Source organism: Ambystoma mexicanum, chromosome 5p (genome assembly GCF_040938575.1).
Source record: "Ambystoma mexicanum isolate Mex_15411 chromosome 5p, UKY_AmexF1_1, whole genome shotgun sequence".
NCBI classification, from domain to species: Eukaryota; Metazoa; Chordata; class Amphibia; order Caudata; family Ambystomatidae; genus Ambystoma; species Ambystoma mexicanum.
In genome coordinates, this window is record NC_090930.1 from 1319896284 (window position 1) to 1319968372 (window position 72089).

The following is a 72089-nucleotide window of genomic DNA, read 5'->3' on the forward strand; positions in this document are numbered from 1 at the left end:
GAGTGAGCGCTGAGATATTATTGCGCCCATTCGCACAGGTATTTGAAGTGTAAGTGGGTGGTCGTGGGGACAGGTCACCAGTAAATTTGGCAAATTTCAATCTAGGAATTTTAACCAAACGACAATTATACCCCCTCCTAAACAGATCATTCTCATGTGCCAATACATGATCCATCAAATGATTGGTTTGAAATGCCACGTTAGAGGTTGCAAGTGGTGAGCCCTCCACGTGATCAACTAGCACTATGCCTTAACTAGTGACAACTTCAAGCAGAATGATACTGTGAAGTATTTGTAATAGGTTAGCTCGATTAACGAGCGGTCGCCCACCACAAGCAGACACACTAGACAGTTGCAAGGCAATATGACCTTCAATTTCAGGTTCCATTAATAATTGGTCATGGTATAGTGCAAACAGACACTTGCCTGCATCTACAATTACTATCATTAGAGGGATTAGCATGATTAAGGCATCAGTTACAGTGTTAGGGTAGTCACACACATCTGTCTGCAACAACAAATCCAGACCTTCCAGAGCCAAGAAATCGTCCACTTCAGTAATTGCTCTCTTTTTATTTTTACCCTGTCTGGGTTTCATTCTAATAGACTCTATTGCTTCCTGTGAGTCCTTGTTCCACACTTGCTTAGTTAGATCTTATATCCTTACCCATAGTGCGTGATGCATTAGGAGTTTTATCCAAAGAAGCACACCCACTACCACAACTTGCGTTGGACTCAACCCCTATCACTTAGTTAGATTTATAATCCTTGGTCCTAACCTTGATTTTTTCCCTGTCTACCATTATTCAACACAGCCGTTTTTCCTTTAGCAGAAGGGACTCCTAAAGCAGCCAAACCATAAGTTCCATTTGCAGATTCTATCAATGTTACTGCATCTGAGTCTGAAGATATGATGTTGCCCTTACATCACCCTGTCTTCTTTTTCTTTTTATAAATCACGCCACCATATAGCAATTTACATTTGTTCTGCTTAGTATTCCTTGGGCCTCATTAGGACCCTGGCGGAGAGGGTGTTACGCCAGCGTAGTGCATGGCGTACCTCTCCGCCATACTACGAGTTCCCGTAGCGCCATGGAGGTTTTCTCCGCCTGGTTTTACCAGCCGGAGAAAACCATGGCGCTACGGGACCTCGTTGTTAATTACGCCACCGTATTTTACGGTGGCGTAATTAACTCCTTCCCCACTCCCATTATACCCTATGGGGCAAAAATGGGAATGGGGAAGGGCAGAATGGGGATTGGGGATTTACCGCTCCGCCGAGGTCGGAATGGGGCGGTAAATCCGCCAACCCCCATGGCGCTATCGGCGGCTTTCCGCCATGCTTCGCGGTGCATTTAGCACCGCGAAGTCCGCCTGGGTCGTAATGAGGCCCCTTGTCTTTTTCCTAATATCACGCAAACTTACTGGGCTTTCATCAATGGCAGTCCTATCATTAGCATTATCTAAAGTAGTTGGAGTACACATCTTCTGATCATGATTTGTGTGTGCCAATGCTATACCATCACTGTAGGACCGTCTACGTTACTACCATTAACTGCAAATCTTGGGCTCAAATTGTCATCAATGTCCCTTATCGCTGTATCAATATCACATGCCACATTACATTTCTTAATACGATTAGGCTGTTTCAGCAGTGCCTGATTAAGTAACAAGGTATGGCTTTCTAACATTAGCTCGATCACCACACATGTGCTGATTACCACCATGAGCAACTGCTCTAGGCGATATATTGAATGATCAATGATATGCTATTCTGTCTATTCAGAGACAACATACATTGAAGGGAGACCTCCAACTCCCCGTCATCTTGACCACCCACAATCACAGTAGATTTGTGGAACAAATTGGTGGTTGATGCGAGTGACTTATCATATACATTTTTCACATCAGCCCTGTGTATATCAATCGGGACAATATGCAATTCATTACCTCCAGTACTAATTGGGTTTGGTGCGGTCTCAACAAATGAGGATAAATCCTCCACTGTGATGCTCGATGCCACAGGTGTAATGATTTCTTTGGGGGGGATCTCATTCTGCAAGGCCTCATTAGAGCAATCATCAGTGTCTGCTAACGTAAAAATCTCAGAGCCTGGGACATATGAAGTTAGAGAGGACATATTGCTTCCGGTAAGCTTTGTACCGAGACAAGGCAAACATGTAGTTAAGTCAAGCTCACGTGGTACTGTCTCATTATTTTTGTCATTTTCCCTCACTGTGAATTAGTTAGTAATGTTTGTAGTGGTGCAGACATTCAAATCCTTAGCCGCACACAAAGGAGCTTTTATTTTTATTTTCAGGGGGCATGTTCGAGTGTGCCTAAGCAGGTAAGAGCAGGTAGCCTGAGCACGCAGTCCCTCAGTTTCCACAGCCGCAGTGGGAGGATTTATGGACACAAGAGTTAGGGCACATACCTCTTCCACCCCAGAGTTATTGTTCCCTGCAGCCTCCATCGCCTTTCGCTTCAGCGTTCTCATTGGAGTTTATATGCAGATCTAGAGGCCACAAACTCCCCGTAGTCACTGCCATGCAGGATGGATCCTGTAGTCAAGGTAAGAAGCACCATCATTTAATGGGAAATAGCAAAATCCTCAATGATTAAAGATATAACGAACATCCAGAACAGCAAAAGATATCAATATATTATGTCCCCACCAACACATTGTTGCAAATTTTGGGTATTGTAGCGAATTAGTACCCGGCACGCGCGGCTGAACAGGAATACTGTGTGGTAATTGGCTCATTTGCGAGCCATACCACACGGTATTCCCGTCCACGCCGTGCGTGCCGGCTACTCTGTTCCCGGCGGGGGGCGTGGCAGCCCCTCAGCCAATGAGGAGGCTCGAAACGGGGCAATCCCCGCTCCGAGCCTCCCCATGGCTGGAGGCTTCCTTCGTCCCCCGCCGGGGACTCAGGTAAGAATTTTTTTTCCCTCCCTCCTCCCTCCTCCCACCTCCCACCTCCTTCCTCCCACCTCCTTCCTCCCACCCAACACCCCCCACCCCACCCGACTTACCTTCTATCCTGCGATATCCGGCGGGGGACGATGGAAGGCTACAGCCGTGTGGAGACTCGGAGCGGGGCCATCCCCACTCCAGGCCTCCACACGGCTGGAGGCTTCCATCGTCCCCCGCCGGGGACCGCGGTAGGTTTTTTTTTTTTCTTCCTCCCCATCCCCTCCCTTCCACCCTCCCGACCCCACTTACCTTCTTTTTTCTTCTGCTCTTGGAAGCGAACATGTTGGGAACACTTCTGTTCCCAGCGCGTCCGCTCCCGATGGCCGCCATGGAAAGGGAAAACTGATGTTTTCCCTTTCCATGGCAGCGGCCATTTTTTTGCCGTTTATTTTTTTTTTTCTATTCCGAAACGTGTTTCGGAACAGAAAAAAAAGCAATTAGTACCCTGGTCTAACGGGCTGGGGTACTAATGGCAATAAGCCCCTCGGTAGCGGGCCAATACCGCCTGAGGTAATGCCCCCGGGTATTGGCCCCCCACCTCGTGGCTTATTGCCACAGTAAAGTATCTTAAATAACCTGAGAGTAACAGTGGAAGTAATTACAAGGGAAGTAGAATATGCTATTTAGCAAAGCTATTTGGTGTATGGAATAAAACCATCAGAAATGCATTATGTTCAATTGGTGGAAATAGCTACCTTTTAGGAACAGGACATATGTTAATACAAGGGATGACATACATAACATTACAAAGGCAAAACTGGGGTAAAGGGCAATACAAAACAGGATATACTCCTAAAGATGTTATTTGTTGTTAAACTGCTTAATAGCAAGTAAATGCTCCTATTGTGCTGACAGCTGTAATTAGGAAAGTGAACTCCTGGGTGCTAACTTTTGATTTTCACTGTAGGGACTGACATTCCCCCACCTCCTCCCTGAATATAAGCAAGTAACCAACCCATTCCATCTCCTGGCCAAACACATTCATGACACTTGTTCTTTTTGTGAGGAATTAGAAAAAAGCCACACAATGTACTGCCAGCTTTAAACATATAACATCTCAGCAACTCAACCTGCTGAGCTATCCTGGCAGCTCTCTAACTGCAGGACATGTCTATGGATCCCTTATTGTACTCCAAATCACTGCATTACCAATAGTGTGGATCATGTACATGACTTTAATGCCAACAGTATTTAAGCCCCAGCCATATTGACACTGCACAAAGATTCACTTAGGATGCACAGCCAGAAACATAAAACTGTAAACCTTTATACAGGGGCCACGCGAAGTTCCTGTCCCCATTGTTAAAGACAAGGAGCAGCTTCCCCCTTCTTCCCCTGTACTCGGTTCCTATCAGTGATATCTCATCTGTAAAACAGACTGTCTCTGACTACCTATCATTTGAAACGGATTTCTCAGTGCTATCTGTTCTGTTTAACTGGCTGCTTTTGACTGAATAGTATTTGAATCTGAGGTGGGAGTGATGTTTCTTCTACTAAACAACATTTCTAACTTCATATTATTTGAAGCTGAGCAGTTATAGATGTCTGTTTTAGTTAAAAGCACTCACGACCCTGTCAAGTGCATACTATTAAGTGGTTGAACTATGAGTGATGTCTTCTCATTAAAGGTTTGTTGTCTCTAGCTTGTGTGCACATCATGCATAACAACAATCTGCATGTCTTCATCCATCAACAACTAAGTGCAGGTGACGTTCACATCTATAACCCACTGGGAAGATAAAAAAAATCGCAAATTAACTCATGCCAGGCGTGAGATGGCAAACCAGTTCTTATAATCACGGTGCATTCCGTTAAGTTTAAACCTGGATTCATGGTCTGTACGGAATAAAGTGTGCTGGAGGTTAAGACATGACCATCTGAGCCTTCGCGGGCAATACCTCAATTGCTTACATTCTGCAGCAGTGTGTTAGACCTGTACGACCATAGCCATTCCTCCAGACTGCTGGGATATGCTCAGGAGTACAAAGGGGCTGGAAAAAGTGTCTCAGTGACATGTAGTCTTGTGGTACCTCTAGTCAACCCGACCCCACCCCACCAGCTAGGACACAACTATAAATACGTTGTAACAATCGGTATGCAAATATAAAGTGGGCTAAGTCAGGACTAACATCAAAGGGTGGGGGCAGGAGAGAGGAGGAGTGAAACATTGGAGGGACAACAAGTTGAAGTGAAGGAGCAGGTACACTAGATGAGAGAGGTAAAGGTAGATGTGAGTGGAGTCAGGTAAATCTTACCAAGCAGCTGTGAGGCACAATTCCTAACCTTCCCATTGTACCACTAACATCTGGTGAGAAGTGGCAAAGTTAAGAAGTTCCTCAGGGAGGCAGTGAGTCTGATTTTAGGGAGAACATCTTTAGTTTAAGCCTGCTAGTAGGTGGTAGGGTTTACCATGCAGTAGTACTAACCTGAGGTTATGGACGCATGGGTTAGGGGGGAGATCCAAAGGGAGACGAGAGGGAGCGAGGGCACTAAGGCCCACACAAATATTAATAGAAACCCTTGAACTGTCCTTGAGACTCCGAGTGATGTGTGTGCCACCTGTGGCATCTGCTATCGAGTAACACAGTCTCAGTACATTGTTGGGGTCTAAAACCAGACTAAAGCTCAACAAGCAAGTTGTGGGGTTTTCACACATTCTTGCAATTGGGTGACTAGGACCTTTGCGAGAACTTTCATGAGAAAAGAGCAGTAACCAAGTGGGTGAAAGCTGCTCGGTATATTCGGATCCAAAGATGTTTTTTTAATTAGAGGAGTGATCCAAGATAAGTTTATGGGTGAAGGAATAAAGCCGGACAGAAGAGAGCTATTTACATAGTTGACCAAAATGGGTAGCACATCATTGCAATCCTGTATGAAATGTGTGCGGCAGTGATTTCCCAAACAAGTAGAAGATCGTAAAACAGGTGTCACAATTATTCCAATGAGATATCTCTGAAATTAAAATGATGAAGGGAAGAATTAATCAGGTTCAGAATTAGTACTGACCAGAGCAGATGGCTGAGCTCCGATTGATTGATCCATCAGAGCAATTGGTCACCATTTTAAAATGTATTTCTTGCACCTAATCTAAAGAAATAGTTACAGAAGATCTAGGCAGTGTCCTATTTTATAACAAACGTTAAGTTTGGAAAATAGGTTTTCGAGAGTGTCTGGTTATGCTGATTTTGGAGGTAAAAATACTATTGTTAGCAGATGCAATGGACCTCAAGTTTGGTGGTATCTCAGCAGTAAATCCGCCGAGGATTTGCTGTTACCGCCACTTGGCCTGGCAGAATTACCATTGGATTATAAGTGGCAGTATGGCTTGTTAGTCCCCATTTATGGCGTCCATAGGAGTCCCTGGGGCTTTTGTCAGAATTACCACCATCTGTAATTCTTTCCATGGTAACTCTGCTGAAATTATCGTTTTTTGGCAGTAAAGTGGAGGAATTACCCCCAGCATTTTGCTGGAGGTTTTCCCTCCACTTTACCTCCAAACCCATAGTTCAGGGGTGAGTAAATTACGGCAATAATGCAATTAACTCTGTTACCACTACATTTCTGCCATTTTTGGGTCTTGCTAATCTTAAAATGGCATGATAGGCTTCAGACCTATTTTTGTATGAGTGATGGCGATGCATTTCTGTGACTTAAGTCTGGTCCCACATGGCATGATTGCATACCTATTAGTTGGTAATTAGTCATAAATAATGCAAGAGAAGCAAGCGTCTGCATTCTTTCTTTTTAACTGTATAGCAGGAAAGTTTTATTACGTCATGCTGATTATTCATATTTTAATGATATGATAGGTTATTTATAACGTGCTTAATATCCAGAGGTTTCTAAGCCCGGACCCGGGGATCAAACCTGTGTTGCTACACGTCGTCTTGCTTCCAAGACAAGCACATTGCTGCTGAGCTATCCTCCCGAGATCCAAGAAATGAGTCTTCAACTATTTTACTTTCTTTTTGGTTTCTGTCAATTGTTGCATATGAACTGTCAACAAAATCCTTCTCCTTATTAATTTCCTTAACTGCACTTGAGGCGAGCACTAGGGATTTTATTGTGGGTATTCAGGGATTATAAAGCGAGAGGAAACTGTGAGAGTGCAGCATTTAAGTGGTAAATTGAGGAGCCGAAGAGCTCTAATGAATAAATGGTTCTAACTGTCCCCAGATCGTTCTTCCATCTGTTCATGATTTACACGGACATGTCTAACCGCTGCCGAGAGTAGTTTGCAGAGAATTGCAATTGGCTTTTTGACATTTTTCATACTTCAGAAAGAATCTTATCAAACATATCATGCCAATAACATGTAATGCACCGCGATACCTTTTGTTGTGCTACTATATCTGAACTGTATATATGTATTATTAGATTTATACCACAAATGTAAATATTTATATTAACACTGTTTATAATTCACTGCTTCGCCTGACATTAGTGCCTCAAACCTTTGATCAGATCTGCATCTTGCTAAGTATGTACCAACATATCTCTTTACTATTGTAAATTATGTAACACTGTAATTCCCTACAACATTGTAAGCTTTGCATATTCTTTCTGCTGTGCCCGGTTACCCCTGGGTCTGGCATGCATTACAAATAAATAAACAAACAAACAAGTATGTCATTCTCTGGTGTGGTTTTTTAATTTCAGTGATTAGAGCCCGTTTCTCCTGTACCTGAGAAGGTTGGGAACAATCATAGTTTTAGAGGGCCTCATCACGGCCATGTCGGTATCCCGGCGGTAAAACCACTGGGATGCCCCAATGCAAACAGCGTTATGCTACTCGGTACATTGCTATTAGTTCAGGATCACAAGTAGCGGTATGGCAGTACATCCCTGTTCCCCAATTGGACGCAATGGTGTTTCTCTGCGATATTAGCACCAGAGCAATTAGCACTGCGCTAATAGTGCAGAAAACGGGCAGAAAGGTAAGATTTTTACCTCCAGCAAAAATTAGAGGTAAAACTCCAGCTTTCCACCCAGCTCATGATTGGGGAAACCCTTAATTGTGGTGGTAATAGCGTTACCTCTGTATTTAGGGGCTACCACCCAACTCGTGATGAGGCCCTTGTCCACCAGATCATGTGATTGAGCAAGCTTAACACATTGCTATAAGTTTTGAATGTATTTCTTAGGCTGAGCATCCTACATTATAATTATTTCTGATTTTGAGCTTGATGGCTCGAGAACATTCTGTAGTATTTTGATTTTCAGTATTTTTGATGCAGGATATTCAAGTACACACCCCTTAGCTCATGCTGTGACCAATTCCCACTTTAGTCGCACGGGCTGGACATGTTGGCCGGCAACAGGGACCGACAGGCTGAACTGGGGCTCTGCGCACAGCTATAGCTGCACAGGCAGAGCCCCACAGGGATGCCCTGAGCGAAGAGAACACCTCCCTCAGATCTACTCTGGTTGCACTTGAGATGGCCCGCAGTAGACGGGCAGAACAGCAGATGGAGCAGTTGACACACAACATCTCTGCTGAACAACCCGGAAGGTCTTGCAGGCAGAACTCCATGCAACACGTGAGGTGCTGCATGGGGAGCTACGTACCATCATTATGCAGAATCAGACCTTTCAGGCCTGCATGCTTGCTGCCTTTAAGGAGCATACTAGGACTATCCGTGGTCAGCCTCACTTACCACGCACACCTTCTAATCTTACACCAGAGGGTGCCGACAGTGGCGACAGCTCTCCCACTATAGGCTAGCAGTGCAGGCCATGAACCCATGGAGGTTTTTTTTAAATTCTCAACATTCACCCTGCACACCTCCTCCTTCCTGGGTGCTCCCACTCCCCCCACCCCCCCGGTCCACCATGGCCATTTCTCTTTTTTTGTCTATTGTGCATTCAAGTGACAGTATGTTGCTTTGTCTGGCATCCGAAGGCATCCACTGTGTGTTCCAGCTGAGCCCATACAGGCTTGTCTCGTGTTTGTGTTTGTGGCCTGGGGTCCAGACACATATGCCACTCCTGATTCCCCTTTCCATGGGCTTGCAAGGAGGGCAGCATGTGACAGTGACTTACACAGAGGCATTGGGCTACCATCATTTATGTGGTCAGTCTGAAGTCCAACCTGTGTATACACCCCTAGTGGGGATTCAGGATTGTTTGTCCAGTGCATGGTTAGCATGCATTTTGTTTTGTATTTTGGTAAATGGGAATTTGCAATGTTACATCTTCATGTATTACCTTGCCTGTCTCCATTATTGATACCCGTCATGCTGTATGCGTTACCCTGGCCCCTTTAGCTTGCAGAGACACACTCAAGATGGAAGGAGTCCATGTGGTGACTTTGACACATTGAGGCAATTGTGCTATTGTGATTGGTCACTGTCTGACATTGTCAATGTTGGGTCCTGTGTTTATGACTTGTTATGCTGGAATGTGGATGTTCCTGTGTACAGTTTCATTTTGATGTGTCAGAGGGAATTGTTTCTGACCTATTTCCATTTGTCAAAGTGCACTTTGTGACAGTTGTGTCATGTGTTGTGCATTTACTTTGGACTGTTGACATTGCATGCCATGGCGTGGTGTGTCGGCCGGGTGACATGGGTTTTGGGAGGGTTTAGGTGACGTACCAGTATTTGGATGTGCTGTTTTGCATGGGGTTAGTAGCATACGGCATCTTGAATGTGTGCCTTTTGGTCAGACAGGATTGTGTTGGTTTAAGTAGCTAGGGATGCACACAATGTAGCACTTCCAATGACACATTCTCAGGGTGATAAGGTTGTGACAGTTGATTGTCCCTTTGTCATCATCGATTGTCACCTGGAATATGCCATTGCTGTGTGCACTGCGCAGGGGTGGGATTTTAGGTGAAAAATTGTGCCACAAGCCGGGTACGGGCAGCCTCGCCACGTGCCCTTTGCCCTCCCATGTGCAGCGGGCGTGCATGTGGTTAGGGATGTGGGGGCACCACCCTGTCCACTGGTGCACCCTGCCGTGTTGCAACATTGTGCAGGGCACATGCTGCCAGAATCATCCTGCAAACTACTGGTGGTGCATATAGTAGCTGTCCACCGGAGTGGTCAGGGGAGCGGAAGCGTGACTTTAGCACTCCAAATGTGCGCTCCACTATGGCACTGGTTGCAATATGGGCTGCGTTGTATCTTACCTGGGGTGGTGTGGTGGGGTTCCATATTGGGGCCATCATATAGGTGCTCAGAGGGTAGGCACTGTCCCCTGGGGAGGTGATAATGGTTGCAATTAGTTGGGTTTGTCTATTTGTCTGTGTGTGACATGCATGCATGTGCACAGGCATTTGTACTCATCAATGAGCCATGTGTTGCTATGCCTCCAGCTTCCAGGTCCCGGTTTAGGGGTGACATTCTGAATATGAAACGATCATGGGTGGACCCTGGATAGTTGGCATAGACAGAGGTAATGATTCCCTTGGCATCACATACAACCTGCATGTTGATGGAATGCCAGTGCTTGCGATTGCGATAGATGTGCTCAGTGGCCCTAGGTGGACGTAGGGCCACATGGGTGCAATCAATGGCACAAAGCACTTTGGGGAAGTGTGCCACCCCGTAAAAGTCCTGGACCATGGCCTGCCTTTCTGCGGGTGTTCTGGGCATGTATATGTGCCTGTGGACTGAGGGGCGTGCAGTCATGATTGCCAACACCTGGTGTAGGCAGCGTGGCTGCGTGGGCTGTGAGATGCCCCCAATTATGTCATTTGTCTGCTGAAATGACGCAGTGGCCAAAAAATGCAGTACACTGAGCCCCTTTTTCCAAGGGGCTTAGTGCTTGGGAGCAAAGGGTGGGTGATGTGAGGTCCTCCTCCCATTCAGTAACCAGGTCTAAGATTATATGAGGTGGAAACCTATACCTGCCATAGACCGGGTCATCAGGCACCCCAAAAAGGCTGGCACTGGGTAAAAAAATGCAGGGCCTAACTATCCTCCTCCTCCTCCTGCGGTGTCCCACGATCACTGCTGCAAGGAATGGTACATTCATCGTAGCTGTATACATGCGTTTGTTGTTTGCGTGCACTTTTATGCATTGGTTTTGGTACACGACAGCGCTTACGCCAGCTTTCGCGTGACGAACATGTTTCCGGGTTTGCGCGTCTTTTGCAGCGTGCTGGTGAGCCCTGTTCGATTCCATGAATATGTGTTGTTAGCGCGCGTGTGAGAGTTGCAAGGATTTTACTGCGGTGCTTGCCCCATAACACCCACATTTTCACGTGCTGTTCCCCATTGCACGTGTTCTGCCCCCTTTTTAGGTGTGTGCACTAGAAGGTGTGCGCCTTCACTGGGCGTATTACGCAAGGCGTTCGTGGTGTCACAGTGACGTGTTGGACCCACGCTGATTCAACGCAGGTCTCAGGTAAGCCACGCGCAATGTGTTCCATGAATACGTAAACGGGTGCTTGCGCGTGTTTTGCACATTTATTCCATGAATCACCATGGTAATCTTTGTGATCAAAGAGGTTAACTTTAAATGGTCTAACTGGTGTTCAATTTGTATTGAATGAGTTGTTATGTACAAGATGTCTACTACTGAAGCGGCCGAGATGGAAGAGACACATGGACCACAGGTATACTAACAATACTGATAGTCATCATTTATCATCTATTGTACCTTTAATGTAACTTTGATCATGTGCAAAGTGTTTTGGCAATGATTCATTCAAAGGTCATTTTCTGGGAAGATTACATCATGGCTACAAGGTCCGAAGTTGAGAGGCTAGAGGGCAGATTAGCCAAAGAAGAGTTTGCCCAAATAGAAGGATATAAGCAGCCTAGCCCTGTTTCTCGGCACACAATAACCTGGAAACCACATCAGTGAATGAGAGAAAGAGTAATGATATAGTTAATGAGGCAATGAATACCTCAATAAATGTGGCCAGCTGCTCACTGAGTCAAAGGGTGAGTGAACTGAATCCTGAACAAGAGACATTACAGGACACACCTATAGCAATAAATAAAAACAGGGTGAGCAGAATTCATCCGACAGCAAAAGAGCAAATGACCATTCCTATTTTTGTGAAAAGCGATCCACTGGTGGAGGAAGTTATAGAAGAGGGAGCCACTGCAAACATGATGCCGGATGTAACCTATTCTATCATTCAGAGAAAGAAGACAATAAGTCAAGGAAACAAATCTGGGTTACAAAAGCTGAAATCCAAAAGATTCAATTGAATGGGAGGTCAAATGATTCTCGGAAATTTCTCCGAAACTTGTCTACTCTGCCACATTCGCCGGAATACACAACAATTGGGAAGAAGAAAAATAAGTTGGCACTGAGAGTAGAAAAGGTGGATAGTCCGATTCATAATGACACATCAATGTAGAATTTTGACAACACCAATTATGACATGCTAATGGACTTGTCAGTTCACATGACTGAAGAAGAGGAAATACAGCAAGCAGACACCTCCAGTATAACTGTAGTCAGTAGCAACTCTCGGGATTGAAACATGCAAAGTGACCATGAAGATTCAACAGCATACATTTCTAATTTTGAGAGTGTTGTTAATTTGTTCTTTGACCTTCATCAGTGAGAAGAAGATTATCTCTGCAGCACCCACGTGACGGAAGATGGACGGACTGGGCTGGAACCAATGACCTGGCATCCTTATGGGGCAGGCAGAACCTGTATAGGTGCACACCAACCAGCCACGCAGGTTTTTACTGTATGTATTGAGTCACAATGGCGATGTGTCTCCTCTTAAGACTCTGCTTGTACCCTTTTTCGCCAGAACATTCTTAGCAGCAGAGTTCTTTGCTGTTGATCTCATCTGTATGTGAGATTGAAACTTGTTATCCTTACAAGAGTGGGTTGTATTCTCTCTAGTGTGAGTGTTGAGGGACTTGCCTTCACTATCCTAAAATCAATCTGCTCCAGGGACATTCATTGCTTCGAATTCACAAACGAACAGCAACTTGACAGGATCGTTTTACACCTTGAGTCAAATCTGGGAAATCAATGTTGATTGAGGCTGCACCTCAGTTATGGCTGTGCCTCACTTATGGCCGCTTGATTTTGATCTAACACCCATTACTTCTGAATACTCCAAGTGTTTTGCGGGGGTAAAGGAAAAAACTGGTTGTAGTATACCTACTGAACGTAAAGGGAGTGATGATATGAGAATACAGGTTCAAAAAAGAGGTGATAAACCTACATCAACAAAAAGAGACAGAGGACATTATGTTACCGAGGAAGCCATCCATAAAGGTAACTTTTTGGGGAGGATAGAAGAGTTAGTAGAACGGTGCAAATTGCCTCAGCACAAACAAGCCGGCTAGTGCCGGAGTTCTCTTGGTCCTGGAAGGCTGAAGTACTGCTGGTTAGCAAAAACAGTTAGCAAATATGACACAATGTTGCAAATATACGAACATGATCCCCTGGAACACGAGGGGTCCCTCTCATTTGTTCAATAAGGATAATGTAATATTCACAAAATATGATATATTGTGTCTCGAGGAGACCTGGTTGTGTGCTAATCCATGTTTAGACGGGTTCACAGCAATGCTGAACCCGGCCAAAAAGGGGTTGAAAGATAGACCTTCATCAGGGCTGCTGGTTGCAATAAAAAAATGGGATAGGTTTTTACAGTAGGGGAATCAAGAAATCTGAACCCCTACTTACAAATGGTTGAGCTGAAATGTGAAAATAATGACTGCCTAGATAAGAACGATTTTAAGATGATTAATGCATATTCAAATCCAGCTGCAATTCCTGTAGAAATCTTTATAGAAGAGGTGATAGACTGTATAGATGAGGCATACAATAGAATGGAAAATGGGATGATCATTCTGTGTGGTGATTTAAATATAGCTTGTAGATGAAAATATGGACAGCTATTAAGAGAACAAATAACATCTTTAAAATTGATTGATAAAAGGGGTCTATCATGGCTAAAAGCAATGGACTCTAGAGGCTTGCATGTATTGAATGGGAACACACGGGGTGACATCTTGAGCAAGCCAACTTGGACAAGAAATACACAAGAGGCAACATTAGACTATGTATTTGTATCTAGATAGGTTCTCTCTCTAGTTGAATAATTCTTGGTACTGGATTCGGAGGATAGCGATCATAGCCCTCTTGGCTTCTGTTGGACGGGAGGAAGAACCATGGGGTGGCTCCATCTATACTTGTAAAAGTTACACAGGGGAGAAATCACCTGAAATTGAATAAGGGTAAAATTGAAAGTTGTATTTGCCTGTACAAAAATCATGTAATGATAAGGAAAGGGGGGAAAAACTGAGTAGCCTTGGAGTATGCACCTATACTCCAAGATTTGCAGAAAAAGATGTAGGAAGTGGGAAGAGGGTCTTCTGTCACCTCCACGCTTTTAATAGCGTGATTGCTATTCAAAAGAAACAATTGAGAACAGATATCAGGCAAACGGTAAAAGGACAGTAGCTGAATCAGTGTTGAACAAGAGAAAATAAAAATGTGTTGCAGACCATAAGGCAAGGAGAATGCAAAAAGATGCTGACACAATGTTAGGGGAAATATGTACAAAAGGAGTGGTGAAATATGGGCACTGATTAATCAAACAGGATTCCCTCAGGCAGCCCTCCAGATAAATGTTGTAGGGGAAAGGACATGGATGGCATATTTTGCAAATCGTTTTTGAGGGACCAAATATTACAACACTATGGGAAGACAGTTCGTCTGATATAGAGCGGAACATTGCTCATGATAAGGAAGACATCTTAGGTCTGATTAAGAGAGCTTGTATTTCCAGAGCTCCGGGCCCAGATGGTTTAACGAATGCTGTTTTGAAAAAGGACCCAGAGATATGGACTGAATTTCTGTGGCTGCTCTTTGAGCAGATCGTTAGAAATAAGACTGTGTCATCCACTTGGAGATCCTCTGTAATAATTCCTATATTCAAGAAGGGAAATAGGGACGATCCAAACAATTATCGACCTATTCCCTTTCTGGATGTGCCAGGAATATTTTTGCAACATTGGTGCTGAGACATCTGACGGAGTGAATTGAGTCAGCCGGACGTCGGGATGTCTTTCAGACCGGATTTGTCAAAGGGCTATGGACTAATGTTAACACCCTCTTTTAAACATGCTAAAGAGTAGGACGCTCGAAATAAGGTCCAACATATTTGTGGTATGTGTGGACCTAGCCCAAGTTTTTGACAGCATCGATCATCACCTATTATGCAGAAAAATATGTAGATGGGGCTTTCCAAGAGATCTGCTTGAGGCATTAGTAGCAAGTTACACTAAGACTTGCTTCAGAGTTAGATTACATTCAGTAGGAGCATTATTCAGTAACATACCACAATTCAGGGATCTAAAGCAATACTGCCCCCTAGCACCGGCACTATTTAATTTGTTTATTTCCGAAGGGTCCTTTCCCGACTCGTATTCATTTCCTGTAATAATTCCTATATTCAAGAAGGGAAATAGGGACGATCCAAACAATTATCGACCTATTCCCTTTCTGGATGTGCCAGGAATATTTTTGCAACATTAGTGCTGAGACATCTGACATAGTGAATTGAGTCAGCCGGACGTCGGGATGTCTTTCAGACCGGATTTGTCAAAGGGCTATGGACTAATGTTAACACCCTCTTTTTAAACATGCTAAAGAGTAGGACGCTCGAAAGAAGGTCCAACATATATTTTCCAGTAGTCTTAAAACCATGTTTAGTCGTCAGAAGATTTCCGTCACCACTCAGGAAAGACTTTTGGATCTTAGACAGGGTCATAAAGACCTCATGACCTATATTACTCAATTTAAACAATTATCGTTGGAGACTGGATGGCCGGATGAGGGGCTACTGACTTTGTTCCGACGAGGTCTGGCGGAAGACCTGAAAGACGAGGTTTCTAAAGTCCCTCAACCTGCTAATCTGGCTGAAATGATCACTCTGACTATGCAAATAGATTACCGACTACAAGAACGTTTGCATGAAAGGAAAAAGGGGAAGGGATCCCACTCATGTTCAGATTCCGTTCCTTCCCCAAGTAAATGCACTTCTCCTGAGGAACCCATGCAGATTGGTTCTGTAAGGGTTCCCATTTCTGCGGCAGAAAGAGAACGTAGAAAATCGCTCGGCCTGTGTATGTACTGTGGTTCCTCTGTACATTTATTACGGGACTGTCCATTAGTTCCTTCTCGTAGGTCCCGACCTTTGCCTTCACCGCCTTCGGGAACGCCATTTCGGGTAACCAGGGAAGACCCAAAATGATAGGAAAGTGAGCAGCTCTAATTAAATAAAAAACCAATGTCTCCTTATGGGTGGTGATCATGCAAGTCACGGGTTTGGTTTTGCCTTCGGGAAACGCCAAGTCCCTGCCGCAAGGGTAACCGCGGTAGGAGTCCAACGAAGTTTGCATAACCCTTACATTAATTGGAAGCTGGAACCCTTTCTTTGGGTTCAGAGTACTGTGTATCTCACTGCCTGTCTCAAACGTCGGTGGGTATTCATATTCCTTAAGAAGTTACGGATTCCCCTGAGGTTCCTTCCATTGGTCGGTTAGGGTTAATACCCCAATGTCATCATTCCTACCTAGAAGTTTTCTCCACCCCACAATTTCCAACCCTTCCTCCTCACAGAAGAGATGACTGCCATATCGATCTCCTTCCAGATCAACCTATTCCGTTTGGGCGACTGTATGTCCTTTCTCAACGGGAAAAAGACTGCACTAAAAGAATATCTTCATTCAAACCTCCAAAACGGCCTTATTACCGAATACAAATCTCCAGCCGCAGCCTCTTTGTTTTTCATTCCTAAAAAAGACACAGAAGAGCTTAGACAGTGTATAGACTACAGAGGGCTCAACAAGATCACAATCCCTGACAAATACCCCATGCCTTTGATAAAGGACATACTTGAAGCAGTCAGAGGGGCTACTCTTTACACCAAGTTAGACCTTAGGGGGGCTTATCATTTGATAAGAATAGCTCCTGACGATGAATGGAAGACAGCTTTCTGTACGCCCTTTGGTCATTTTCAATACCAAGTGATGCCCTTTGGTCTAATTAATGCACCAGCAGTCTTCCAGCGATTTATGGATCATCTACTCGCAGACCTGCTTCTTCATTATGTAGTCATTTATTTAGATGACATTTTGATTTTCTCCAAAAGTTTAGAGGCCCACATCCAACATGTGAATACTGTGCTCAGTCGATTACAAAACAACCACCTGTACTGTAAGGCAGAAAAATGCAAGTTCCATCAAACACAAGTATCTTACCTGGGATTCGTTCTGTCCGCTAACGGTATCTCCAAGGATCCCAAGAAAGTCTCTGCTGTTCTAGATTGGCCTTCTCCGAGCTCCATCAAAGAAGTTCAAAGATTCTTAGGGTTTGCGAACTTCTATCGTAAATTTATTCCTGGATATTCTGAGAAAATACTACCCATTACCCGATTACTTAAGAAAGGGATCACATTTTCATGGGATTCGCTAGCGCAACAAGCCTTTGAAACCTTAAAAAAGTTGTTCACCTCGGCTTCAATTCTACTTACTCCAGATCAAACTCGACCATTCATTGTCGAAACAGACGCCTCCCATTACTCATTAAGAGCTGTTCTTTTGCAAACGAAAGAACAAGGAGAAGAAAGACTAGTGGCCTATTTGTCTAAGACCTTTACCTCAACGGAACAACACTATTCTGTATTGGAAAAAGAACTATTGGCCATCAAAAGGGCCTTTGAAGAATGGAGGCATCTCCTTTTGGGTTTCCCTTTTTCTGTAGAGGTTCGCACTGACCATCGAAACCTAAAAGTACTACAACAAGCCCAAACCACTAACAGTAGACAAACTCGTTGGGCACATTTTTTTTTACCATAACGGATTGATTTCACCTTTTTACCGGGAAGCCAAAACTTAAGAGCAGATGCGTTATCTCGGAAAACCCCACACACTGCTTGATTTTGCTCTGAAAAGATGTTCCCGAAGGCCAGATTTGTAGCTATGGTATCGGATTTTCTACAAATTCTTAAACAAGAGACTGCTAAACTTCATACGAAGTGTGCAGATCTTGCTGCGACCCATCTTCTTGTAAGGGATCGGGATTTGTACTTCCATGATAAACAGGTTCTAATACCCTCTGTTTCTCTGCAGACTGAGGTACTACGGATGTGCCATGATTCCAGGGCAGCTGGACATAGAGGAATGCAGTCTACCCTCGATCTTGTCAAACGACATTTCTGGTGGTCTTCTCTTTAAGTTGATGTTCGGGACTATGTTAATGCCTGTACTACGTGCATTCAGACTACGTCTTCACGAGCTCCGCCATTCGGTTTGCTTTCCCGAATGCCTATACCAGACAAGCCCTGGCAAATCATATCTACAGACTTTATTGTAGACCTCCCACCTTCTTCCCGGTATACCACCATAATGGTTATAATAGACTATTTAACAAAATTGGCCCATTTCACTCCTTTGCTCAAGCCTCCAGGAGCAGCACAGATGGCAAGAGTGTTCATTGCAGAAGTATTTTCACGACACGGACTGCTGGAGGTTATCGTGTCCGACAGAGGGCCTCAATATACTTCACAGTATTGGAAGAAAGTTTGCCAAATTCTGGGCATCAAGAGAGCACTAAGTTCGGGATATCATCCCCAAACCAACGGGCAGACTGAACGCCTCAACCAGACTCTTGAAAGTTGTTTGCGCTGTTTTGTCTCTGCTGCCCAAGACGATTGGGTGGATTTGATCCCATTGGCAGAATTTGCTTATAACAATGCCAGGCATTCAGCTCTCAAGTCAAGTCCCTTCTACTGTACTTATGGTTATCACCCCTCTCTGATTCCTACAACCATTCCTTCATCTTCCAGTTTTCCAGGAGTGGACTGCCTTACATCTGACATCCAGATGGGTCATCAGAAGGCTCGTTTAGCCCTCCAAGCAGCCCAAGACAGAGCCAAATGGTACGCTGACATACATCGCCGGGAGATGCCAGATTTAAGGGTAGGCAACCACGTTTGGCTGGCCTCTCGGTTTCTTCCTAGACATCTGGTACCCTCTATATTGTCCCCTAAATACTTTGGTCCATTTAAGATCATCTCCAAAGTGGGGACTGCGGCAGTTCGTCTAGCCTTACCACCCTCTTGGTCTCGCATTCACCCTGTATTTCTTCTTTTTCAGTTGAAACCTGCTGTCAAGGATCGGTTTCATAGATCGGCAAAAACTATTCCTCCTCCTGTGGTAACCGATTCAGGAACTGAGTACGAGGTAGCTAACATATGTGATTCTCGATACCATAGGGGTCGCCTACAATTTCTTGTCGATTGGAAAGGCTATTCTCCGGCTGAAAGGACTTGGAACTGGCTTCTGGAGTCCACTCTCCTCTTTTGATACAGCGATTATTTTGCCTGCACCCAGGGAAGCCAGGTTCTCCCCCTAGAAAGAGGGGGTATACTGCTACACCTTTCCGGCGTTGGACATGGTTACATCAAAGGCGAATATGTGGATCGATTCGTCCTGATGTATTACTAAGAGTTGGAGAGTCAGAGTATTCAAGTATCTGCAGTCTAGTTGTTTCACGTTCTCAAGGAACGTTTGCTACAAGTCACATGATGTCATCACGCTTCCAACAGAAGTCGACGACTAATCACATGATCATATTTAAGGATCGGAAACGGTCCTTGCGATGCTCGCTTCTTCGGATGACGCTCCGTAAATTCGAAACCTAGGTTCCTTTCTTTCCTTTGAGTAACCTGAGATCTGAACTAACCCATTCTCTCTAACGTTCACTTTAGAATTTGCCTCCCGTGCTTGCCATCAGGAACGCTTCCAAATCATCTCTGCTTCCGGGTTTGCATTTGCTTCCCGTTCCACCCACCGTAAAATTCCATCCAGTAAATAGAGAGATCCCTGACTTGCTACCAGCAGTGAGTTTCCTTCCCTCTTGGTTTCAATATCTCTTATCTGGTTTCCTTGTTTCCTTTACTTACCCCTTCTTCTCTCTTAGTATATCCAGGAGGATTTAGAGTTCCTCCTACATACGCCATTCTCCCTCGAAAAGACTCTTCTCTCCGAGAGCATTCAAACTCATCTGTGAATCTTCCGTAAGCATCCGTACTCCCTTCCCTTTATTTTCTTGGACTTACAATATTCCGATACTCACCTGTCATTTCTTTCTTCAGGAGACTTTCAGCTTCAGACTCGCTAAGCTCTCACACGTCAGAGGTTTCCATCCGAGGCACGGGTCTTCATCGCCACCCAGGGTTTTATTCCCCAGAGTGTTTCCCTTGGGTTCGTGCCTCTTCCTCACTGGTTCTGTGTTTCTGGTGGAGGGAGGAGCAAGGATCACAGGGCAATTCTTGCCTGCTACTATTGCTGCTTCCAGACCAATCAGTTTCAACCAGGTTAGTGTAAACCCTTTGAAGAATATGGTGTGTTGAAATTATTCAGACTGAACTTACTGGCAGTTATAACAATGGTAGAGAGAGAATCCTGCTTGAATGGTGTATGGGTTGTAAATGCATATTGAACAGCTTAATGCCACTGAGAGTGATCTACTAGCCATTCTGGAGAACATTAAGAAAAAGATGTGAAGAGATGATTGGATTTCTACCCAAGAACAATGTAAACATTTTTAATGATTTTACCATCTTAGTCATGAGATAAAGGGGCTGATTCATGGAATTTGTGCGCCGAAAAACAGGGATTTGTGTGCCATTCTGGCCACAAATCCCTGTTTAACAAATGGGGATTTGCGAGCAGAATGGCGCACAAATCCCCGTTTTTCGGCACACAAATTCCATGATTCAGCCCCAAAGTCTTATGGATCAATACCTATGTACATGAGCACATTTCTGAGCAGTCACTTTGGAAATCGATTCCGTAGGATGAGGCTTAAGCTGTTCCCGACTAAGGATGTCCTGGCTGCCAGGCAGCAGGGACAAAGATCTGGTATGTAGGTTTTGCAAGTGTTAGTGTGAAATAATGAAATAAATTATATTATTTTGTACAGGATTGACATCTACACAAACAGAATATTTTGGCAACTTGGTTCTGAAAATGATTGTTTTATCTCCAGAGGAATGGTGGGTTATTGTAATAACTGGTGAAAATACACATTTGGTCTTAGCGACTATAACATTTTTAGATTTTTTTTCTTATGATGTATTGTAGGTCTGAGGATTTTTAAATGAGATGTTGAAATGAAATGCAATAGATGGTGTCTGTGGAAGAAGTTTGATTAATGTTGTGTTCTATGTTTTTGCTTATTTTTGTTTTTATTGTATTCGTGGTCTATATTTGGAGGCACACTAGATTTATTCTGCTTGTATACATTGAAGATTGTTTTGATTTATATTCTGTCTGTTTTGATAAATTGCTAAAGGTTTGTAATAAACCAAATACAAATAAAAAAATAATTGCGAGTTATGTCATGATGCAAGTGTCTGAATGTACATATTCTGTTGCCATGGAGAAATATGGTTCCATTAAATCCATTGAACTTCTGCAATCAAGGGGAAGGCAAATAGAGATGATAGCCACTGAAAACCATGTCGGAATAGCAACGGCCATGTGAAAGCAGTTCCTGCACATAAAACATCAATTTGATGTATGGCACGTCGCAAAATCAATATCCAAAAAAAGAGCTGCTGATAATAAAAAGGGTTCAGAAGAAATCTTTAAATGCTCACCATCTTTGGTGGACTTCTTGTTGAAAAGTGGCGTTCAATGCTCCAACATTGTTCAAACCTGCACTCGTGGGAGGAAAATAAGCATTTTCATGAGTATGTACATGGACCTTTAAGTGAGGTCACAAACATAAGAAAAAGTAGTTGGTGCAAGGCTTTCCTCCTAATACAGCCCTTGAAAAGATTGTGTGTGACAAAGTTATTACCAGAGATATGGTGGGTTATCTCACAGGTGCCATGCGCCGTACACACCTCCGCTCAAGGACACAAAGTGCCCAGGTCACACACACCAGACCCATATTGGGCACATTAAGGAGAACTAGACCATCCACACGCTCCTCCCGTCACCCTCCCACAAGCAGGACCCAGACACACCAGGGCCCCCTTCACATTAGTGTAGACACCGTAGCGCAAACAAATAGGCAAGCTCAAGAACACACTATAAACAGCCAAGTACAATTATTTACCACCCCCCACCCATAAGCCCTTTACCCCCTCAAAACCCAATACTGTGAGGGTACACCACACTCCACACAAAGACAGCTCAGCCCACCCCCAACTTCCAGCCACTGCACATCACTTACCTGCAACCAAACCTATCCTTAAAGGTGCCCTGTTGAATGTTAGATCCTTAGGTGCACACACCATCAACATTCATGACCTAATCCTAGAATTTCACCTAGATTTCCTAGTAATGACCAAAACCTGGCTACACCCAGCATCAGGTCCTCTGCTTGCACTAGCCATCCCTAGCAACTATACCATCCTCAGGACTGACCACCTGGAGGCCACCGGAGGAGGTGTCGCCATCATTGCTAAAACATCCCTGCAATTCAGAGAATGCAAAATAGAAATACTAGCAGGCTATGATTTCTTAGCCCTCAAACTATCCACTGACCTTAAAACCACCATTATTTCTCTAATAATATATAGAGCTCCTTGCTCATCCAGTAACCCCAACATAGATATTCCACTACTCATCACCCCACTAATCAACCCTAACACGAAATATATTCTCCTAGGAGATATGAATCTAGGTTTCAATAGCAGAAGTGACCCCAAAGCCAGCTCCATCCACAACGCACTTCTTGAAATGCAATTCACTCAAATTGTTAATTCCCCAACGCATACAAAAGGTAGAATCCTAGATTGGATTCTAACAATGAATACATCAGTCACTATCGAAGACATTCTAGAGATCTCCTGGACAGACCACACATTAATTCAATTCAATATACCCATGCATATCGTCCAGAAGTTACCCCCATCTCCTCCCATCCCCATTATGTCGTAAACCTACTCCAGAAATTCAGACCCTATCCTCAACAAATTACTTAATTTGCAGCCACTAGTGAACCCCAACCCGGACAGCATTTCTCTACACTATCATACGTGCTTGAAAGCAGCCATCGACAAAGTAGCCCCACGCAGATCGAAGCTGCCAAGAGCCAAACATAGCAACCCATGGTTCAATGAGGAACTCATCGAACTTAGAAGAAATTCAAAGAGCTCTGGAGCACCTATGCAAAAAAAAAGACACTAGTGAATCATAAAAGAACTCCAAACTATCTCCAAAAAATACAAACTCCCAGTAACCACCCACAAAGCCAACTCCCTTAACTTACGCATCACCAATGCTGCTTCAAACAGCAAAGAATTATTTTCAATCATCAGAGAATTAGAAACACTCGTCCTACTAGTGTCCAACTTCAGTGAGCAAAGCATGGTGTACCACCATTCAGAATGCCCCAGCCTTTAAAATTACTTCACTTAAGACAAAATCATCCTGCAAAGTAAGCTACTGACCCACACTGCTGAACCCTCCCCCCCTATAAAACTAGATAACACTAAGATAGTATCCCAATTCCACTTCATCGCAGACACCCCAACACAAATACTTTCAACCACAGCCACACTAAAACCTTCCAACTGCAAAGGAGACAGATTTCCAGCCAAATTAATGAAGGCCTGTGCCTCCACCCTGGCTTGAATTATCACCAATTTCATAAATGCCTCCTTCACCTCGAACTCCATTCCCACCAAAATAAAAGAAGCCTGGGTCACGCCCCTCCTTTAAAAACCCAACCTAGACCCAGCTATGCCGACCAACTACAGACCCATCACCACTGTACCCTTCCTCCTTAAAGTCATAGACAAAATTGCCTATACCCAAATACAAACCCACTTAGAGAGCAACCACCTACTAGGAGACAGACAATCTGGTTTTCGTCCCAGACACAGCACTGAGATGGCCCTACTAGATCTAAAAAATCAGATGGATGCCATTAGAGACTCAGGAAACCTATGCATCCTGCTACTACTCGACCTGTCCGCCGCATTCGACCTGCTGGACCATGACAAACTATCCTTAACACTCTCACAAAATGTCCATTTCTCTAAGGATGCCACCTCCTGGATTAAATCGTTTCTGTCAGACCGTACTTCCAGAGTAGCCATCTGAGAAGAAGCAGCAGATCTGATAAAAGTCCCCTTAGGCGTACTGCAAGGCTCCTGCCTCTCCCCCACAATGTAAAACGCCTATACTAAACACCTCTTTGCTGCATTAGATGCTATGGGGGTAATATAAACCAACTCTGCGAACGACACACAAATACTCATCCCAATCACAGGCAACCTAGAACAGGATACCATCCTAGTTAATACCATCTACTCCCTCATCCAGAATTGGATGGCAACTAACAGCTTCTGCCTCAACGGAGAAAAAACAGAGATCCTCATTGTAGGTGCACCTGCACGTCTGAGTAGACTACCCCAAGAGTATACATCTATCGTCATAGATGGCACCCCCATCACCATCTTAAACCTATAGGCGTGTATCTAGATTCCAACCTCACTATATACAAACACATTAACACACTTGCCTCATCCACGGCATACACAGCAAAACTTATTGCCCTTAGTTTACCCTTCCTGACTCACCATAACTGTATCACTCTAGCAAGAGCCCTTATCATGTCCAAGCTAGATTACTGTGACATCCTTCTACTAGGCACCACTAAGAAAAACCTTACCGATATGCAACTACTACAAAACAAAGCCCTTAGAGCAGCCTTGGGAATCACCAAAAGGGAAAATATTTTGCAATACAGGAGAGAAGCACGCTGCCTTCCGATTCAAACCAGAATACTCCACAAAACACTAACCACCACACACAAGTGCGTCACACTGAATGCCCCCACCTACCTCAAACAATGTCTTACATGTAAAGTAGCAGCCAGAACCCTCAGATCCAACTCCAACACCCACTTACTCGTCCCCCGTTTTAAGAACACTAGAACAGGTAATTGCAGTTTCCCATTAGCAGCACCTAGAATCTGGAATTCTCTACCTACCAACATAAGCAATGAGCACTCCCACATGCAATTTAAGAAACTACTAAAAACCTGGCTCTTTAACAAATTCTAACCGCCCAGCCACCTTGTTTGTATCTGTACCAATACGCAGCCATCAGGCTAGTGGTTCCTAACCGCTGTATCATACTACCTGTACCACCTTGCTTCTTGTTTTTGTCTTCTATGTTATCAAGTGCCAAACGTATACCTGTAACCCATAACATGTATTCTCTGTAACCAGCAAGCTGATAAGTATTCTTGTAACCTACGCCGTGACACCTCAGGGTTTGGGTGTATTATCAAATGAAATAAACAAAATAAAATAAAATAAATATGAAGGTCTTGACGGAATTTTGCCACACTGGTGATTTGGAGCTTTTCCATAATATGTGCCTAACATACAGGCCTGAAAGTTTGCATTTTAGCATAAATGATATGGCCGCCAGAACAAGGCTGGTTGTACTTGCATACAATGAGAACACACAAAAACTGCAGGCACTTTCAGTATGTGTTGTTACACCCTGGCTTTTACAAAAAGAACAAAACAATGGGTGGCAAAGCCAACATTACAGCAGATGGAATGTGTCTTTGTGAAAGATCTGACATTGACTGTGCTGGCAATGCAAACGCATGGACTGGACCCAGAATATGTTTCCAGGGGCCAGTCTATGCCACAGAACATTGCTAAATTGGTTCATCCTCCAAAACATGTTGAAAAGTTAACTTCAAGATTCAAATGAGGTGTTGTGGGCTTTACAATTTCATCCAAAGCAAGTTTCAATCATTTATTTTATTTTTAGAGACTGAATTGATAAAAAAATGTATTTATAAAAAACTAGAAACGTAAATATGGTTTAATTTTTATGTATTTACAGTTTTATATTAAATGTTAGTCAATATTTATTACTGAATGTGTTTTTATTACATTTTCATTATTTATTTGCCTCAAATGTATCAATTGATATTATAACAATAAATGAGAATGTCAGTATTGTATGTCTGTACCATTTTTTGCAAAATCATTCAACAATATTTTTATTATTAAAATTCTATATACATATGGTTATTTTATTTGTTCTCATTTGTAATGGGTTATTTTAAATTGTTGAAAAAGAGAAAAGGCACGTAGATGGAAAGGAGCGCACAGTCAAAACTGAATCATTAGAGTCAGACAGGTCAGAGACGTGACTGTATATTTTTTGGAGGGAATTTGTAAGTTCAGGTTATAACAACTGAATAAGATTATTTTACATACATTTAAATATTTAATCATAAATATTTACATTTTTGAACACATACCCAAGGGTTAGCTTATTGTGTTTTAATATAGGGCTATTACAATAGTGTTGAAGATGCTGATTCTGCAGTGGCATAAAATGGACAATTCTACATCCCTAAGCTCCATAACCACTATACTCAATATGATACCATACACCATGATCACATTAGGATGTATCTTGCAGACCGGACATGGACTGACAGGATAAGAAGAATTAGTTGTGTGGTTGATAGTAATTGTGCATCATGGTCTGGCCTTGCACAGCGCAGAACAAAGAGTCTGACAATATATGTATTTTCTCATGCAACAATCAGGCACTTTATTGTAAAGTATAATACAGTTTTTTTTGGTCGCATTGCAAAGGCATGGAGGCATTGAAGTGGTACCGACTGGTTGTCACACAAATCCTCACTATGTCCCTGGCAAAAAACCATCTTTGTTTTTATATATAGTGATCTCAATCCAAATGTGTCAGTCTCTACATAGCCACACACCTCCTTTTCTCCATCAATATACATCCATCTGTAAACACGCTGTATCCATACCTCTATGTCTGTCCATGTTCATCAGTATTTGCTTGTCTCTCCATATCTATTTATATATATATATAGATGTACATTTGCATCTATGCATTTGTCGTTGTCTATCCATATCTCTCTATACCTTTTACCAAATGTATTTCCTTATATATATATATCAATGTGCATATCCATCAATGTCTGTCTATATACCTTGATCCATAGGCATGTCTCGATGGTTCTATCCATCTCTCCCTGTAAAGGTAACTATATGTGTTTTCATATATGTAAATGTATACGTTGATCAATCTCGATCCATCTATATGTATTCTTCTACATGTATGCATCTTTGTATATGCCTCTATCAATTGGTCTGTATACATCGATCACAAAGTGTATCTCTATGTCTGCATCTTTATCTATCCATCACTCTCCATGCATCCGTCTATATCTGTATACATTTGTCTGGTGATCTATCAAAATGTTTATCCAACTCTATAGCTTGATAGACCATTCTCCACCCAAAACAAGTAGCCCACACACTCTCTGTCTATATATCTATATATCTGTCTGTCTGTTTCTCTGTATCTCTGTATCTCTGTATTATCATGTTTTTCAACTATATATAATGTATTGCATGCTCTAATATGTATGCCATTGGTGTGCCCAAGAAGCGCTGTGTAGTTGAATAGGCTTTTGAAGACCATAGTCAGTCATGGGAGACATGAAGAGAGGATTTATAAAATGAGTTAGTGTGTTTTTATCCAGCGCAGAAGGTGGATAGGGAGTGGCTAGGTAGCTAGCAGCCACACATAGTTATCAGGTGAGGGAATAGGTTTAGTGACTCATTTTAAAGGAGATGGGAGAGTCACAAGGTCGAAATGATATACCTGATGGACAGAATGTTGCATGTGTCCAAGTTGTATTGGGTTTGAGGTGGTGATGTGTGTTTTCGGTGTGTGTAATCTAGTAATGTTTATTGAGAAGTGTGAAGATGGGTTAGCTGTGCCCATGTGTGATACGGTTATGTTTCGATGTGATGGGGTGATTGAATTTACACTGAAGAAAGACTGGCACCTGGTTGTAAAACCTCTTGCAACAGTAATGACATTTTATGATAGATCGATACACAGTAAGTAATGTAAAACCCCAAAAGTAAAAAATAAATAAACCAACACTGCCAAGACCCAGAGCATCCTTCAAACCTATCAAAGAGACTGTGAAACCCACGGATGGGACCCTGTTACCCACCACCCAGAGCATAACACAGTACAGGGCACCTATTGGTGCCTGGGTGTAAGTGTTTTCTACTGTGTTCGATGCTGGTTGTCTCCATAGAGAGGATGCAAGTACAGAAACACATGCACACACCTTGGTGTAGGTGTTGGTGGTATATTACAAACCATTACTATCAGGGGACTATCCAGTGTCACAGGAGTATGAGGTTTTGCCACAAAAAAAGTTGTGCTGCTTTTTCCACCAAATGCACCTTGTACAATTAATGATACACTTACACACAATCGTTCCTGCCCCCATATGGTGACTTGGCACAGTAAACTCTCCCTGCGACATTCGGACTGGGGTGTAACATGGAGCTCTGTGCTCATGCTCTGCATCTGGTCCTATGGACATGGGGACTGGTCAGCCGCACACACTGCCCATGCTCCAGAGCGGCATTGAGCACAGAGTACTTGGTGGTGTCTGTGTCTCGCAGGTGCTGCAGTGGGCCAGAGGAGGGTGGGACAGGGCACCTGGAGACCATTAAAATAGCAGCGGTACACAGTATAAATCACAATAACATAACATAACATGGACACCTGTTTCTAGTGTGCTGGGACAGCAACATAATTGTCTTTGCAGAGGGACACCAAGCAGCCTTCCCAGCAGCCCCCACTCATGACGCGACTGGTTACCATTTATTTACTGTAGAACACTGTTTGAATTGGGTTGAAAGAAGTTAGTCTTTATTGATTGTGCCAAAATTAAGTTATAATCTATTTGCATTGTAAAATTAGTTGACAAGATGAACACTTCCATGTCCGCGTGTAGTCTTGCACATTAACATTATTAAATTGATTAAACAAGGTTATATTCAGAATGTTTGTATTTATAGTAAAGAACAAATAAAATCTTTGCTTCTTTTGAAGAGGAAAATAATCTTATATTCACTGCACAGCTTGCAGTTGAAATTGGAAGATGATATTGTTCATTTTTGGCGGTATTTGTTCCCGAAAGGAAACCTTCCTTTGGCAATGAGACCACACAATACAGGGTTGCTTTGTTATTTGGTCCTGAATCCCTCATACTAACATTTTCAAGGACTCAATGGGGCAAGTAACCACGTTGCCCCTTGAGCTATCCTTTTGTCTCGGGAGGATAGCTGAAGGGGCAACGTGCTCACCTTGGAAGCAAGACAACCCGGAGCAACACAGGTTCGATCCCCGGGTCCGCGCTTAGAAACCTCCTGATATTAAGCGGGTTATAAATAACCTATCATATCATATCACAAAGAAATGATATGATTCACTATGTTATGTTATGTTAAAGGATATTTATTCCGTGCATCTCACCACCTGAGTGGTGCTCTGGCGTATCGGAAAAGCAAGAGATTAGGGTATGTTAGTGGGACTGAGTGGGGAAAGCGCAAGAGAGCTGTGATGTGCTGTTGGTAGCTTCAGTTTGGTTTACACAGTTCACTGAGCTGTTGGTGTAATCTATACTCTGCTATAATTAAACATAACGTACTAAAGTTACGTTTCTATATATAAGAACTTTTGAGCGAGATGGTTGCTAGAATGGAAAATCAGCAAATAATGTAAGTACATTTTTGCATAACATTTATGCAATTGTATGCTTCATGATTAACGATGTGCTGCATTGATATTCAAGTTGACACAAAGAGTGTGCATCGTAAATGCCACTTTTAACGAGAATTTAATTTTTAACATGTTGATTTATTGTATACATTATTTTTCAAATTGGGTACTGATATATATTTTTGCCCTCCCAAATTTACATAGTTACGTCATTCAAATGTGTGTGTGCCATGGATACAACCAGAACTGGAACATAACCATGAGTAACAGAACTATAAAAAAAATATTCTGGGACGATCATGAGGCATTGTTTGCCCATTTGCACAGCCAGGGATGTACAGTAGGCCCAAAAACCAGTCGGAAATTCAATCCAAGGAAGCAATAATGGAGTGCATGATTTGCAAGAAAAACAGCTTTAAAACATGCAAGTTATGGCAGGGAGGGTCAGTCAGCTCCTCAGAACTGAAAACGCTCTCGCAGGGATGTCATGTCACCAAATGCCTGCAGTAGCAGAAGTGCCGTCACACAACCCTAGACCTCTGATGACATCACAGGAAGTGACGCCATTTGACCCTGCCCGCAAGTGACATCACAGGAAGTGATGCCACACAACCTTTCACCCATTGACAAAACAGGAAGTGGCATCACATATTATTGTTCCTCAGTACACTAAGAAAAATATGATTATGATATCACTCTACTATGATACACATTTCATATATGAATAGATCACCATAGTAGCATTAATATAAGTGTGTGTATAGGCCCATATTACCAAATTACTATGAATGTAAGCAGGCGTCCAAGGTCAAATGAAGGCATGCAGTGGAAAGAAAATACATGTGGCTGTTGTATGAAATGAAAGAAGGTGTGTCAAGCAATTCAACCCTTAGAAACTGGGCCAGAGCCAAGCAAATATACAGTCATCCCCTGTCGAGATGTGCAACAAAATAAAATAGATTTTAGCAGGTTATATATATTTACAGGTGTTTTCTGAAGCATTTTCATGTGTTAGACAGTTCTCACATATTGAGTGTGGCAAGGAACAGAGAGAGAGAGACCCTCATTCATTTCCTCACCTAATTTCCCTCTACCCGAGGGCCACATCTGGCCCTGTGCCCATGGGCAGTGCCACCCAAGAGGTTCTCCCTGGCGTGCCCTCCCTCCAACGTATGCTAATTTCCAGCAATGATTGAATAAAGACCAGGTACCGAAGCCCACTCAGGTGAAGACTGCGCAGGCAAAGGGTGCAGTGTTGTGCTCCGCAGGTGTGCAAGACACTGGCCGACCATCCACCGGGCCTACATTTCAGCCACACAGACACAATGTATGCGAATTTCTTGCGATGATCAAAAAAAGACCAGGTACTGAAGCCCACTCAGGCGAAGCCTGTGTAGGCAAATGGTGCAGTGTTGTGTGCCGCAGGGGCCAAGATGCGGGCCGTCCATCCAACTGGCCTACACTTCTGCCACGCAGGCGCAATATGCACAAATTTCTGGCAACGATCGGATAAAGACTAGGTACCGAAGCCCACTCCTGCGAAGACTGTGCAGGCAAAGGGTGCAGTGTTGTGCACAGCAGGTGCGCAAGATGCTAGCCGGCCATCCGTCGGGCCTACACTTCTGCCACGCAGATGCAACATAAACTAATTTTCGGCGATAATCAAATAAATAGCAAGTACTGAAGCCCACTCAGGCGAAGCCCGCACACGTAAAGGGCATGGTGTTGTGTGCCGCAGGTACCAAGATGCTGTCCGACCATCCGACGGGCCTACACTTCTGCCACGCAGGCGCAACACATGCTAATTTCCGGTGATGATCGAATAAAGACCAGGTACCGAAGCCCGCTAAGGAGAATCCCACACAGACAAAAGAACGCGGTGCTGTCCTCCACAGGGATTAGATGCTGTGATGTAGCACCCCTAGGACTCCGCAACAACAAACTTTGAGCTGCGTCCCCGGCACCCGCCTAGGCTCGCAACCCCTTGCATCAGGTAAGCACATTTGTGCAACTTGTCCTACAGTATTCACCCATATCTTGACTGCAGACATCATGGCACCCACTCCCCATCAATTTGATGTATGGCACGTCGCAAAATCAATATCCAAAAAAAGAGCTGCTGATAATAAAAAGGGTTCAGAAGAAATCTTTAAATGCTCACCATCTTTGGTGGACTTCTTGTTGAAAAGTGGCGTTCAATGCTCCAACATTGTTCAAACCTGCACTCGTGGGAGGAAAATAAGCATTTTCATGAGTATGTACATGGACCTTTAAGTGAGGTCACAAACATAAGAAAAAGTAGTTGGTGCAAGGCTCTCCTCCTAATACAGCCCTTGAAAAGATTGTGTGTGACAAAGTAATTACCAGAGATATGGTGGGTTATCTCACAGGTGCCATGCGCCGTACACACCTCCGCTCAAGGACACAAAGTGCCCAGGTCACACCCACCAGACCCATATTGGGCACATTAAGGAGACCTAGACCATCCACACGCTCCTCCCCTCACCCTCCCACAAGCAGGACCCAGACACACCAGGGCCCCCTTCACATTAGTGTAGACACAGTAGCGCAAACAAATAGGCAAGCTCAAGAACACACTATAAACAGCCAAGTACAATTATTTACCACCCATAAGCCCTTTACCCCCTCAAAACCCAATACTGTGAGGGTACACCACACTCCACACAAAGACAGCTCAGCCCACCCCCAACTTCCAGCCACTGCACATCACTTACCTGCAACCAAACCTATCCTTAAAGGTGCCCTATTGAATGTTAGATCCTTAGGTGCACACACCATCAACATTCATGACCTAATCCTAGAATTTCACCTAGATTTCCTAGTAATGACCAAAACCTGGCTACACCCAGCATCAGGTCCTCTGCTTGCACTAGCCATCCCTAGCAACTATACCATCCTCAGGACTGACCACCTGGAGGCCACCGGAGGAGGTGTCGCCATCATTGCTAAAACATCCCTGCAATTCAGAGAATGCAAAATAGAAATACTAGCAGGCTATGATTTCTTAGCCCTCAAACTATCCACTGACCCTAAAACCACAATTATTTCTCTAATAGTATATAGAGCTCCTTGCTCATCCAGTAACCCCAACATATATATTCCACTACTCATCACCCCACTAATCAACCCTAACACGAAATATATTCTCCTAGGAGATATTAATCTAGGTTTCAATAGCAGAAGTGACCCCAAAGCCAGCGCCTTCCACAACGCACTTCTTGGAATGCAATTCACTCAAATTGTTAATTCCCCAACGCATACAAAAGGTAGAATCCTAGATTGGATTCTAACATTGAATACATCAGTCACTATCGAAGACATTCTAGAGATCTCCTGGACAGACCACACATTAATTCAATTCAATATACCCATGCATATCGTCCAGAAGTTACCCCCATCTCCTCCCATCCCCATTATGTTGTAAACTTACTCCAGAAAGTCAGACCCTATCCTCAACAAATTACTTAATTCGCAGCCACTAGTGAACCCCAACCCGGACAGCATATCGCTACACTATCATACGTGCTTGAAAGCAGCCATCGACAAAGTAGCCCCACGCAGATCGAAACTGCCAAGAGCCAAACATAGCAACCCATGGTTCAATGAGGAACTCATCGAACTTAGAGGAATTTCAAAGAGCTCTGGAGCACCTATGCAAAATAAAAAAAGACACTAGTGAATCAAAAAAGAACTCCAAACTATCTCCAAAAAATACAAACTCCCAGTAACCACCCACAAAGCCAACTCCCTTAACTTACGCATCACCAATGCCGCTTCAAATAGCAAAGAATTATTTTCAATCATAAGAGAATTAGAAACACTCGTCCTACTACAGTGTCCAACTTCAGTGAGCAAATCATGGTGTACCACCATTCAGAATGCCCCAGCCTTTAAAATTACTTCACTTAAGAAAAAATCATCCTGCAAAGTAAGCTACTGACCCACACGGCTGAACCCTCCCGCCCTATAAAACTAGACAACACTAAGATAGTACCCCAATTCCACTTCATCGCAGACACCCCAACACAAATACTTTCAACCATAGCCACACTAAAACCTTCCAACTGCAAAGGAGACAGATTTCCAACCAAATTAGTGAAGGCCTGTGCCTACACCCTGGTTCGAATTATCACCAATTTCATAAATGCCTCCTTCACCTCGAACTCCATTTCCACCAAAATAAAAGAAGCCTGGGTCACGCCCCTCCTTAAAAAACCCAACCTAGACCCAGCTATGGCGACCAACTACAGACCCATCACCACTGTACCCTTCCTCCTTAAAGTCATAGACAAAATTGCCTATACCCAAATACAAACCCACTTAGAGAGCAACCACCTACTAGGAGACAGACAATCTGGTTTTCGTCCCAGACACAGCACTGAGATGGCCCTACTAGATCTAAAAAATCAGATGGACGCCATTAGAGACTCAGGAAACCTATGCATCCTGCTACTACTCGACCTGTCCGCCACATTCGACCTGCTGGACCATGACAAACTATCCTTAACACTCTCACAAAATGTCCATTTCTCTAAGGATGCCACCTCCTGGATTAAATCGTTTCTGTCAGACCGTACTTCCAGAGTAGCCACCGGAGAAGAAGCAGCAGATCCGATAACAGTCCCCTTAGGCGTACTGCAAGGCTCCTGCCTCTCCCCCACACTGTAAAACGCCTATACTAAACGCCTCTTTGCTGCATTAGATGCTATGGGGGTAATTTAAACCAACTCTGCGAACGACACACAAATACTCATCCCAATCACAGGCAACCTAGAACAGGATACCATCCTAGTTAATACCATCTATTCCCTCATCCAGAATTGGATGGCAACTAACAGCTTCTGCCTCAACGGAGAAAAAACAGAGATCCTCATTGTAGGTGCACCTGCACGTCTGAGGAGACTACCCCAAGAGTATACATCTATCGTCAAAGATGGCACCCCCATCACCATCTTAAACCAAGTTAAAACTCTAGGCGTGTATCTAGATTCCAACCTCACTATATACAAACACATTAACACACTCGCCTCATCCACGGCATACACAGCAAAACTTATTGCCCTTAGTTTACCCTTCCTGACTCACCATAACTGTATCACTCTAGCAGGAGCCCTTATCATGTCCAAGCTAGATTACTGTGACATCCTTCTACTAGGCACCACTAAGAAAAATCTTACCGATATGCAACTACTACAAAACAAAGCCCTTAGAGCAGCCTTGGGAATCACCAAAAGGGAAAATATTTAGCAATACAGGAGAGAAGCACACTGGCTTCCGATTCAAACCAGAATACTCCACAAAACACTAACCATCACACACAAGTGTGTCACACTGAATGCCCCCACCTACCTCAAACAATGTCTTACATGTAAAGTAGCAGCCAGAACCCTCAGATCCAACTCCAACACCCACTTACTCGTCCCCCGTTTTAAGAACACTAGAACAGGTAATTGCAGTTTCCCATTAGCAGCACCTAGAATCTGGAATTCTCTACCTACCAACATAAGCAATGAGCCCTCCCACATGCAATTTAAGAAACTACTAAAAACCTGGCTCTTTAACAAATTCTAACCACCCAGCCACCTTGTTTGTATCTGTACCAATACGCAGCCATCAGGCTAGTGGTTCCTAACCGCTGTATCATACTACCTGTACCACCTTGCTTCTTGTTTTTGTCTTCTATGTTATCAAGTGCCAAAAGTATACCTGTAACCCATAACATGTATTCTCTGTAACCAGAAAGCTGATAAGTATTCTTGTAACCTACGCCGTGACACCTCAGGTTTTGGGTGTATTATCAAATGCAATAAACAAAATAAAATAAAAATGAAGGTCTTGACGGAATTTTGCCACACTGGTGATTTGGAGCTTTTCCATAATATGTGCCTAACTTACAGGCCTGAAAGTTTGCATTTTAGCATAAATGATATGGCGGCCAGAACAAGGCTGGTTGTACTTGCATACAATGAGAACACACAAAAACTGCAGGCACTTTCAGTATGTGTTGTTACACCCTGGCTTTTACAAAAAGAACAAAACAATGGGTGGCAAAGCCAACATTACAGCAGATGGAATGTGTCTTTGTGAAAGATCTGACATTGACTGTGCTGGCAATGCAAACGCATGGACTGGACCCAGAATATGTTTCCAGGGGCCAGTCTATGCCACAGAACATTGCTAAATTGGTTCATCCTCCAAAACATGTTGAAAAGTTAACTTCAAGATTCAAATGAGGTGTTGTGGGCTTTACAATTTCATCCAAAGCAAGTTTCAATCATTTATTTTATTTTTAGAGACTGAATTGATAAAAAAAATGTATTTATAAAAAACTAGAAACGTAAATATGGTTTAATTTTTATGTATTTACAGTTTTTTATTAAATGTTAGTCAATATTTATTACTGAATGTGTTTTTATTACATTTTCATTATTTATTTACACACACTTACACACAATCGTTCCTGCCACCATACGGTGACTTGGCATAGTACCCTCTCCCTGCGACATTCGGACTGGGGTGTAACATAGAGCTCTGTGCTCATGCTCTGCATCTGGTCCTATGGACATGGGGACTGGTCAGCCGCACACACTGCCCATGCTCCAGAGCGGCATTGAGCACAGAGTACTTTGTGGTGTCTGTGTGTCGCAGGTGCTGCAGTGGGCCAGAGCAGGGTGGGACAGGGCACCTGGAGATCATTAAAATAGCAGCGGTACACAGTATAAATCACAACAACATAACATAACATGGACACCTGTTTCTGGTGTGCTCGGACGGCAACATAATTGTCTTTGCAGAGGGACACCAAGCAGCCTTCCCAGCAGCCCCCACTCATGACGCGACTGGTTACCATTTATTTACTGTAGAACACTGTTTGAATTGGGTTGAAAGAAGTTAGTCTTTATTAATTGTGCCAAAATAAATTTGATTTCGAAGACAAGTTATAATCTATTTGCATTGTAAAATTAGTTGACCAGATGAACACTTCCATGTCCGTGTGTAGTCTTACACATTAACATTATTAAATTGATTAAACAAGTTTATATTCAGAATGTTTGTATTTATAGTAAAGAACAAAGAAAATCTTTGCTTCTTTTGAAGAGGAAAATAATCTTATATTCACTGCACAGCTTGCAGTTGAAATTGGAAGATGATATTGTTCATTTTTGGTGGTATTTGTTCCCGAAAAGAAACCTTCCTTTGGCAATGAGACCACACAATACAGGGTTGCTTTGTTATTTGGTCCTGAATCCCTCATACTAACATTTTCAAGGACTCAATGGGGCAAGTAACCACGTTGCCCCTTGAGCTATCCTTTTGTCTCGGGAGGATAGCTGAAGGGGCAACATGCTCACCTTGGAAGCAAGACAACACGAAGCAACACAGGTTCGATCCCCGGGTCCGCGCTTAGAAACCTCCTGGTATTAAGCGGGTTATAAATAACCCATCATATCATATCACAAAGAAATGAAATGATTCACTATGTTATGTTATGTTAAAGGATATTTATCCTGTGCATCTCACCACCTGAGTGGTGCTCTGGCGTATCTGAAAAGCAAGAGATTAGGGTATGTTAGTGGGACTGAGTGGGGAAAGCGCAAGAGAGCTGTGATGTGCTGATGGTGGCTTCAGTTTGGTTTACACAGTTCACTGAGCTGTTGGTGTAATCTATAATCTGCTATAATTAAACATAACGTACGAAAGTTACGTTTCTATACGTTTCTATACATAAGAACTTTTGAGCGAGATGGTTGCTAGAATGGAAAATCAGCAAATAATGTAAGTACATTTTAGCATAACATTTATTGTATGCTTCATGATTAATGATGTGCTGCATTGATATTCAAGTTGACACAAAGAGTGTGCATCGTAAATGCCACTTTTAACGAGAATTTAATTTTTAACATGTTGATTTATTGTATACATTATTTTTCAAATTGGGTACTGATATATATTTTTGCCTTCCCAAATGTACATAGTTACGTCATTCAAATGTGCGTGTGCCATGGATACAACCAGAACTGGAACATAACCATGAGTAACAGAACTATAAAAAAAATATTCTGATACGATCATGAGGCACTGTTTGCCCATTTGCACAGCCAGGGATGTACAGTAGGCCCAAAAACCAGTCGGAAATTCAATCCCAGGAAGCAATAATGGAGTGCATGATTTGCAAGAAAAACAGCTTTAAAACATGCAAGCTATGGCAGGGAGGGTCAGTCAGCTCCTTAGAACTGAAAACGCTCTCACAGGGACGTCATGTCACCAAATGCCTGCAGTAGCAGAAGTGCCGTCACACAACCCTAGACCTCTGATGACATCACAGGAAGTGACGCCATTTGACCCTGCCCCCAAGTGACATCACAGGAAGTGATGGCACACGACCTTTCACCCCTTGACAAAACAGGAAGTGGCATCACATGTTATTGTTCCTCAGTACACTAAGAAAAATATGATTATGATATCACTGTACAATGATACACATTTCATACATGAATAGATCACCATAGTAGCATTAATATAAGTGTGTGTATAGGCCCATATTACCAAATTACTATGAATGTAAGCAGGTGTCCAAGGTCAAATGAAGGCATGCAGTGGAAAGAAAATACATGTGGCTTTTGTATGAAATGAAAGAAGGTGTGTCAAGCAATTCAACCCTTAGAAACTGGGCCAGAGCCAAGCAAATCTACAGTCATCCCCTGTCGAGATATGCAACAAAATAAAATAGATTTTAGCAGGTTATATATATTTACAGGTGTTTTCTGAAGCATTTTCATGTGTTAGACAGTTCTCACATATTGAGTGTGGCAAGAAACAGAGAGAGAGAGACCCTCATTCATTTCCTCACCTAATTTCCCTCTACCCGAGGGCCACATCTGGCCCTGTGCCCATGGGCAGTGCCACCCAAGAGGTTCTCCCTGGCGTGCCCTCCCTCCAACGTATGCTAATTTCCAGCGATGATTGAATAAAGACCAGGTAGCGAAGCCCACTCAGGTGAAGCCTGCGCAGGCAAAGGGCGCAGTGTTGTGCTCCACAGGTGTGCAAGACACTGGTCGACCATCCACCAGGCCTACTTTTCAGCCACGCAGACACAATGTATGCTAATTTCCTGCGATGATCAAAAAAAGACCAGGTACTGAAGCCCATTCAGGCAAAGCCCATGCAGGCAAAGGGTGCAGTGTTGTGCACAGCAGGTGCGTAATACGCTAGACGACCATCTGTCGGGCCCACACTTCCTCCACGCAACATAAGATAATTTCCGGTGATGATTAAATAAATAACAGGTACTGAAGCCCACTCAGGCAAAGGCTGTGTAGGCAAATTGTGCAGTGTTGTGTGCCGCAGGTGCCAAGACGCAGGCCGTCCATCCGACTGGCCTACACTTCTGCCACGCAGGCGCAATATGCACTAATTTCTGGCAACGATCGGATAAAGACTAGGTACCGAAGCCAACTCATGCGAAGACTGTGCAGGCAAAGGGTTGTGCACATCAGGTGCGTAAGATGCTAGCCGGCCATCCGTCGGGCCTACACTTCTGCCACGCAGAAGCAACATAAACTAATTTCCGGCGATGATCAAATAAATAGCAAGTACTGAAGCCCACTCAGGCGAAGCCCGCACACGTAAAGGGCATGGTGTTGTGTGCTGCAGGTGCCAAGATGCTGTTCGACCATCCGACGTGCCTACACTTCTGCCACGCAGGCGCAACACATGCTAATTTCCGGTGATGATCGAATAAAGACCAGGTACCGAAGCCCGCTCAGGAGAAGCCCACACAGACAAAAGAACACGGTGCTGTCCGCCACAGGCATTAGGTGCTGTGTTGTAGCACCCCTAGGAACCTGCAACAACAAACTTTGAGCTGCATTCCCGGCACCTACCTAGGCCCGCAACCCCTTGCGTCAGGTAAGCACATTTGTGCAACTTGTCCCACAGTATTCACCCATATCTTGACTGCAGATATCATGGCACCCACTCCCCTCACCCGTCTACCCCCTAATCCATTATAAACAATCTCCTCCAGCAAAAGACATCCCACTCCTCCATCCACAGCACATCCCCCAATCCACACCAGAAACAAGCTCCTCCACCTGCGCACCTGGTACCCCACCCACCTCCCCAAACACCATGTTCGCTCATCTCCACACTCCCTCCCCAGCGGCCACCCCTAACAAGACCCTCAAATGTGCCCTCATCAACGCCAGATTAGTACCTGTACATGCCCCTGAAATTCATGACCTCCAATAATCTTGACTCGCTCACCATATCCGAAACGTGGCCCCACCCGACAGTAGGCCCTGAATTATCTATCGCTCTCCCCCCAGGATATGCCATCCTGCGCAGCAACAGAGCTCACAGTAGAGGTGCCACAGTCGTTCTAATCAACAAAAACACTGTCACCATCAGAGTAATTAACTCCTGCCCAGTCTCAAACTGTGAAATGCTCTCTACCAAGCTCACTCTTTCACCCACCAATGCTGTCAGTCTCCACATCATCTACTGCCCCCAGGCTCCATTCTATCCTTTGAGGAAGACCTCATGCAAACTCTCAATCCCACCATCAAGTCGAGCTCTAAATGTTTGATTTTAAGAGACCTCAACTGTGGCCTCAATGACCCCACAGACATTCATGCAAAAATCCTAGCAGCAGCCCTCAACCACGTTAGCTTCACTCAGCTAACAGCTGAACCTACCCACATCCAGAGTTGCACCCTCACTCGATTGCAGACCTTGCTTGCAACCTGACCAGCCCTACCAGCACAACTTGCCCATGGTCTGACCATCACACCATCGCCTTCGACATCCCCATCACCAAATAGCCCACCCCTTTCACCCAATGAAACCAGAAGCCCTAGCCCACTGCACAAACACACTGAACAAGGACTGCCTCACACCCCTCCTTTCATACCTCAAGGTGCTGGCCAACACTGCAACTAACCCAGAGGCCCTTGCCAACCTCTACAACGGCACTATAACACAAGCTTTCGACAGCCTTGCCCCGCTAAAAAGGCACAAAGCTAAACCTGCTCTAAAAAGAATGCTTGGTTCACCCCCGAGCTCCTTGCATCATGCACTAAGAAACATGCAGCTGAAATGGCATGGAGAATAGACCCTTCCCTGGCCACCAACGCTCAGTTCACCTCCCTCGCCAAACACTAAAAAAAGAGCGATACATACCGCCAACGCCAGTACCTACAATGCAAGAATAGACAACGCACAGTCCAACACACATGAACTCTTCACGGTCCTGCGTGAAATGGATTCTCCAGTCACCCCTCCCACAGACCTCATCCTAGATACCTGGTGTACCAATGTGCAAGATGCCCTCATGAGAAAAATCTTCCCCCTCCAGGAAAAAAATCTGTGCCAAGCAACTGGCCATTCACGGCAAACCACTACCAGCCACTTCCACACCTATCACGGCCTCCACCAGTCTACCTACCACCCAATTTGACTTCCACCCAGTATCGGAACTCGAATTTGCCAACACCATCAGAGGCCTCAAGCCCTCCCACTGCAAAGGAGATGTCTGTCTGGTACCCATCATCAAGGACTGTGCTGAGACTCTCACACACATCATCACAGCAATAATCAACTCATCTTTCACCACAAAAACTGTCCCAACCTCCTTGAAAGAAGTCTGGATACACCCGCTGCTTAAAAAATCATCCCTTTATCCTAACATTTCCACTAATTACCACACCATTATTACCATACCCTTCATCCTGAAAATCCTCGACCGTGCAATATACATCCAGGTCCAACAATTCCGCGAAGATAACCACTGCCTGGGCACCCGTCAATCAGGCTTCCGACCAAGGCACAGAACTGAAACCGCCTTGTTGGACCTGAAGAACCAACTGAATGACATCAACGGCACTGGCAAACTCTTCCTGCTCATCATGCTGGACTTATCAGCAGCGTTAAACCTCATTGACAACCAGACACTCTGTAACTACCTCACCCAAACAGAAAACTTCTGCCCTGAAGCTGCAGACTGAATCAGATACTTTTTGGCAGATAGATCCTCCTGGGTCTTCATGGATGATCATGTTGCCCCGCCCACGCCAGTAACCTGCAAAGTCCCACAAGGATAATGCACCTCCCCCACCTTGTATAACATTTATACTAAACCCCTCTTTGGTCACCCTGGATGCCCTCAGTATATCCTACAGCATATCCTATGCAGATGACACCCAAATCCTCCTCCCTCTCTCTGGCACCTACCACCTAGACGTCGCTTCTATCAACACAGTCTATAGCATTGTCCAGAACTGGATGACAACCCACCAGTTAAGACTAAACAATGACAAAACTGAGATCCTCATTGTAGGCTCACACTCCACTCTCTGCAATATGGATCCCGCTTACAAAGCCTTTGACATTGAAGGTAACCTGATTCAAACTCACCTGCAGCCAAGATCCTGGGCATTTACCTAGACGCTACCCATGACCTCTCACGCCAGGTCAACGCCATTGCCTCCTCTGCGGCCTACACCGCCAAACTTCTTAATGCCAGCAAGCCCTTCCTCAACACATCCAACCACCTTTCCATAGGCAGAACCATCCCAAAAGCCAAATTGGACTACTGCAACGCCCGCTTTCAAGTCACTTCTGAGTATAACTTGTGCAAGCTGCAAACTATCCAAAACAATGCCCTCCGGTCATCCTAGGCTTGTCCAAGCATGATCATTTTTCAGAAGCCAGAAAAGATGCCCAATGGGTTCCGATCCAAGAGTGGATCAAATTCACTCTCCATCACACACTTGTGTTCCACCAACAGCTATCACGCTGTGTGGAAAAATACACTCCATCTTGCCCAATAAGATCCCCGAACTGCCACTTCCTCAGAGTGCCTAACTTCACCAGAAAGACTGCAGGAGGATCAAGCTTTCCAGGGGTTGCTGCTAAGCTCTGGAACAACCTCCCTATCACCTTGAGAAAGGAACCTTCCTACTGGACCTTTAGAAAAACCTAAAACGAGGCTCTTCGCCTAAAGCTCCCTGAGCTAAAACACTAAGACACTCGATACCTGTCTCCGCTCAACTTTTCCCCACTGTCCTTTTTGTGTATATACTTTTACCTAATGTAACTAGTGCCTAGATACCTAAGGGTTCCATGCGCTGCAACAAATGCAAATTAAATATGAAATCATAGGTTGTCTGCATTGATCTCCCACTGGACATTTGGGAAAATGGAGGGGTTCATATGCTTAATGCAGTGTTTTAAGATTTGGTAACCATGGATACCCCGACCTGTGCAGCCCCTTCCCACCACACCTTTCTTTATAATATGCTTCTGTCTATGTGAACCACCTAAACATTTGGAACGCTTGCCTGCATGCAGCTGCCAACTGGTTTGCACTGAATGAACATATACAAACACAATCTCAATTGTATTGTAATATTCTGAGATTTTATCTGCTTCAAAGAACTCCCAGTTTTACTCAGTTAGCTCAGACATCAGAGACTTGGTCCCAGTCACATTTATCGTTCTTCACGCTATTTTTCAGAAGAAACTGTTAATGTATCCCTGGAAGTCTGCATTATTATCACCCTTGGTAATGAAGGCTAAATACTAACTATGTTAAGTGTCCATTTTATGATGGGAATGCAGGGTGGGAAATGTGGGTGTTCGTGCTGTGGACACAACTGGTCCATCTCAATTTACGAGGTCTGGATATAACGGGGAGGACACTGCTTCTTACCTGTAGCCAGAAGGGATTCCCAGAAGGTTGTGCAGTCTGCAGACAAGGAGGAGCCTCATCCGCAGCAGGGGAGAACATGGGAAGCTGCCAACCTGGGAGCTCAGCCCTGTGGATCCATGGCATGGGTTCCCACACCTTGCGCTCCAAGCTCATCCTGGCTGCCCCTGGCTGAGTGAGGAGCAGAGAACCTGTTGCTCCCAACTCCTGGCCACCTTCACTCGTTCAACCCACTGCACATGACTCGGGAATCTAGTGTAAGGCGGCGTCCGGTGAGGGGAAGGAGTAGGTGACGTCGAACGAGCTCATGGTTGCCTGGCAGCCATGAGCTTGAGTCCGCTCCAGACCTACTGGAGCCACGCCCGCCTACCAGGCAGGCATCCTGGAGCTTGCCTTGCAGCGTGCTTTTATTTTAAGACTTTCAACACAACTATTTCAAAAAAACTCAGAGGTCACAAAATTATGGCATGGGTCTAGCGACCCTTATGACTGCCAATTGACGTCCCTACGCTCTCGACCCACCCACATTGAGTTACAGTATTTAAAGAAAAAGACCACAAAATTTGAATGCATTACAAATATCAAGTACATGATAATCCCACTTTCCCTATTGGCTCCCACCTATTTAAAAATCTAAACACAATATACATTAGCACGCTCTATTCATTAGTACATTACCTCTGACCATATGAAGTGCAGCCCCCTATGGATGACCTAATTGTGCAGTCAGCAGAAAATACTCTCCATCCTGACTGGCTAAAGTTATACATTTAACATTTACTAAAATGGCATACCCTCATTGGTCAAAACAAGTTGATGTAACTTCTGATGTGCAGTCCCCACAAAATGAACCAATCATGTAATGAGTGGGAACAGTGAAGTCAGCAAATTAGACATAGTAATATCCTCTCCGATGAGCTCAGCCAATTTGGCAATCCAGACAGTTCTCGGGCATTGTAGCAGTATACCCTGCAACACTTTTTGCAACTCCCACTTTGAAACATATAGAATAGGGACTTCTCAAGACTCTGCCAAATAAGGGTTAGCACAAGAACTTAGTTAGTTAGCATAGTTTCATTTTTGTTTTTATAATGACCTTAAGCTGACACATGTTTCAGCTGTTTGCGGCCTTTTTCAAAACAGGACATAGTCAAGGTTTTTCAGTTTTGTATGTCATGGGTTTGATCCCTCATTTCCGTGCTTCTGATGCATACTCTGATGTGCGTCGGCTCTTTTTGCAGAAAAGACATACGAAACTGAAAAACTTTGACTATGCCCTGTTTTGAAAAAGGCTGCAAACAGCCTCTCATTTCTTTCCCATTTTTAAACATGTTGCTATCCCTGGCACACATTCTTCTGGCTATCTCTTGGGAACCAGGTGGAGTCATAAAAAACATAACTGAGGCTCCACTTTTTGGAAATTAATTTCTTATATTTATTTGCACTGCCAAGCCATTCTATTGCAGACCCAGTTGTCCCAACACTCCCTAGGGGGCAGTATAACCATGATCTAGTTTGACACTTTGGCAATGTCTCCACTCAAGGCTTTGCTCACACCAGAATATGTCCTTCACAACTATTGTATTTATCTATTGTCACTAACACAAACTGTTATTCTACATTTCACTCAAATCTCTTGAGAACAGCTAGGCCCTGCAACAATAACTAATATGTGTGTTGTGCCTCACCTTTCCTCCAAGGACCTTGGCACACTGAACAATCGATAGGGGAATCAGCAATAAAGTTTAATTAAATGGAAGCACAGGGGCTCAGAACTGCGGTTTAGGGCATAACCTACACATTCTGACAGGCATTAGTTCAAAATGGCAGGGCTCTGGCTAATATGTGCCCTTAGGCCAATAAAAACCAGTAACAATATATGTTACTGCCTAGTGATCTCTAGAATATGGAAAAACTAAATCCAATTTCAAAATGGCCTGAAATGCTGTGACAAATAATAAAAACACTGACACTAAAAATGACCAAATCTTCATGCTAACAGAATTGCTGCATCTTGTGCTTCCCTTCACGTTTAGGGTGTGCCCCTGCAACCTAACAAGTAATATGGGGAAACATGCCAGCATTTATGGTATGAAGACGTGCGGATGGCAAAGTGTTGCAGTTCAGCCCCTCTCCGCTGCTAACCTACCCTTGCTCCTTCATCCGTCTGCTGACTGTATATGTGTCCTCTGAGTCTTACAGGGTACCAGCCCTCCCCCTGACCAGTACCCCTGCACTTGCCACCTGGCCCACCCTGCACTTGCTGTCTGGATTACCTTACACTACCTGGCTGGGTTGCTTCCGGTACTCCCAGCCTTCCTCGCACTTAACTCAGAGCCCTGCTGCTCTGGTTGCAATTCCCCTGTGTCCTCTCCTCTGCACGTCTTGTTGCGCACTAGGCCTAGCGAGATTGTTCGTTTTGTCTTCCCTTTGTTCCCCCTTCCTTGCCTAGTTGCACCTTGAAACACTAATGTATAGGCACATAATAGATAACAAATCAATCAATCAACGTGAAAGGAGACCTTTGTTCTCACAAACAGAATGACATCTGCTTCGATACTACATGGAAGATGGAGCACAAGTGCATTAGATTTTACCACACAGAACTTTGACTTCACAATTCAAGAACAGATCGATGAAGGCAATCTGAAAGATTTGATGCAATGTGACAGTTCAAATAAACATCAGAACCATGCCTTGTAGTAAACATATTCTTGCAATCATTACATTCTCAATAGTTTTCAATGATTCCTTCAATGTGATCTCTATATTTAACTTTGTAGTATCAGCTTCATGGCAGCACGTGAAGCTGACACGCGCTGGCAGTGATGAAACGTGTTGCTTACGAGAGCTTTCTAGAATGTAAGCAACGCATGTCGGCAGTTGGAGAGAAGAACGGCGGCCTAGAGCCATTGAGAGTGGAGCTCTCTCCCTATATTGCTTACTAAGTTCTTAATGGGATTCATGTATATATATTCCCAATAATGGTATTACCTCACTCCACTGTGTGCCGCATCTTACAAGTGGCGACGAGGATGGGATGCTGTACACAGTGAAGTGTGGAGTGGCAAATTGAACAAGTGTGTGATTCCCAAGAGACACCCACTTCCTAACATTCAAGAGCTAGTGTCCACAACTGGTCCCAGCTAATTCTTCTCCAGGTTTTATTATTATTATTATTATTATTATTATTATTATTATTATTATTATTATTATTATTATTAATTATTGTTGGATTTGATGTCTACGTACCATCAGGTCAAACTGCATCGAGAATCAAGAGCCCTCAACGCAAATATAACACCTGATGGTTTGTTTCAGTACAAGAGAATGCCTTTTGGCCTCATTTCAGCAGTGTCAGTTTTTAAGAAGATCTTGTAAAAAGATGTTTGATGGAACAGGCATAATCATATGTTTCCAAGACGATACAATCGTACATGCTGAAAATCTAGAACTACACAACGAGGGACTGAAGCATGTGTTTGAAAGGCTAAATAGTGCAGGAATGACTTTAAGCAGGGAGAAGTGCAGGATCAACCATACAGAAACTGAATACCTGGGCCACATCATCTCAGCCGATGGTGTACGCCCGAAGAAACAATTATTTGATGCCATTGAGAAGATACCCAGGCCGACTTCCAAAGAAGAGGTTCGCACATTTATTCGAATGGCAGAATACTATTCGAAATGTGTTCAAAATTTTGCAGAACACACAGTGTGCATGCATGAACTACTCAAGCGGAGAGATGTTTTTACATGGTCTAAGGAGTGTGATGATGAATTTTCAGCCATCAAGTCAGCTTTGGCCCAAGCTCCTATTTTACAGAATTTCAGAGGCCACCGCAAAACCATTGTCACCACTGATGCCAGCAATGTTGGTTGGGGCACTGTCCTCACTCAAGAATATGATGGAAAAGAATTCCTTATATCATTTACGTCCAGGTTATTGAAGAATGCTGAGAAATCATATGCCACTATCGAGAAGGAAGCTTTAGCTATCAGATGAGCGGCTGATAAATTAAAAAAGTTCATATGGGGTACTGATTTGGAGTTTCACACAGACCACAAACCGCTGGTTGAAATGTTCACATCAAAGGGCATGGACAAGGTATCTGGACGAATCAAGAGGTGGGTCATGCAGATCCAGGAATTCAATTATTGAGTCAGATATGTGGCTGGTGTCATGAACAGGTCGGCTGATTGCCTACCTAGACTTACTGGCGTGATAGATTCTGACAAAGTGGATCAGGATGATGAAGCAGTTTTCAGCATTGACACTGCTCCCATTCCACAGGAGGAATAGGAAGGAGCGAGGAAGGAGGATGAGTCTCTTCAAAAGTTGAAAGAGTTAATGCTAGAAGGTGGAGTGGAAGTGAAGAGGAGAAATTATACCGGCGATGCAAGGATAGTGCCTTACTGCAATGTCATCAATGAATTGTGTCTTTGCGATGGGTTGATAATGCATGGGGACAAAATTATTCCATCTTTGAACATACGATCCAAGATCATAGATCTTGGACATGAGGGACATCAAGGCATAATCAAGACCAAGCAGAGGATAAGAAGTGAATATTGGTGGCCTGGATGCGATATTCAGATAGAAAGAGCAGTTCAGGATTGTATCCTTTGCTGTAAAAGTGACAAAGTGTGTTCTGGTTCAAAGTATTCCATGGTTCTGACTGACATCCCCTTCAAACCATTGGAGAAATTAGGTTTGGATGTGTTGGGCCCTGTGCGGAGTGAAGGTGAACGATATTTTTGTTTGGTGGTGATAGACCTGAATACTCACTAGGCGGAAGTACTGATCAAACCGGAGATCACTGCTAAGTCTATTGTATGTTTTCTTTATGAAATCAGCGAACGTGAGGGTCTTTCAAGGTGTATAGTCGCTGATAATGGTACCCAATTCCGGTCTAAGGAAATGGAAGAATATTGTAGAACACATTCCAAAGAACACAAGTTTAGTGGCATATACCATCCCCAGACGAAGGGCGTTGTGGAGAGGTTCAATCGCATTCTCAAAGAGGCCATTCGCTGGGCATGGTCCAATAATCTGGATTGGAAAAAAGCTGTGAGGGATGCTGTTGTTGCTAATCGTTTTTCCCCTCATTGCACAACAGGTGTTTCCCCTTTTGAACTCAGTCGAGGGCGGAAGGCAAAAACTAAGTTAGTTCCACCTTGGTTAGAGAGGAGTGCAGAGAGCAAGGTGAGAACTGAAAATGTCAAGGGAAGCATCAGAAGTGTTCAATTTAGGAACAAAAGGGCGCATGATGGTTCAGGTGTGATGAGGTTCAAGAACATGACACCTGCTGTAGGAGACATGGTGAGAATAAAGCTACCTCCTGCTCTTAGGGATGGCCCCTGCAGATGGTCCAAACCAATTGTAGTGGTGGAAGAATTTAAACATGCTGTGAGAGTAGATGATGGACGTGTTTGGAACATGGAAAGAGTGGCTGTAGTGCGTGACCTGGGTGGTGTCGCTTCTGGAGAGTTAAGCAAAGACTTTGGTGAGTGTGACCAGAATGGGCGCGATGTAAAGAGATGTAGTTCTGATGTTTCCTTGCCTGGTGAAAAATCAGACAGTGTTCATCATTCAAGATGTGGAAGATCCTATCACAGACCTCAACGTTTGGCGGAGTATCTATGCGACTAAGAAAAGTGTGTTTGAGTTGCGGTTTTCATTGTGAAGAAGGGAGGATGTGTAGTATCAGCTTCATGGCAGCATGAGAAGCTGACACGTGCTGGCAGTGATGACACGCGTTGCTTACGAAAGCTTTTTAGAATGCAAGCAACGCACGTCGGCAGTTGGAGAGAAGAGCGGCGGCCGAGAGCCACGGGCAGTGGGGCTCTCTCCCTATATTACTTACTAAGTTCTTAATGTGATTCATGTACGTATATTCCCAATAAATGTATTACCTAACTCCACTGCGTGCCGCATCTTACAAGCTTGAATTAAAAAATATAACAATTTAGAAAATTCCTGAATATTAGTATTTTCTTAAAAGTGTATGTGTTTCCTTCTTCTTGTGAAAAGAAAATACAATTTTATTTTGGGTTTGTGTTTATCTTCCTGGATTTGCGTTCGGTAACATGATGATGTAGGGGATGACAGGGGATGTTTGGCTACAATGTCCACCAAAATCATGAGAAGAGGTGGAGCATATCGGTTTGACATGTTACTACCAACTTCAGGGGTGAGTGATCTGATTTACTGCTATGAAGGCACTTGAACTTAGGGTAATGGATCAAAGGATAAGAGATGGTGGTATTCGACCAGTGGGTTTCGCATGTGCAAATGTGAGAAAACCAAAGGTAAGATGTATTGGAAAAGAAATTCGGGTCGATCGATATAGGCTCAAAAAAGCATGGCTGATCCATTGTGGCAATAAAATTCCTGAGAGAACTTCCCCTTTAAGGCTAATGCTAGCCAACAGAAGTGACTCGAGTGTATCTGATTTCAGTGCAGCTCAGTGTAGTTTTACACTATCAAACGCCACCCTCTTTAGTGTGGTCCCTCCCATTGAAACAGGACGGATAGACGACCAAGCATATATCACTTCTGTCACTTGCACTTGGTGCTTGAAGTGTACTTTTACATATATTTACTGCATTTTGTCTGCCACTGCAGCTCTTTGTAACCTTTTACTGCGAGTCAACTCCGAGGCGCAGTCCTCTTTCTTGCTCCAGTATACAAGACTCAGTCAGCCTTGTTTCTAATTCGATCCTGGCATTTATGTGCCTGATCGACCGCCCGCGCAGTGGGTGGGCCGTCAGCGCACCTTAGGTGCGTTTAAGGCAAGCCCGTCTGTGCCCGTCCGTGCCGGGGATGTGCTGGATGGGCACTGTAACTGAACCAGAGATTTCTTGATGTCTCTTGCGCCCACTGATCCTTTACTGACAATTGGTTGGAAACACACTCCCAGGCATACTGATTCTGTCCCTATCAATTCTGCACTGATAGAATGATCTCTTCCCCATCCACCCTCTCTACTAAATACGCATTCCTTACCTGCTCATACTGACGAAATACATGATTTATTGACAGACAGCCAGCGATGCTATGCCTTACTGAGACCTGGCTTTTGCCCAGCTCTTCGCCAGCACTCGTCCAGCCCACCCCGGCCGACTATCATATTATCCACTTTGACCACCCCCCTGCCCTTGTCGGGGGGAAATTCTGCCGGGGTCGGCCGGGTCATCCGCAGACCTCCGGGCAGGGAGGCCCCAACTCCTCCCGTATATCCCAAAAGAGATAGAGTATGAGACACACGCAAGAAGCAAGGTGACTCTGCTGTTTATTAGACAAAACGGCAGGGATGGGTCAAGGAGCGTACGCGTCCGTCCTGACACACACACAATCGTGGGGCTCGCAGGCCCTTTTTACCTTAGTATGACGCGCTACTTGCGTCATCTTACAAAGTTTAGTAAAAAACGTATTTCCACTCTGGATTGGTTACTCGAGTGGTAGGGTTAGTATAGCGCACATATAGAGAACGGCGTTAGTGGCTGAGGGTTAGTCAGGTGGTATACCTGGGCTGTCCCTTCAATTTGAAAATGAAGACCTCTGAGGATTGGTCAATGTTAATGGCGTCAGTGATAAGAGCCCCATGTTCTGATTGGTCCGCTCGCGAGCCTCCCAGTCTGGGACTATCGCTGTTCCCAGCTCGCGGTGCACCTGTCATTTGCAACAATGTTTTAATATGGGTAGGTGTAAACAATGTGAGGATTTATTCATATGTTGGGAGGTCGACTACTCCCACTGCTGCAGATGTCCAATGAGTCTTTTAATTGTATCTGCCTGTGTCTTGAAACGTGGGATTCAGGCGTCTCCTTCCTCCTGGGCTTGGCATCTTGTCAGGTTTGGCTTTGTCACGTGAGGTGGGACCGTGTTTGAGGCAAAATTCAACATAATTAATATTGTTTTTCCTACTGTGTGCCTGGTTTATCTTGCAGGTGCGACCTTGGCGTTGGCTTGCAGCTTGCGAGATTGCAACATCGTGCCCTTGGCGGTGTGCTTTCGCCGGGCTCATTTTGCAGGGTCAGCAACCCAGTTCTTGCTCATTCAATGTTCATGGAAGCTTTTGCTTGCGGCCTACTTGGGCCTGGTGCATAGGTGGAACCGTTTGATGCAGAGCGCTTTAGGTTACAGTATCATATTGCTTTATCCTCAGTATCGTGTCCCCGTTATATTCTTCATTATGGTACATGGCTCTTAGAAGAAGCGTGAGCAAGCCTTTTTAGATAAGTTCATGATGCGTCTTGCGTTTCTGCATTTTGAGAGCCTATGTGGAAAATAATAAAGATGCACGTCCGTGAGTATGTCTGTCGCCTACGTCATAGCACTGAGTATATTCTTCGTGTGGATTGGTGTGGGAGTGTCCGGTGTGTATATTTGCACGGGTGTGCTGACCGTTGGCTAGGTCGTCATGGCATCTCTAACGACATGTAGGTTTAGTCGAGTTGATCCGTGCCGCAGGTGTTGGCATGGACAGGGCGGGCTGCTGGGCAGGTAGATGGGCACATCCGTATGTTCCTGTACCAGGGTATTTGGTCGTCTGGTAGATAGGCAAACTCCTCTCGTGGCGGGTGTCTAGGCCGTGATCCTCTAGGCCAAGCGCGAGGGGGGAAGGGCGGGAGCCTGGTCTTCCATTCTCCCACTTCACCCCCACAGTGTGAAGGTGGGATTCCAGTCATCTATCGTTCGGAATTAGGCGTTACCCAGCTGAGCTGCTCTCATAAGACCAAAATGGAAGCACTTCTATTTAGATGTGCTATCTCACTGATGTGCCTATGCCACTTCCTTCTTATTTATCGCCCTCCCGGTCCCCTCAGGAACTTTGTAGACCTATTCCTGGACCTCCTGGCTGACATGCATATGGGCTATACTAATCTCACAGTGTTAGGAGATTTTAACCTGCCCAGGCCTACTGATTTTAATCTCTTTTTCGAGAGTATACTTGATCTCAAACTACATCAGTTAGTCCAAGGTCTTACTCATAAAATGGGTGACACCCTTGATTTCATTCTGACCAGGGAATTCCTGCTTAGGGTCAAATCTATTGAACCGGTGGTCTGGTCAGATCATTTCATGATAACTTGCACGTTTCATACCCCTGACCCTATCACCAAGATCTTGGCACCTAAAGTGTGGCTACGCTCATGGCGCTCTGTTAACACTACTGATCTAACCTGGCAGATAGCTGCTGTGTGCAATTCCTCACTACCTATCTCCTTATCACTGCTGTCTCAGGTGTTTCGAGAAACAGCTGACATACTTGCCCCCTTGAAACTGGTACAGCCAAACAGATTGCCCCCTCAGCCATGGTTCTCTGATCAGCTTAGAGCAGCTAGATTGAGGGTCAAACAGGCTGAACATAAGAGGCGCAGATCATACGATCCCCTCCTTAGAGAGGCTTATAAATGATGCCTCTCCACTTATTTAGCGGAGATAAAAGCCACCAAAACACTCCACTTTTCCTGGAAGATTGAAAGAGCCCTCTGTGGACCAAAAACACTGTTTTCCATTCTTAAGTCACTGTCATCATCAGATTCTGTCTTATCTAGCGTTAAACCTACACAAGCACTGTGCAATGATCTATCCTACTTTTTTACCACCAAAATAAATGACATTCGGACCAATTTTGCTAAAACGGTAGCAATGTTCCCTCGCAACCCGAAAGTTCTCTCTACTACCACACAAGCAAAACACATAGCTGAGTGGTCTGTTTTTCAATCATTCACAGAAGAAGTCGTTCTAGCTATCATTCAAAGGATTAAATCCTCTTCTCCGTCAGATATCATCCCAGTAGAGATCATGAAGGAAATTGCAACAGACCTTTTAGAAGCACTAACTACTGCTGTAAATGATTCATGTCAAACTGGGGTTGTTCCACCTGAGCGAAAATCGGCTAGGGTTGTTCCACTTCTTAAAAAGCCATCACTGGACCCGAATGTTCTGGCTAATTTCCGTCCTATCTCTCTGCTCCCCTTTCTGTCTAAACTGCTCAAATCTCTGGTTGTACCCCTACTTTCTTCCTTTCTTGAAAACTCCAATAACTTTGACCCTGCACAGGCCGGTTTTAGACCTGGCAGAGGCACGGAGAGTGTGCTTGTATCAATCCAGGACGACAGGTACTTGCCTGGTTCACCTCGTTCCTGGCGGATCGCATGCAGACTCTCTCTATGCCACCTTTTCTTTCTACTCCTTGTCACCTCACTTGCGGTGTCCCACAGGGCTCCTCCTTGTCTACAATCTTGTATAACATCTATATTTGGGCAGTGGTGTGTCTCATCCTCTCCCACGGTTTGTACTGCTACTCCTATGCCGACGACACCCAAATCCTGATATGTCATGATCAGGATCCGGACGGGGCGTTGCCTGACTGCCATCGGTGAGTGGATGGGCTACAACTGGCTCAAATTGAATGGAGACAAGATGGAGGTCCTGGTGGTGGGTTGTCCCCCTGACCCAGAACAAAAGAAATCCCAATTATGGATAACTGCATCCCTGCACACTTTCAATCAGGCATATGGCCTAAATGGATTAAACGAAAAAAGAGATTTTTTTAAAGAATCAGTCAGTAATACAATTTAATGTCTCTTTAAGATTCAGAGTTCCAATATGTAGAGATTCCAAAAGAGGAAAAATTCCAGGAGTCGTTTTCTTTAGAGAAAGATGGTCTTCTCTGATTTATTGATTTTTTCTAGTTGCCCAACGCGTTTCGAGATAACATTCTCTCTTCATCAGGGGCTTAAGTTTCAAAATCACAAGCATCTACAAAAAACATATATAGAAAATGATTCAGTCTTGTCCAAAGGATTTCATACCTTAATAGTAAAAGAACTCATATTGCCTCAAGTCGCTTCACTTGTCCAGGTTGAGCTTAATTTAAACATTTTTCTAAACCTAGTCTTAGGGCCTCATTAAAACTCAGGCGTTAAGGGTTAACGCCACCGTTAACCCTTAACGCCTGATTCTGATTCTGATTTTAACGCCTGCTTTTAGCAGGCGTTAAAATCCATGGCGCTAACCTGCCATGGTGCTAATTACGCCACCGTAATTTTTCGGCGGCGTAATTAGCGCCTTCCCCACTCCCATTATGCCCTATGGGGCAAAAATGGGAATGGGGAAGGGAAAATGGGAAATGGGGATTTACCGCCCCACTCACCTTGGAATGGGGCGGTAAATCCGCCATCCACCATGGTGTAAACGGAGTTTACACCATGGTGGTAAAGTTGGTGCACTTAGCACCAAGGTTGTAATGAGGCCCACAATCTCGGATGGATAACATGTCCTTTCTGTTGTTGTTTGTCTAAAGATACCTTAATCTAAACCATATATTAATCAAACACGTCATTTTATTGAAAAAAGGTGTATTAAATCAGAGCCCATCTTGATAAACGAAAGGATAGCAGGTTAAAGCTTAAAATGAACAATCTCCCTTAGGCTGTGTGAGTCTAAAGGTCTTTTTTTCGAAAGGAGTAAAAGAGAGGGACTCACCCTTCTTCCACAGTATGGGAAAGAGAAGATAGGTGCCAGGGCTGGGAGCTGGTAATCTCCCAGGTGTAATCAGTACAGTGGAGACAGCCAAGTCTCAAGTGATGAAAGGTCAGAATCCGACTCCTAATGGAGTTGAGAAAGTGCATGTCAAAAATTAAGATAGTAGATTGGAGTGTGTGATGAAAAAAGGGGGGACATCCAAATTACCTTATTTCTGTAGGCGGCTGTAACAGAGAAGCAGTCAGGAAGCAGAGCTTTCCGACTGCCTCTGTTGCGCCTCTGTGTATATATGAAGTGTGGGTCCTATGACGTCACCCGCGCATGCGCGAGCAGCGTCAGTAGTGATGATGTCACCCAAGCATGCGCGGGCGGCGCCAGAGATGATGTTTTGTGGGCCCTATGATGTCACTCGCGCATGCGCGAGCAGCGTCAGAAGTGATGACGTCACCCATGCATGCGCGGGCTGCGTCAGAGATGATGACGTCACTCGCGCATGCACGAGCGACATCAGTGATATTCATTAGCTAATAAAAAGTAAACAGGATATGTCAAGAATTATAAAAAATGCGTTCATGTGCCAGTGGCCAAAGAGATATTGGCGCCACCCGTGAATCTGATACCCATCTGTAGGGTATGAAGAATATACATGAATGACATTATTTTCAGATGTATGTAGGTACTACGGATTAGTAAGGGCTAGATAAATGAGAGATAGGAGTATGTGGGAAAGAATAGGTGGTACTGGATATAATTCATCCTGTATGAGAAAGGTGAAAAGCCTGTGAAGACTGGGTGTTAAAGAAACAGAGAAGTTAATTTAAAAATCATGATAAATGAAGTCACATGGAAGTAGAATCACAAAAAAATTGTTTTTGCATTAAAAGAAATAGAATGGAAATGGAATAAGTCATTGTCCAATGTAGTCTAACCCCAAGACTTATGGGTGTACAATCTTGTGTTCATCACAATCGGCATCTGAAACATTCAAAACTTAAAGTGCTCTAATCAGAACATACATTACAAAGTCAGTTTCTAATATTGTCTTACCCCAAGACACATGGGTGTACAATTTTGTGTTGATCACAATAGGTATCTGAATCATTCCAAACACAATGTGCTCTACTAAAAACATACATATAAAAGTCATCGACATTAAGTGGTTGGATTCAAGGGATTAAATGAAGGATAGACTTTATATGTGCAATATGCATGTATGCCTACAGAAATGGATCTAAATAGTATTCTTCATTTAGTCCTAGGGGATTCATAGCATCAAGTTTATTGATCCAAAACAGTTCCCTTTGTGCCAGTAATTTAGGTAAATTACCTCCTCTGCTGAATGGACGTATGACTTCCAATATTGCCAGTCTCATTTGGGAGACATTGTGTCTCATATCTCGGAAATGTCTGTAGACAGGTGAACTTATGTTTTTAGTCCTTATGCATGATTTGTGTTCCGTCCACCTGTCTTTGGCCCTTCTGTTGGTTTTCCCAACATAGTATTTTCCACAGGGACATCGTATCGCATAAATGACGTTTTTTGTGTCACATGTCGCAAAATTCTTTAAAAAAATCTTTTTGCCTGTTTGTGGGTGACGTATGTGATCTCCTTTGATCAGATTATTGCAGTGCTCACAGTGTAGACAGGCAAAAGTGCCAACTTTTGGTTTGCTTAACGTCCTCTGTGTTGTTGATTTTGCCCTTTCCGCTCGTATCAGTTGGTCTCTAAAGTTCCTTCCTCGTTTGTAGGCCAACATGGGTGGATCAGGGAATAGTTGTGACAGAATTTCATCTGATTTAATCAATTCCCAATTTTTATGGATGATTCTTTTAACTTGAAAACTCTGACTTGAAAATTTGAGCGTGTGTATTAAGTTTTTCTCTTCTTCCCTCTTCTGTTTCCCTTGTAAGAGAACATTTCTGGCATGAGTTTCAGTCCGTTCAATAGCTTTATTGATAGTATCTGGAGGGAATCCTCTGTCCAGGAATCTTCTTCTCATGGTGTTATATTCCTCCTGTAGTGTGTTGGTCTCTGATGTGATCCTTTTTACTCGCAATAACTGGCTGTAAGGTAAATTGTCTTTCAAGTGTTTCGGATGGTGACTCATGTGATGTAGGCAGCTATTCACATCTGTTGGCTTTCGAAAAATCTTAGTTTTGATGTTTGTGCCCGTGTATTCCAATGTGACATCGAGGAAGTTGACCGCAGGTTTACCAATTTCAATCGTAAACCCTATTCTTGGGTTACACGTGTTCAAATAGTTCCAAAATTCAAGAAGCTCTGTTTCAGTTCCTTTCCAAATTCCAAATATATCGTCGATGTATCTCAACCAGATTAGTATTTTGTTTTTCCAATTGGAGTTGTCCAGTACATGTATTTTCTCATAGTGGTACATGAAGATGTTAGCGTAGGATGGGGCCACTGAGGACCCCATTGAGGTACCCGAGGTCTGAAGATAGTATCGTCCATTATACCTAAAATAATTGTTGTAGAGGATGATATGAAGTAATTCTAAAGCGAAAATCTTATGGATGTTGACCTCTCTGTGGGACAGCAGGAACCATTCCATAGCCTCAATACCTTCTAGATGTGGGATGGAAGTATATAGGCTATTCACATCCATTGTGAAGAGTAGTAGGTTTTCTTCAGGCAACTGTAATGACTGTAGGATTCTCAAAAAATGTGTAGTGTCCTTAAGGTATGTGCTTATTGATTGTACAAGTGGATGAAGAGCAGTGTCCAGATAGATAGCCAGAGGTTGGAAAATGCTGTCTGTTCCTGCAACAATTGGATGCAAAAACATTTTTTTGTGATTCTACTTCCATGTGACTTCATTTATCATGATTTTTAAATTAACTTCTCTGTTTCTTTAACACCCAGTCTTCACAGGCTTTTCACCTTTCTCATACAGGATGAATTATATCCAGTACCACCAATTCTTTCCTACATACTCCTAGCTCTCATTTATCTAGCCCTTACTAATCTGCAGTACCTACACACATCTGAAAATGACGTCATTCAAGTATATTCTTCATACCCTACCAGATGGGTATCAGATTCACGGGTGGCGCCAATATCTCTTTGGCCACTGGCACATGAACGCATTTTTTATAATTCTTGACATATCCTGTTTACTTTTTATTAGCTAATGAATATCACTGACGTCGCTCGCGCATGCGCGAGTGACGTCATCATCTCTGACGCCACCCGCGCATGCGTGGGTGACGTCATCACTTCTGATGCCGCTCGCGCATGCGCGAGTGACATCATAGGACCCACAAAACATCATCTCTGGCGCCGCCCGCGCATGCGTGGGTGACGTCATCACTACTGACGCTGCTCGCGCATGCGCGGGTGACGTCATAGGACCCACACTTCATATATAAACAGAGGTGCAACAGAGGCAGTCGGAAAGCTCCGCTTCCTGACTGCTTCTCTGTTACAACCGCCTACAGAAATAAGGTAAATTGGATGCCCCCCCTTTTTTATCACACACTCCAATCTACTATCTTAATTTTTGACATGCACTTTCTCAACTCCTTTAGGAGTCGGATTCTGACCTTTCATCACTTGAGACTTGGCTGTCTCCACTGTACTGATTACACCTGGGAGATTACCAGCTCCCAGCCCTGGCACCTATCTTCTCTTTCCCAGACTGTGGAAGAAGGGTGAGTCCCTCTCTTTTACTCCTTTCGAAAAAAAGACCTTTAGACTCACACAGCCTAAGGGAGATTGTTCATTTTAAACTTTAACCTGCTATCCTTTCGTTTATCAAGATGGGCTCTGGTTTAATACACCTTTTTTCAATAAAATGACGTGTTTGATTAATATATGGTTTAGAGGTATCTTTAGACAAACAACAACAGAAAGGACATGTTATCCATCCGAGATTAACCCTAGGTTTAGAAAAATGAAACACTGTTTTGTTTAAATTAAGCTCTACCTGGACAAGTGAAGCGACTTGAGGCAATATGAGTTCTTTTACTATTAAGGTATGAAATCCTTTGGACAAGACTGAATCATTTTCTATATATGTTTTTTGTAGATGCTTGTGATTTTGAAACTTAAGCCCCTGATGAAGAGAGAATGTTATCTCGAAACGTGTTGGGCAACTAGAAAAAATCAATAAATCAGAGAAGACCATCTTTCTCTAAAGAAAACAACTCCTGGAATTTTTCCTCTTTTGGAATCTACATATTGGAACTCTGAATCTTAAAGAGACATTAAATTGTATTACTGACTGATTCTTAAAAAATCTCTTTTTTCGTTTAATCCATTTAGGCCATATGTCTGATTGAAAGTGTGCAGGGGATGCAGTTATCCATGATTTGGATTTCTTTTGTTCTATATTTGTATCCCAGCCTAGATACCAAGGCTGAGCCATTCTCCCCTGCACCTTAAATATTACTAACCTACTTTTTGAATAACAATTACCCATGTTTCGTGGAATCCTGATTGAAAATTGGTGTGCAAGTGTTACCTTGTGTTTTGTTTGTCCCCCTGATCCCTCACTTTGGGTGTCTTCCTTCTGGCCTTCCACTTTTGGTCCTCTTCCCAGTCTGGTTGATAAAGTGAAAAACCTGGGGGTTATCCTTTCAGCCTCTTTGTCCATGGCAAACCAATTTGCAGCAGTCTGTCAATCAGGGCATTAACAATTTAGGGTCTTGAAGAAAGTGCTCCCTTTTATACCCGAGCCTCTTCGCCCTCTGGTGGTTGCGGCTCTATCTCATTTAGACTACTGCAACTCGCTGTGTATAGCCCAACCTAAGGGTCTAATGCAGCACTTACAGCGTATCCAAAAACTGGCTGCCTGGATAGCCACGGGCACCCCCTATGGTGCCCATATAACTCTGGTGCTCCTTTCACTGCACTGGCTGCCTAGGGACAAACGTATTAAATTTAAAGCCCTGTGCATAGTTCACCGGGCTCTTCATTTCCAAGGCGCCAAATTTCTTTAGACTAAATGTACTCGCTATCACCCTGACCGCCTGCTACGATCCTCCTCTGCAGATCTTCTTATTATCTCTAAGTTCTGGTGCTTGAGGATAGATGGCCATGCCTTCTCCATAGCTGCTGCCAACTTATGGAATAGATTACCACTAGCAATGAGGAAACTACCAAACCATCTGGCCTTCAGAATGGCACTTAAAACTTAGCTCTTTTAGGTACTGGCTTTTTCCTTGTTGATATCAATCTAGGACTTTGTTTCAAACGTGCTACCCTCTCTAGCGCCAAGATACCCTTACGTGACCGTGTGCTTAAGAAATCTACATAACATAACACTTCTTTATACAATAGCATTATAGCACACACAAGCCCATAGTGTGCCATTATTGTGCAAATGACCTCATCAATTGTCCCATACACGTATCTCTTATTGCTTCTTGGCATTGACAAATATCCTACACTGGTCCGTGACAACGTAACACTCTAACCCCTCCACTCTTCAGGTGCTGCACTCGTCACCATGCATGACTCGAATGCACAGAATTGGAAAGCTGCATCTCTAGGGCACATCCCTGGTACCACCACCTGCATGCACTACCCGAAAATGCACATAGAACTAGGTAACTCCAACCCACACACCTGCACGCAGGCTGCATTCTGAAGATGTATTGTCCACCATGCACTCGCAGATGTGAGGAATCCAACACCAGAACACAGACTACTTCATTCAAACCCTAGGTGGCAAATGGCGATTGTAGTTTGTGCCACCCTCGGTCCCTCCCGCCTATCCCCGCTCCCAAGCCTGACATCCATCCCGTATAAACAATCGTCATCCAATCCAGCAATCCACCACTCCATCTAGACACCAGAGTCAGTCCTGTTGGACAGTGAAGCTGTGCAGGAACTGCACTTTCGGGCAAGGACAAAGCACTACTGCCTTAACAATGACAACTGTGCATTGCACACAAAAAAACCTTGAGATACGGAAGTTAGCAAAGCAATTATAATATGCATATTTTAATCTGAGGCATGTGTAACAAGCAGCCCCGTGGGCAACCAGTTATTATTACGTAGATCTTGAGATGTCCGTCGTGAGCCACTTATCACAGCAAATGCAAGGCACCGCTACAGAAAAGCAACCCACACTTGAAGCCCACGTGATGTGTCCTGCCTCTGTTAATGCGCACGCAACGTTGTAAGTCTTACAAAAAGATAGCACGTGCTCAGTGCTGCTCAAATCTGTGAATGTACTTTTTAAAAATCAATGATTAGTATATAAGCACAAAACCGAATCACCGTGAGATCCACATGAAAGCCTGCGCTGTCCCTGCTACCCAACCGACTGATCACGCACGGATGATGTCAAGGGATTCTGCGTCGTGCTGAGAGCAAACAGAACACGGCTGGTCTGTGCGTCCTTCATGATTACGTGCAAACGAGCCCATGGAGCTTTCGCTCCTATCTCATGCTGCCTAATTGCAAGGAATATCTGACCAGCCATGTCTAAATTTAGAGACGTCTGTAGTGATTAGGGACGCTATCGAACCCGAATATCCGTCATTGGCACAGAAGCAGAGGAACGTGCTACTACACAGAGCACATGGGATATGTAGATATCCTGTGGGAATTCTTTATGTGTACACAGATTTGCGTTTTTTCCTAAATAATGTAAAGTACTGTAAACTGTGGAAACATGATGTGGAAAAAAGAACCAAAGGGATCATAACGTAAAAAAGCGAATACAATGAATGACAAAAATATGTCTCGACCATAAACAGTTGTGAGGTAAGAAGGGCGCTTTATCTGTTACGCAGTTGAAAGGACAGATCACAACGATGTAAAGGAACTGTCGCTTGAATAGCCACCCCACTGCTCCTATATTTTTTTTCTTTAAAATATATCTTAGGTTTACATTTATAAATGGTCAAGGAAGCAATGTGCGCGAGGATGTCTCAAGAGGAAGACACTACAAAGAAAACATGGCGTAGTTGCTATCTCTCTGTTTTAGTGACACGTGCATGTTTTGTTCCGTTTCCTTCCTTCAAGTTCCTATTTTTTTATGTAAAGGCTTTCTTTTATCACTGATAAACCCTTATGATTTCCCTTTTTGGTGTTTTCAAATTCTAAGATGTTTACGAATAAAAGAGTCACAGTAAAGTTGAGGAACCACAACTTGGCAAAGTGATAAAACGATAACTTTGTAGTTCCTTTCTAGTTTGAGTCTTCTAATCCCAAAACCAAGACATCTAATGCTACAGTACAATGGGCCTCATTCCGAGATTGGAGGTAGCCACTGTGCTAATAGCGCCATGGCTGCCACCAATAACGGTACTGAGTCCGCTCTCATTCAATGGGGACTTACCGGTCTATTCGGACCTTTGCGGGACCAGTAAGCCCCCATTGAAAATACCATTCCCCATTCCCATTTGAGCCCCCTTAGGGCTCAATGGGAATGGGGAAGGTGCAAATAACGGTACCGCAATTTGCGGTACCGTTATTTGCTCCCGGGACCCGCAAAGGGACCTCGGAATAGGGCGCAAAGGGATTACCAGCACCGGTGTCCTTACCGGTGCCCGTAATCCCTTTGCGCCAGCCTCGGAATGAGGCCCAATATCGGCCACAGAAGGTGGTTACACAGGCCTCTCTTACTCCCTATTAGGCTTGGTCAAAAAATCATAAAATGGTCGATAGCTGTCACCCGGACAAAGCCCTATCGGATTATACGGCTAGCCTATCGAAAGGCCTAAAGTCCTTTTTGAAAAGGCCAACGACATTCAAAGGGAAAGCCAGAGCACATTCCTGTCAATCAGGTGTGACTAGTTGCACCACAAAAATAGCTTTTCTATGGAAGCTTACCTGTCTTTGATCGAGGATCAGTTGAAGCATTCCCTATTTGCGAACATGCGGCTAGGTAATTTACCGCTAGCTGCGGTCAAGGCCAGGTGGAATAAAAAGAGTTTGCCTATGTGCCCTTTTTGTCTTACCATAGGGCGTCCTTACAGCATTTCCTTTTTCTATGCCCTGTATACATTGATATTAGGAAAAGGAATGTGAAAGCTTGTCTAAATAGCAAGGAGACTCGGACTCTGATTGATGCAGAGAATTTATGAAGAACGCTACATCATTAGATGTTATTCTTGCCGCTTCGACCTATTTAGAAAAGAAGACCTTTTTATATGAATAGTATCTCCTAAAAGGTCAAAAGAAAGCCACTTCCTAATGGTATTTAAAAGCTTGGTGCAGCGTGCTGAACTGACAATTGTATTATCTCTTTATGCTTTTACTGTCTCCTGGGTGATTCTGCGTATTAGGTTTTTACTGTCAATTTTTATGTTTTCTTTGCCCATTTTTTGTTTTCTTTACGTGTATGTGTTCTGTTTGTATACAGCTGAGTTTATGGCACTTGGAACGTGCATGGAAATGGATGGGATTAGACCAGAATAATTCTGAGTCCAAATAACCAGACAAACTGAAGAAGATGGCAAGTCACTGTTTTATTAACAATGATCTAAAACAGGGAGATTACAACGAACATCAACGGACGGACGCTCAGTCTCTCAATGATGTCCACAAAAAATATACTTCATATACTCAATTATGTGTTAGAGTGATGTCATACTATGTGGCAATAGTGAAAAACCAATCAAGGGTTGGGATTGGTTAAGGGAAACATCTAGATATACAATCGTACAGGAGCTAGGATTGTTATTGGCTGTCCTTCATCAGGTGGACAACTTATGCCTACCTCTTCAAACATGTAATTTAAGATAAAATAGCTAAAACGTGTTTCGTTGGTCTACTAAGCTATAAGGTCCTCCATTATATGTACTAATACAATTGGTTGGCATACTTGTGCCATGTCTGGAACATTTGGTTCATTTAGCAGCACGTAAGCCAAAACCAAGGTGCGGGGAGATGAGACATGTAGCTACCTCACCGCCCAATTAGCCCAGAATCTCCCATCACCAATGCCTTCTGCCATGAAATTGTCTTTGTACTTGGACTTGCAGAGTATTCTCGTCTTGGGAATGCACAGGAGTGAGGTCACTTACTATCGTGTCTAGAACTCCAAGTCTGAACTCTATTTTCATCCTTGGCTCACGTGACAAGAGACCACAATTTGGTCCATTTTGCAGCTTTTAAATGCTTTAAATGAATTAAAACTTGGCATCCTTTGTGTTCTTTCTTGCCCCTTAACGTGAAAGGATTCATCCTCTGCACACTCGTTCTTCTTCAGAGTAGATAGATGACCTCGATTTCTAGGGTCTTGGCTTCAGGCCAGACAACCTCGTCACGTTACTCCACTAGCCTGCTATTCCACTGTAATGGTTTCTGGCTAATTTATTTCATAATACCATTGTCCAGTTTCTGTACAGTGGCGGCCTTGCATGCATTCTATTCACTACTCATAGCTAGCCTATACAATGACTTGATCTACCTTGTGTTTCAGCATCTGTACATATATTGAATTTCTGTTTTCTGCAGCACTTTCTTAATATGTACTCTTCTTCTTTTCCATGTTGATAACTCACTTGATTCTTTACTTCACCATTTGTCCTCTAGGATCCATACATTATCTTCATCCATTATGTTGGGACGTCGTGCACACTACCTTATGACATCATCAATTCGTTTTCTTAGCTCTTTCTCATATTCCTTCAGGGAGTTCTTCCTGTAGGTGGTCATCAACTACAGGCTGCATTTGATAAGGTTGTCTCAATGGATATCTTATTCCAAATACTTGCTGCAGTATTGGCACGATAGCTGGTGTCAGGCAAGGCACAGTCTCATGTCTCCAATACAAAGGAGGTAGGGGGGCAGGATCCCCTGCAGATGTATAGATCTGCTCCTCTACATTCCCCCCTCTGGTTGAGTCTTCAACCACCTCCTCAAGATTTCCTTCTTTGTGTCTTTTCTTGAAGAAGGGTTTCTTGGAAATCCTTGTCTTTGTCACCCCCCTCAGGGTGCCTGCCGTTTTGATATGTTCATCCACACTCCAGGTCATGTAATTGCATTGTCCATTAGGGGTACAGAAGACCCAACATCCCACGTAATTCTTATTATCCTTTCATACCAGAATTTTGTTCCTTCAGGTGCCAGAATATTTGCTTTTATGTAGTCTCTGTTGGCATCATAGGTCAGCACTTTGTCTTCTGGTTCATCCTTTCCGTCAATCATTATCTTCTTCCAACTGCTTTCTTTGCTGTTTTCCAATATTGTCCAATTATTATTATCACCAATATTGCTCCAAGGAACTTGAATAGGTTTGCCATCCAATAAGGAATCCATGAAAACAGGAGTGAGAACCAACTGTCATCTCCAATGGTATCTGTCTCGCCCACGATTTTTACGTGTAGGTCTGTCAACATAGATATGGCCTCCGTCAAAGTCCCGTTCTCGCCGTCATGAGATGGTATGAATTTACAACATGATGGCCCGATCTTGGCACAAACACCTCCTTCCATTGCTGTGAACATGTCGAAGCCATACCTATTCTGGAGGGTCATCAGCCTTATGGCCCTCAGCTCTTCCTTTATGGCATTAAATCCTTTTATAGTGACATTGATTGTTTACAGCAGCTCCGACCTGGTGATCTGTAGCCATTTGGCATTCACAGCTGTTTGGACTCCAGGCATGAACATAGATGTGAGCAGCCTGCTGAACAATGTGTGCTCATCAGGAATGTTTTCATAAAGCGTTAGTGATTTTTGTGAGAAATAATTCCCTCTCTTCATCTGCGGAGTTCTCGTGACCTCATTTCCCTTAGGTGATCATCCACTTTTGGAAATTCTTCGATCTTCAGGTTACTCTTTTGAATCACCAATGCTGGAACATGGATGTGCACCAAGGAAAACACCCCACCCCAATTCCTGGGCAGTTTCATATATGTTCTAGATCCACAGGCCTTATATCGATCCATTAAGATAGCCATCCCTCTCCTCATTCCTGCAATGTCAATTATGTTCTTGCACCCTTTGTTATGTCCAACGTGATTTTTTTCCCTTGCTCCGAAAGCACAGTTTCACATTAACCAATTGGACTACAGCTACCGGGCCTGCTTCGCCTTCCACCCATGTCAGCAGTTTAGAGTACTTAGCCCATGAGTTTAGGCACTCATCATTCACCTTCTGTACCTTTTGCATGGCTTCCTTCATCAGCAGATGAGCTGCTCAGGATATCATTACATCTTCCCATCCTTTGGTTGTACTCGCTCATCCATAGATCAGCAGCCATGAATGTCCCCAGAATCCAGGCTTTCCAGTATTTTCCGTCATCTCAGAACAATTCATCCTCTTCATGTCTTCAACAATCACCTTGTCTTGTCATGCAGCAGGATACACAAGCATCTTGTCTGTCCACCCAGGCTCCTTTTCCATTTGTGTTGTCTTGATATAATCATCCTGGTATGGAAATTACTGTCTTGATGTTCATTGCAAGGTTGTCCAGTTCCCTTGAAGCTGTCCTCTAGTAGGACATGCTGCTAGATGACTGAGGCATTTCACATCTCGAGCCAACCTCTCATTTGAAAGTAAGGTTCTTATTGTTGTCATGGCATAGGGGATGAGAAGGCAGATGTAGCAATTCTCATCAGATGCTCTGTCCCCCACCGTTCTCATGTGCTGGTACCACCTATTATTCCCCAGGTGAGCTGAATTATCAAGATAGGTATTTATCCCCTGGTTATCTTCTTATGCATCCCTCTTATGTCGCCTGACATGGCCGTAGAGGTCGAAGAAATTATCATCATTTGTACTCATACTAGGAAAAATCATAGCTGTTGTTTCTTTCAATAGGACCATTAGGATAATAGAGCCTTTGAAATGTAAGATAAACAAAGAAAAAGAAAATATATATGCATATATAGATCCGGTCTAAAAGTCTGGAGAAACATTTGGTGTGCCATCCTAATACTTGTTGAACTCGTGCTCTATCTATAAACTCATTACCCTCTTCACAAATAATGTTAATACTGGTGTTCAATTTACATTTGTAGTTGCACAATCTGCTCAATTATCGCAATCAGGAGTCTTCTAAAGACAGGGCCATTGTTAGGGTCAAGAAGATAGGTGTGAATATTAACGTCTATCCTAACAAGAGCAGGGTATGACTGAAGTGTAAATACTGCTGTCATTATTGACCCATTGGTATGGGAAAACAAATACAATTCTTCAAAATAATTGGAAATTCCTAAAACTGGAGCCATTCTATCTTTTCCTTACCAACTTGTGCTTTCCTAAATGCTTGCAAACATGGTTTGGTATGTGTGCTGTAGTCGAACACATAGGCCCCATCTCTTTCAGGTGTTACTTTCTTTCCTTCATGTGAAATTAACTGGCCTATGTACAACACCTCTTCCTGAAAATACTGTAATTCATTCCTGTCTACCTTGTATCCCTTGTCTGCCAATATAGTCACTAAATGGACAGAGTCTTGTCTACATTCATCATCTGTTTCACTGCAGATTAGTATGTCATCGACGTACTGAGTTACCACACTCTTGAGTTCAATGTTGCCTAGATCCATTTGTAGGACCCTTTTAAAGATTGACTGGGACTCACAATAGCCTTGAGGTAAACTAGTATGTTTTAGTCTCTTTTGTCTGAACATAAAGGAAGTAAGGTATTGTGAGTCTTTGTGCAATGGGATTAAGAAAAACGCATTTTTCAGATCGTTCAACCTGAAATACTTAGCTTCAACTGGGACACTACACAATATTGTCACAGGATTAGGAACTAATGGAAACTCTAGCTCTACAATCTGATTAAGAGGGTGCAAGTCCTGGATAAATCTCCACGACCGCACTTTAGATTTCTTAATCGGATACACCACAGTATTGCACAGGGATTCCAATGGCACTAGGATTCCCTGATTCATCAGCGCTGAAATAGTCTTAAATATGCCTTCATCAACTTGTTGAAACATAGGGTACTAGTTTGCTTGTGTTAACATTGCTCCTGGCTTAACTTTTATTTTACCTTCTCCTATTCCCTTCAAATCCCTACATCATATGGGCCCATAGTCCAAAGGACTCTTGGCACCTTTTCTAGGTCTTCTTGAAAGAACACTGGTCCATTGTCGCATTAGCGCCATTCACTGTGGGACTTCCCTTTTCTCAATATTTATCCAGTAAAACACTACCTCATCGTCTATACGTTCATCTCTGAACATATCTTCATCTGTTATGTCAGTCAATCTGTATCCCTCCACAAGAGCTATCACTCCCCTCCATGCTCTGCCTTCGTTATCTACTCTTTCAAGTATTGCTATTTCTCCTCGTACTATAGCTGCTTCCATTTCTATGGGAATAGTCTGCCCTTGTTCCTCCTTCATAGGTACTTGTTGTCTAAATAAAAACTCATTGGGTATCCTCACAATCTTCCCTACTAATCCAGGTAGACATGTTAATAAAATGCTCACCCTACATAAAGACTTGTGGACTTGCGGATCGTAGAGCCACTTGCCCTGTAAATGCCAGTATAAAGTCTCCTACGTTTAAATTGTGTATTCCTGGAGTGGAGCACACTATTTCTTGATCAGTGAATGAAATCGTCATGTTAAGTTTCATCATTAAATCTCTACCCAAAATGTTAACTTGTGTTTGTCATGAATATAACAAGGGGACAGACATGTCACATTCCCCTATAGAAACAGGTAATTTGTCAGTAAAATGAACTAAATTCATAGCTCCAGAGAACCCTAGAGCATTCATGGGAAAACCTGACAGTGGATATTTCCCCTCCAAGAGTGAGTCGCCCCAGTGTCTAAAAGAAAAGAAAAGGATTTGCCTCCTATCGTCATACCGACGTTTGGTTCCTCTGGGGGGTCTGGTGTTACTGATAGTACTGAACACATCAAGGCCCCCTGTGAGCTGTCCTATTGAGGGTATAAATTCATCCCCATCCCTGTGAAAGGGTTTCCTCCTACCACAGTGTCACCCCCTAAACTAGGTGTTAATATTTGTCCTATGTTCGCATTCTATTGTATTTGCATAGGTGCTTGTGATTGCCTTTGCAGTGGGTGTATTTGCACTGACCCCTGCTGTTGTGCCTGTTGTGCTTGCAGCACCTGTGTCTGATAGGATGTGTGACCCTGGGAAAAGCCCTCTCGTGGTTGTGTGTTGTATGGTGGGGGATAAGCTGTGCCCCCTCTTAAAGGTTGTCCATTTTGTTGCACATTCCCTCTGCTTCTATATACACAGGCAATATACCCTGTAATTCCACAATTCCAACATACAGGGAGTGGCCCTCCGGCAGACCCACCATTATATCCTCCCTGAGCATTCTGACTTCCACTCTGGGTATTTTGAAACCCACCTTGGGCGTTCTGAAATCTGCTTCCCCTTCCTCTGAAGACTACGCCTCTACCTCGTGGCCAAAACCCATCTACTGGGTGCATATTGTTCACATGTGACACAGACATTATTTCTTGAGTTCCCACTCCTTCTCCGCTTGTCAATACTGCCACTTATATAGCAAATTTTGACATTTTTCTCTGGACTAACTTGGCTTCCTCAATCTTCCTGTTCTCATCTTTCTTATTGTTCTTCTCTTGTAATAACCGACAATGATGCACAATAGTTAACTATATCTCAGCCCATGGATTCGCTTCCATTCCTACTTGTTTTTTTATTTGTCTCTATACCTGTTCTGGCAATCCCTGACACAAAATATGATGGAATAACTCCACTGTTTTTTCCCATGGTTCACGCGTTTCAAGCTGCCATCTCTCTTAAATAGCCTGAATATAAGCCATATGATAATTGCACCAATATCAGGATACTGTACCCTGAGAGCCCTCCAAACATATGCCCTAAAATTATTAAATGGTGCCCCATCATGCGCTGTGTTTTGTGCTGTCACACCCGTATATCCTGCTTGTCTCCAAAATGTCGTTAGCTCTCTCTCCAAGAATAGCTGCCAGAAGATGACCTTTTATGTCTCCTATGGCCATCGTGTTTCCCCCTGTCATTTTTTCTAATTTGTGTATACATTTCCCAGCGCCCGAAGTCAAACTAGGGGGCTTGCATTTTAAGTTATCCCTATCCATCAGAGGCCATGAAATATATTGCAGTGTTGCTCCCTCCTTCTCTAGCAAAGGGAACTGTGAGAACTCCATCCCATAGTCGGATCCCACTATTCATTTACCTAATGCAGGGGTAATCATCCCTTTCCGTCTTCATGCTAATAATGACCTTAACCTACTCACATAAGGTGGAGATTCTCCTCTCTCACTACACGATCATTTTCGAGGAAGTTTGGGATATGGTATAGGATCTGTTGTTCTTTCATTAGGGTGTTCCAGATCTGACCATCTTACCTCTTTATCCTTCTGTTGACTTCCCAGGGGGACGCATGTACCCTCTCCCTCTGTCTCACGACCTGACTCTCTTTCCTCGTCTGACATTGTTAGACTCCAACTTGTATGACTATCATTCTCCTCTTCTCTATCTAAATGTAACCTGCTCAAAGACAACGCTCTGCATTAATCACTGAACATGTTTTCCTCCTCATCCCATGGTTTAGGTATCAGGGATTGGTTGCTGCTCCCTCGTGTCCCATACTCGCTGGCTGTCCTGCCTTATTTGCTGATATATCTTATCAATCCTTTCTCCAATACTTTCTGCATCATATTTTTCCTCTTCCTGTGCAACTTTAGGTGTTTTTTGACTCCTTACTCTCATCAGGAGAACTTCACTTATCGTGTCCCATTGCGCCTGTATTTCATCGCTTGGTCTTATTCATTCTTTAAGAATGAGACTGGCATCAAGGCCTCACTGCCTTCTATTCTGTTTTTTCTCTTTGTCCACTTCCCTTCACTTTCTCGCATCCCTTCTTGCGCTGTCTTCCTCTTGCCTTTGTTCTTCCCTTCTCATTTCCTGTCTTCTTTCTTCTTCTTTGTCTCTCCTTCTCTGTAATCTTTTTTCTTCACTTTTTGTATCTTCTTCCTCTCTCTTTCTCTCCTATCCTTTTCTTCTATCTCTTTCTTTTTAGCATCATACTTCCTTTGTTCTTCTGCCCATTTTTTAAATCTTTTTCTTGTTTTTCTCTATATATCTGTTCCCATTGTTCTCTGATTTTTGTTCCTTGCTCTTTCACTCTCAACCTCTTTTCTAGTTCCCTCTCCTTCTTTTCTTGCTCGTCTTTATCATCCTTTCACCTAACCTACTCAATGCTTTCCCCATCTAACTTGAGCAATATCTGTCCTCCCATCCATTCGTTCTGTACGAGCGTTACCTCATCAGCCCTATCCTTCTCTCCTTTCCATCTCTTAATTAGTCTGTCCATATATATTCGATCTTTCGCCTCTTTCTTCTTTATCTCGTACAAATCTACAGGCATCTTCCTTCCTTTAACTCTCTTCTGGACTATCATCACTACTATAAGCAGGGGGTTCATCCGTTGGGTTACTATACCTCTCCGCTGCTTTTAATTCATTTAAGGGATAAACTCCTATCTCTTCTGTATCTACAATCTTAATCTCGGACAAAGCAAGTGGAGCTGAGGACTCAATGCCTTTCCCTTTATGCTGATTAAGCATCCACTCCTCCTGTACCGGGTCTTTTTACTCCTCTTGGTTCATTTTCCAAAGTTCTAAAACTGACAGCCTTTTCTCTAATTTCTTTCCTGTGTGTGCAGTGTGCACATATGTAGCCATGTGTTGCACTAGTGCTTTTGACAATGATCCCCCTTGTGGCCATGGCATGAACATTTTATCAGCTGAACCCTTTACCCATTTTGCACTGTACTGTTTGAGCTTGGGCGCATGTCGTGGTAATGTTTTACAAAGGAGCACGAGAGGAGCATCCTCCATAATGACAAGTCTCAATTGACTGTTGATACTTACCAGATTGTTAATAAATCTCTATCTGTCTTAAGGCTTAGTGCTCACCACTTTCAATTTCAAAACAACAAATATGAGCAAGCACCATCAATTGCCAATCAATCCTCTTCTGTTTCAACAACCTCTCTGCCTTCTGATTGGAGCTAATCGTTTACTAAACATTAACTCAAAACAATGTCACTTCCAACCTTCACAGCTTATTACCTCTCGAACTTCACATAACAAATAATACTTAAAACAATATCACAATACACATTAATACATTTTGCGATCACCTTCCCTTTTCCCTATAATTATTTATAGTAAGAGGTATTCTCTCCTTGCCTCCAATTATGTTGATAGTTCACTTAATTCTTTACTTAGCCATTTGTCCTCTAGTATCCATACATTGTCTTCATCCAGTATCTCGCAAGGTTGTGCACACTCTCTTATGAACTCATCAATTCATTTTCTTAGCCCTTTATCATATTCCTTCAGGGAGTTCCTCCTGTAGGTGGTCATCAACTCAAGGGTACATTCTATAA